Source organism: Papaver somniferum, chromosome 7 (genome assembly GCF_003573695.1).
Source record: "Papaver somniferum cultivar HN1 chromosome 7, ASM357369v1, whole genome shotgun sequence".
NCBI lineage: Eukaryota > Viridiplantae > Streptophyta > Magnoliopsida > Ranunculales > Papaveraceae > Papaver > Papaver somniferum.
In genome coordinates, this window is record NC_039364.1 from 9,385,223 (window position 1) to 9,457,311 (window position 72,089).

The 72,089-nt window shown below is 35.2% G+C and overlaps 4 protein-coding genes and 2 pseudogenes across 4 annotated transcripts; 3 read left to right on the forward strand and 3 right to left on the reverse strand.

The window, feature by feature from the left end:
• Nucleotides 1–463: 463 nt before the first annotated feature.
• On the forward strand, nt 464–1,517 carry LOC113294037 (secoisolariciresinol dehydrogenase-like). The gene is made up of 2 exons (XM_026542466.1): nt 464–510; nt 707–1,517. The coding sequence occupies exons 1-2, from the start codon at nt 464–466 to the stop codon at nt 1,515–1,517; spliced, it is 858 nt and encodes a 285-aa protein (XP_026398251.1).
• Nucleotides 1,518–3,808: 2,291 nt separating this feature from the next.
• Nucleotides 3,809–7,355, reverse strand: LOC113294038 (annotated as a pseudogene).
• Nucleotides 7,356–33,459: 26,104 nt separating this feature from the next.
• On the reverse strand, nt 33,460–33,975 carry LOC113294039 (S-norcoclaurine synthase-like). Its single transcript, XM_026542467.1, has one exon. It carries the CDS (start codon nt 33,973–33,975, stop codon nt 33,460–33,462), a length of 516 nt encoding a protein of 171 aa, XP_026398252.1.
• Nucleotides 33,976–49,391: 15,416 nt separating this feature from the next.
• Nucleotides 49,392–50,575, forward strand: LOC113294041 (annotated as a pseudogene).
• A 1,343-nt stretch (nt 50,576–51,918) lies between these two features.
• On the reverse strand, nt 51,919–52,684 carry LOC113294042. The gene is made up of 2 exons (XM_026542468.1): nt 52,333–52,684; nt 51,919–52,247 (listed from the first exon to the last, which is right to left on the reverse strand). The coding sequence occupies exons 1-2, from the start codon at nt 52,682–52,684 to the stop codon at nt 51,919–51,921; spliced, it is 681 nt and encodes a 226-aa protein (XP_026398253.1).
• A 1,824-nt stretch (nt 52,685–54,508) lies between these two features.
• LOC113294044 (cytochrome P450 704B1-like) lies at nt 54,509–56,493 on the forward strand. The gene is made up of 4 exons (XM_026542470.1): nt 54,509–55,060; nt 55,208–55,882; nt 56,014–56,217; nt 56,311–56,493. Exons 1-4 carry the CDS (start codon nt 54,509–54,511, stop codon nt 56,491–56,493), a joined length of 1,614 nt encoding a protein of 537 aa, XP_026398255.1.
• Nucleotides 56,494–72,089: the final 15,596 nt, after the last annotated feature.

Consider the following 72,089-nt stretch of genomic DNA (forward strand, 5'->3'; position numbering starts at 1 on the left):
AGTTTTTTGCGATGTAGTAATCATATAAGGTCTTCCTTTTAGTTTGATTTGAAAGATAAAAAAGGAAAAATTGGATGTTTCTCATATTTTTCTTTAAAACTTGTGCATATAACAGAAGGCTCCCTTTGAATTAGTATACAAAAACTCTTCACGAAAGGCATGAAAAAACATGCAGAAACCGTCGCCTCACATATTTTCCTTGGTGGGCCCTAAAATGGCTCTCTGCTAACTCCCATGTGAGGGGCCATTTTTCTCATGGTTTTTCTGCACGGTCCCTGTAGAATTATTCGGGAGTATATGCATACTAGTATAAAGAGGTCTCATATCAGACTATAACAATTCTTCTTTGATATATATTCTCATCGTGTATGTCTTAACTAACATATCCTCATAACATTTCCTTCATTTTATCTTTCCTATAAAATAAAATCTATATTTTAACTAACAGATTCAGAGGAAGAAGATGAGTACTTCTGATGGTACCTTCTATGGAGCTCTCGTTGCCAAGAGGTATACTGAATCTTAAATAAAATTGTTAATTAGGAATAATATATTTACACTACCCTTTTAAAATCTTTCGAAATACTACACCGAATTGGCAGATGTTTTCATTCTGTTTAATATATTGAATCGAAGTTTATGAATTGTGTGTGATTAATTTTAAGCAACGATGAAAGTTATTGACTAAATTCAGTCACTTTCGCAGGTTACATGGAAAAGTAGCCATCATAACTGGTGGAGCTAGTGGGATTGGTGAAAGCACAGCCAGATTGTTCGTTCGGCATGGAGCCAAAGTTGTAATTGCAGACATTCAAGACGATCTTGGGCAATCTGTGTGTAAATATGTAGATCCCGCAGGTCAGACCATCTCTTACATCCATTGTGATGTTACTAAAGAGGATGACGTTGAAAACGTCGTCCGTAGCACCATGGAAAAGTACGGTAAGCTTGATATAATGTACAACAACGCTGGGATAACTGGTGACTTGGGTAGCTCAGTAGCAGATACTAATTTCGAAGATTTCAAGAGAGTCCTAGATGTGAATGTACTAGGTTCATTCTTGGGTGCTAAACATGCGGCTAGAGTCATGATTCCAGCCAAGAAGGGTTGCATATTATTCACTTCTAGTGTTGCTTCTATAATAGCTGGCGAGACTCCAAATGCTTATACCACATCGAAACATGCTATTGTAGGCTTAACAAAGAACTTGTGCGCGGAACTAGGGCAATATGGAATTAGGGTTAATTGCATTTCTCCATTTGCGGTTGCAACCCCTTTGATGACTGCTTCCGTCAATATGAAGCCAAGTACGCTGGAAGCAGCAGTTTATGAATCAGCGGTGTTGAAAGGAACATTAATAACAGTAGAGGACATCTCGGAGGCAGCTGTGTATTTAAGTAGTGAGGAGTCTAAATATGTTAGTGGGCTTAATCTTGTTGTTGATGGAGGCTATACTACTAGTAATCCTACTCTCAGCATGTCTCTGAGCAAGTTTGAAGTAGAACTTGCTAATTGATGTTGAATTATATAGCCAGCTTAAATTTCACTTAGAGAAATGGCTATGATCGATATTAGGGGCTTCCATCTGATTGCGAACTACGTTGAATGTGTGTGTAGAAGACTAGAAGATGTTACGTACTTTATTCTTTGTCTTGGGTCCCCAGTGATACATTGTATTTCTACCGGGCTTGTAATCTCTTTTGAGCACTCCTTTGCTTACCCCGTAAGCCGTACGTTTCAATACTATTCTTACCTTTGTCGATCAAAAAAAACAACAGAAGAAGATGTTAAGTACTTTATTCTTTCCTTGATGATCCTTAGTGTTGTTGTTTCTTGGCAAAAATTTGTATTAAGATTATGAAAAACGTATTTCAGAACATATTCATTCAGTTATGATTTCTGTGATGGTACTCTCAATGTATGCAAGCAAATCAGCCACAAAAATTCCAGATTAAGACAACCCATAGAAGAAGATAAATGTGTATCGATTATAAACATTTTTGGTAGGATTTGATTATTTCATCTACGTATGTCATTTATTAAGAACAAGGGAATTAACCCGGGCCAACTATTTGACAGCGCAATCTACTGTGACTGTACTGTATACGTAATTTGTCATTTTGAAAAATTTACTTTATAAATTCGGGGGCATCTCCATGCATTCCGGCACAAACATGTCCCCACAAAGTTAGCAATTGAAAGTATTTGTAGGTTGAGGGACCCGAAGGGATTTAGATCATATATTTTCATATACGGCTTTGATAGATGCACCGAGGAGCTACACCGAGGTGTGCACTGAATGGGTATTGGATGGTCCGGATATACTTCTAAACATTGGGATAGATAGGGGTAGAAATGGATCCCACTCCTCTCACACGGTTCCCAGCTTGGTGAGAGCTTTCGGTGCATCTAACATTTTCGTTTCATATAATCGCGGTCTGAAAGAGCATCTACAATAATAACTGCAAAATTATTTTTTTCGATTGACACATCAGATAATAGACTCCCATTTCTTCATACAATGACTCCAAACTAATTCCATGTCAGCAAGAATATACCCACATGTTTTTAACCACCTTAAAAATAATTTTACACAAAAGTATAATTATTTTGTTTGTTCCTTTAGGCAGGGAATTCAATGTCACACTACCGATGGCCACTTATGTCAGTTCCCATGAAAATTTCCTAGTTTTTTTCTTCTGCACTCGCTATTCGATCATGTGACTTCCCAAACGAAAAACATTTCTCCGATCTCAACTCCAGGCAGTATTCATCCTCACCATGGCTGATTACAAGGTTTATATTTTTATCTCATAAAAATATACTATTTACAAGGTTTATAGATCCACGAAAGGGGCATGGCTATTTTATATTGTAAAACTGTACATGTATGTTTTAATTTTCACTGTTTTTTAATTTAGTCTTTTTGGCGGCAATCCGTACATTCCTTACGTTGAAGATTGAATTTGTGTCACTTCTTGCCAATTTGATTTTCTGGGATCCACAAGTAGTTTACGGGGTTGGACATTTGTATAAGATCGAACAAACTATCAAGTTGCATTAATGCTTAGATAGATATTATTCTTCAAGATTGATTATTTCCATAACCATTATTATGGGTGATTGATAAGGGAGTTTGGATCGACGCACCTAGCACCTTAATCAGAGTCATGGTATTCAAACTCTTTTTAGAATTTGTTGTCGTTCATTTATACTGACATGTAGTCGCACTAAAATGGCGTGTTTGGTTCACTTGAATAGCAGCTCTTGATAAAGAGAAACTTTTTCAACATGGTTGGAATATCTCATCCGTATATAAATTCGATGATCAAATAGGCAATATGCTAATGTATAAGTACGTAGTAAACTAATTCAAAATGATCATATTTTTGAAACAATCAAGCCTTTTGATAGCATTTCTACTGCACTGGTGTTTATACGAATTCAAATATGTATGGTTCTAAATTCAAAATATATTACAATTCAACAAGTATTTCAACATGTTCATAACCCAAAATACAGTTAACGAAAGGTAAAAAAAAGTTGCGGCCTTCCGGCGCCGATCCAAATCTAGATAATGACTTTTAGTCTATTAATTTGTCCCCCGAACTAAAAGATCTGACTCCGTCCCTGCACCTAGCCTTCTCTTCAACTGTCCAGTCTTTACGGTCACCCCGGCTCACCGTAGGATCACCTAATTAAATTTCTTGTCTTGTATATGGACGAGATATTCCAACAAACATGATGAAATATTTCCTCTTGGCTGTGCTCATTGGCTATAGAATTTCAGTTGAGAGATTACAAAATTTATCCGGTAAAAGATGAAACTATAACGGAATGGTCATTACCATAATCTATTTGCTACATTTGCAGTTGCACAAGAACCAGTCAAGAATATCTGTACCGGACTGGAGCCGGAAAAACTGGATCAAAACTGTATCAGAACTGGTGTAGACGGTACAGGGATCGGTACTAGAACTCAGAACCGGTTATAAAACGGTACAAGTACCGGTTCTGCTGAAATTCCTGGTCAGTTCGTACCATATTACTTGTTCATTTTTATCCCTTGATTTAGTTGAATCTTGGTCACTTCTCCCTCACAGACTCTTCTTCTTCTTTACTTCCTCTGTTCTTCAGAGAACTAAATCACCACCACCACTCTATCACAGCAGTCGAGACCACCACCACCACCACCTTCTTCTTATTTTCTTCAATTATTTCAGAAATTGGTTGCATGTTTGATTTGGGGTTTCTTCGGGTTTGGTCAAAGATTGAGTCGATCGAATTCCTTAAAAAAATTACGAATCCTCTTCTATTCTTACAATTTGATTCATTCTCTTCATACAGTTTGATCTGAGATCACTTCTTTAGTCAAAACCCCTGGATTTATACAATCATTGAACTGTAGATTGGGATGGGATCCATGAAAAATTTGATGTATAACCTATTTGTTTCTTAAAGGATCTGCACTAAGTGTTTATTTGATGAGCATATATTTAAAAGTTTATGTCTTCCGTTGAAATTGCTTACACATATCATGTCGTTTTACACTGATTATATATGTTGCAGTACCTTTTTTTTTATGATGTGGATTTAATGCTTAATGAGATGTACAATAAAAACAAAAAATCCCTATGAAGATTTGGGACTGATGGCATGTTAAAACAGCCGAGTTGTATGATTCATGGAAGAAGAAGATAGTTGTTGCTGTCTATGTAATGGGTTTTGAATGAATTTGAGTTTCATATAATTCTGCTATGGATTGTGGTCAAGAACGAAAAGTTGATTATTGTTAATTTTAACTGGTAAAAACTCGGTACCGGATTAGTACCGGAGATACAGGTACAATTACAGGTACCGGTCTTCAAAATGAGGTGTCGGTCAACACCAAATACAGGGACCCGTTTCATAAGAGAACCGGATCATATGGGACTCTTCATGGTTCGGAATGATATGCTTGATATTTGAACATTGGGTACTGGTTATCCCATGGTAAACGGCAATGCCATGTATATTAGACAAATAAATCTGAATTAGTCAACAAATATCATCATTAAAAATAATTAAAATTCACACAATAAATATTCATATAGATAATTTATTTTATCGTCCCTATACCGGGTTTTTTTTTTTTGAACAACTTTTTTGCGTCTTTTAGAAAAGCGAAAATTAGAGTAACTTGCTAATCAGAATGTGCATTAAAAATTGACAAGAGGTTTGATGGTTCTCATGCTCCCTCCCATTGCGAAGGTAGGGATTCGAACTCTGTAATTGCCACAATCCATTCCAATTTAAGGAATTTGGATGTAGTCTAGGGACCACTAATCTAAGGTAATGTAGCCGATGTAATAAAATTGAAAACAGTAATTAATACATGAGCAAAGGTAGGGATTCGAACCCTGTAATTGCCACTATCCACTCCAATTTAAGGAATTTTGATATAGTCTAGTGACCACTAGTCTACGGTAATGTAGCCAATATAATAAAATTTACCTGATTCAAAAAGATTGAGGATCCGTGGACAACCTTATTTGGACACTATCTTTTAAAATTTGAACTGTTTTTTTTCCATAAATCCCAAAAATAACGTTCTTCATATAAAATTCGGATCTTGATTTTGTTAAGATTCGGTTAGATTAGTTTAGTCTTCTTTTACGTTTTGAATAAATAAGATTGCATTATAACAATGATCAATATATTGATATTATATCTTTTAATTCCTATCCGTATGGCAAGTGTATGCCATTACGATTTCTCATACCTCCTGGAGGGTCTTCGATTTTGTTCAATCTTTCATCCAACCAGTTACGAACGTGATGATCAGAGATTACTGAATTCGATGTAGAATTTGGGCACATTACTTCTTTTATGGAAGCATCATATCTTTACAGAGAGTATCCAACAAAACGGTGATAAATCATTAGAAGCTTTCAGTTACCCTATCGTTTACATATATTTGGTGCAGAATTTTCTTTCGACTTTTGTTGGATATAAATTATTGTACTAATCATGTAATTCGATTTATGGATGTAATTGAATATTATGTATTTATATCTAATTATCATTAAAATTGGGGCTTTCATGCTCCTTACTCCTTAAAAAAAAAGAAACGTATCATCATATATTTAGCTTTTGATTCATTTTCGCTCGGGCATTATAAAAAAGTTAGCGTAATATTAAATGTATATATAAGATTTTTGTATAAATCCTTCCTTTTTTTAAAAAGATTCAGAAATAACGATTTCATATTTATTAATATTTTATTGTTGGTACGCACAGTTATATATATTTGTAGTACAGACAGTGAACACTTTGGTAAAATACTATGCATATATATTATATATATGCACTTTTTTCGACGATACAATGACTTACCCTGGGCATATTTTTATTACTTATGCATACTTGTAGATCACAAACTTTCCTTAAGCATTCTGGATCAGCCACTGATTGCAGTCGCCATTACTTTGGTGGCCTTACTTCGAATCCTCCTTCGGATCGCTTCACAATAGTATAGGGCATGTGTGTCCCGTATAGTTTATCCCAAAACGTGAAAAATGGTTGGGAATAATTATATTTTATTCCTCGTATCCGGTAATGATGGATATCATGATAGGCAGTGTTGCATGGGAATATAAGTTGGAAGAGGTTATAGTGAGGCAGCCAGAGCCCAGAATGATCATCAATCCCTTTGATTATAGAAAAACAAAAGAAGAACACAGATGTCCGAGCTGTCATCCCTGAAATTAGCATAGAGGCGACACCGCCAAATGTATCCAGTAAAAGGCCCTCCAATGGGTGGTTGTAAAAGGTCCCAAATGCATAAGGAACGACCACGCTGTGATGTAGAGAATGAATATGTTGATAGAGATACTTGTTTTGGTGCATGTAGCGGTGCCCAAAATACTGCCATGCATCCGTAACTAACATGGCCACAATAAACTGCAATAGCTGTATTGGAAAAGGGGGCTGAACCTCAACTTCAGATGAGCTCAACATAGAGTTATTCACCTATAAGAAGAAGCATTAATGCGTAGATACTACTACAAAAACGACGAGATTAGGATTTATAAAATGAACCAGGAAGTTAGAATTGCAAAACTAAGGTAATTCAAATACTAACCCAGAATAATAAAGATGCCACAGTAGCTTGAATAGACTGTTGTAATAGAACACCTTTGATCACAGTAGGAACCGGAACCACATTTTGTGATGCTGCCTCTTTTCTTGTATGTAAACGATAATGATCCAGTGGAGGTAAAATGTGATAAAATCCTGAATATATCCAATATACAACTACTGGAGATATTATACTCATTGTTTCATCACTCAAATAACCTTCCCAAAACACCATCTTGTAACAAGAAAGAAAAAACAAAATGGATTTAGCTCAAGATTTTGGTGCAAATGCAAAATTGTCCGCTTCATTTATAACGAAATTATAAGAGTTGAAACAGACAAGGTCCACATCGAGGAATTGATTCTAATGAATACACACCATATATTGTTATGTAGCTGTCATTTACAATTTGGAGCCAACCGTAACCAACTAAGTCAGTGAGATGAACCATATGGTATTGAATTCACACTATTAATGAGGCAGAAATTACATATTTTCCTTCCGATCATTCTATTTTTCCCATCGTTATAACTTATACCCGCTGTCACACTCGTTTTTTTCTTTTTAAAATAACTTTCTCTAACCCGTAGGATAAGTCGTCACAGGTCGCACTAGTCTGAAAAAAAGAAATCGGGTTTAACTGTGGACAGAATGGAAGTTTTGTTCTTCTTTTTGTTCACACACATAACCAAATGTGACATACTTCACGGCTAATAGTTGAATGATTCCAAGCGAAACTCATACATATATTTTGTTCTGATGCGCGTGCTTAGACGCTTGGGCATTGGCTAACTTAACTTTTAAGGAAAATTAGTATAATGCCCTCTATTAATCTAGATAATGGCGAATTGAACATGACAATAGTGAGATCCATTGAGAAATCTCATTAGTTTGTACTTTCAAATAACATGAAGTACAAGATTTTTCCATGTGATGAAACTATCTTCTCTTAATTAATTTAAGAGAAACATAATCTGCTTTCTGATTAAAGGAACTCTGGTGATTGGAATTTGATGTGAAGAACAAAAGTGAAACCACTAAAAACCGTGTGCTTTAGTGTATTCATTCGAGATCAAGTACATAACTTGATCATCATAATGATTGATCGATAACATCGACTCACTAGATTTCACCTCCTCAAAATCAGTAATCGTGAACAACTTGCTCAAGTCTCACTTCTCTTCTTTCACGTGTATAACTAAATAAAAATGCTAGATATCCCGTGGTTTATTCCCGAAATATTTCAAAACCTAGACAATATGATGTGACCCGCTTTTAGCCTTTACCATACCAACGACAAAGGGGCTGCAAGATGACCATTGGGGTCCCGGGATAAATTTCCTTCAGATTGGTGGACTAGTAAAAATTATATAATTTACTATAGACATGTCTGGATGATTTTCTCTCATCTCGGGATGATTTTCATCTCGTCTCTTGGGCGATTTTTATTTTTACTAACGTGTTCTGAGTTATTTGTTTTGTGATTTTGCAGCTTAACTTGAGTTTGTCATTGTTTTCTTGATCTCTTTTTCGTTTCACCAGTTGGATTTCAATTTAGGGTTTCATTTTTTTCTTCAGTTGTGACTCACATGGTTGAACCATCTTCTGCAGCAAATGAAGACTATAATAACATCACAACAAAAATGGGTCTCTATTAAAAGAAGATGATTTTCTCTTCGAAGTGCCAGAAGATGTATCTGAACCTTGTGATGAACACGAATACACCCTGATTATTACCACCATCACAAGTCGTGAATATGGGCTTAGCATTCTATATAATATGTTCCAAAGATCGTGGACACCGTCTGGAGGCATAGAGATATCAAGTTTCAGTCAAGCCATCTATAGGGTCAAATTTGAGCTTGGTTGTGATTACAACAACGTCATTTTAGAGTGAAGATTGACATTACATAATCTATTAGATAAGATTATCTTTTCTTCTTCCATCCAGGAAGAAACGCACAGTGAAACTAAGGTATGAACGTCTTCAAAAGTTTTCTTTTTCTGTGGACGGTTTGGTTACATCATGAAATTAAGTCCAGAGTTATCTAAAGAATGTGAGAAGATGGGGTTATTTTCTCCAGAAACTTTCATGGAAAAGATGTAGGGCACCAAACTTGCTCGCCTTACTAAATGAAGTCAATGCAAATTTCAAACCCAAAACCCAACATCAGTTTCAAAACCCTAAAACCAAACCATAAAATTACCCAGAAAAAGAAAATCTGCATGATATCTCGGTTCCCATTTCTCCGGCTAAACCAGGCTACATTTAATATGAGTCAAAATTCAGTTACCAAAGATACCTATACTCCTTCAATTTCCTTGACTCAACAGCCGGAAAAAAAAAAATCAATCCCAACTATTTATTCTTGATAATATCATCTATAAACAAGAAAACTACGTGCATGCACAATAATAACCTTTTAAGAGAAAAGCACCTCTTATGTGTGAGAATATCGCAAAGTCAACATTGAATGAGAATAGAGATACTTCTGAGTCCATTTCAGCATATCCTCCCAGTACCTAAAATACCTAGCATCCACAAACCACCACCCATATCCAGCAACAACCCAATTCCATTGTGAGGGTACCCGATTGCCACGTGTAATCGTCTCAAGGGATGATGTCAAGATGAGACGATAAGAGAGAAGCACCAGATCATAATCCATAAAGTAGTTTCGTCTGAATCGAGACGTCTGCTACGACGTTACGTGCATAACGCGTGTAAGGAGTGGTCTAATCAACTCAGACGGTCAAGTCTAAAAAGGAGGACCGCATTTAATGAAGGATCGGAAGAAACATGAGCGAGTCTAAAATACCTCAGAGAGCTCGTACGACCTATATTATAGCCCAAGGATGATGCAGCACAAAGTTACCTAAGAAGAACAACACGATGATGTATAGGGCGGGATAATTCGGAGAGGAACCCAGCACGCCATCACGAGGGATAGTATAGAAACTCGTTCGAAGCCCAGAGGAAATAGACGACAGACTCCATGTGTTCGGCAAGGCCAGACCTTCACAAGTCTTAGTCCATCTATAAATACCAGTCCTTGTAGAAGGATATGGACAAGTTATGTAATCATAGATGGTCTTTCTACAGAGAATTCCTGAGAGAGGTCTAAGTTGAGAGAAAGTTAGAAATCTAAGTGATATTTGTACTTCTTTCAAGGGTAAGACCTTATAATCAATAAGAAAACATCTTCTTTCCCGCGGACGTGGGTCTTTATGGCCGAACCACGTTATATGCTTGTGTTAATCTTTACTTTTCACGCTCTTTACATCTTGTTCATCTTGAATTTTGTATGTTTTAGTAGTTTTTAGTCTTTAATCTTACTTGGGGTGTAGTCATCAGAAAAGATGCAACTACATCCATCACACCCATATCTGGCAATCGAGCTAAAACCAACTCCACCATATCCATCATGAACCCTGAGATACCTGCACCAAAATCCACAAATCCCAGAACTCACCCCAAAATCACCTCATCAAAAAAGAACCAAAACACCATAAAGCATTCCACCACAGAGACGGACACCATCTCATTCACTTCCACACCCACCATTACCCAACACTTATCTCCACCTCCAACCAAAACATCATACCTATTTCCAACCCAAACACACCTGTCGAAGAACATGGCAAAGTGATGAAACAGTGGAAACTTTTTTCCAGAAGAAACAAAGGTTCTACTTCTTTTACTTATCTAGAGCTAATTGGAAGTAAGAGACATGCTGAACCGATGGATTGTGATCCACCAATGAAACAATATTGTTTTTCAAACACAGAGGCTATAGTGACTTGCCTACAAAAGTCGCATGGAAGATGTTAGTAAAATCTTGGAACTATCGTGAATTAGGGACTGATATGACAGTTTTAACTCTAAAATCATTCTTGCGTAGCTGCAATCCTTCTATTTTGTTTCTCTCTGAGAAAAGATTAAATGAAATCAACAATAGAAGAATATGTAGTTCTATGGATTACAAAAACTACACCTTTGTAGCGGATAATGAAAGAAGTGGAGGCCTGTAACTTCTCTAGAAAGATAATGTAAACTTTGTAATCAACTCTCAATCTCATAATTTAAACCATTGCACAGTGGAAGCTCACCTTGGCACACCAAGTTGGGAGTTGTTGTGTATTTATGGTCCTCCTGCAGATCATCAAAGTAATGACTTCTGGATAGGTATCAGTACTACTATTGCCACCATCAATGCGCCTTGGTACATAATTGGAGATCTGAATGTGTTAATGCACGCTTATGAGAGGCTCTCCCGATACGGAATCAGTTGCAGTGACTTTAGGAATTTGATCAGGGAAAGAGACACTTGGGTTATGCTGGCCCAACATTTACTTTGTCAAATCATGCATCTCAAACACCCCCTATATTTGAGAGGCTTGACAGAGCCCTTTGCAATACATAATGGATACTTATCTTCCCAGATGCAGCGGTACTACATCTTCCCAGAATTGAGAGTGATCATGCTCCAATCATTCTCAATAAAATGAGGTAACCCGCAAACAGGGTGCCAAACTACGAGTTTGAATTTTACTAGAATGACTATCCAGATTTCGAAACAATTTTAAGAACAGTTGGGATAGTTCCACAGGAGATACAACAACTAAACTGCAAAATGTAGGTGAGAAGCTGAAGAAGTGGAGCAAGGAGACTTTTTGTGACATTATGAGAAAGATAGAAAATGAGAAACCAAAAATTGTTGACTTGCAGGTTACAAGACATCTGACTGACATAAGAGAGGAGGAGAAAGCAATCAACAACAAAATTACTTGTGTGGAAAGGAGAGATGAAATGTTCTGGCAGCAAAGGAACAAGTCAAAATGGGTGCCTTGCATATACAAAAACGCACAGGTATTTCATGTATCTGTAATTCATAGAAGAAACGAAAATAAGATTTTTTCCTTGAAGAACCAAGCATGTGAATGGATATCTGATCATGAGCAGGTAAAAAAAACTCTCACTTCCCATTTTCAATCAGTGTTTACAAAGGATGAAAATGTGACACCTAACTCTTTCATAATTTATTCTTCTAATAAGATTACACAAGATGACTGCAGGCATTTAAGTTCAATTCCAAGTGCAGAATTTTTTTTTGGTGTAGTCAAAAAGATGGGCTCTCTAAAGTCACCTGGACCTGATGGATATCCTGCTATTTTATATAAGAAGTTTTTGGAGATTGTTGGGACAGAAGTTGTGCAACTGATACTGTTAGAGCATTGCTCGGTCGAACTCGCATGCGTTTCTATCTCAATCATGTTTGTCAATGTTAGTGATCAAAACTATAATTCTTGATTTCTAGTCTATTATAGCTAAGGTCTCGGACTAGGATAGAAAGTGTAGTTGAGTTCAAGAACTCCATGGCAATCATCATACAAGACGAATGAATACTCAAAGAACTGGTGGATCTTCATCGACTATAAGGTATGTGGAGACTTGAACTTATCTATCACTCAAAAGTCTATTTATCTCCTATCTTGAGACAAAATTCGTTTTTCTATATAGACTTAGATTATACACATTTGGTATTTCGAGCCGAGTTTACCTCACCTATCTATTTCTCGAAATATGTGTTGGTAAAGCTTTCGCTTTAGCCAAGTTCATATTTACCTAGTGACAAAAATCATGATTATGTTTTAATAACTTTGAAAATTGCTCTGACAAAAAATGGTTTGTGAATAACAACTATATAACGTCCTCTGAGAATGTTTCAATGATTGAAATGAGAGTTTAGATTATACAACCATTTGGAGGATATTGTTGTGGAAACACATATATGTATAAGTCCTTATTGCTTGAACCGAAGTTTGCGAACTTTGTTGATCAAGTGAACCGGAGAAGTGCGTGATCTAAGTCCGCGAACTGGCGAAGTTCTCAAACCCGAGAATTTCTTCTGGAGTTTGTAAACTCTATCCGGGAACTTAAGTCCGCGAACCCATGCCACAAACTTGAGTAAGATATGTCTAAACCGATGTTTAGTGAATTTATCTTTATAAACTAAGGAATGCAATTGAAAACCGTGGATATAGAGTTCATGAATTGATTCATGTGAATCAAATCGTTTTTGCTTCAATTGTGTCTTGTGTAGTATATGAGATTTCCTTGCAATTGAATAACTCTCTAACTAGTTCATTTGAGTCATTTGAACTAGTTATAGTGAAGAAGAATATGGTTGATATAAAAGTTATCATATGACTAACCATTTTGTTAACTATTGATGAACCAACTAATGTACAAGTTTGGGTACGGTTACACAATCCCAGGAACGTGCATTTCATTTGTATATAACAAGCTATGTTTTTGATCTAAGGGTTGATAAATATTAACTTGAATCTAAATCAGGTTTTCATCTAACGGTGAATATTGAATGCTTTGTTACCAAGCTAACATTGATTGCAAACCCTGATTTGAAAGACTATATAAAGGAGCACTCTAGCAACTGGGAAAACTAATCCCCACACAATCTGCGTAATACTATTTATGTTAAGCCAGAGTTGATTCTCCTTTAACCTTTGGTTTCTTCTTCTAAACCAGTTTAACGACTTAAAAACTTCATTCGGATTGTGAAGCCAGACCGATACTACTTTTCTTGTATTTGTGTGATTTGATCTTGTTGTTTCTATCATACGAGTACAATTGTAATAATTGTATTAAGGTTTATATCTCCGATAGGCCAGATAAAAATTAATCACAAACATCTTCATCTCATCGTTTGTGATTCCACAATATCTTTTTTCGCTGTGTCGATTAAGACTATTGTGAGGTGATCGATAATACTAGGTTGTTCTTCGGGAATATAAGTCCGGTTTATCAATTGGTTCATGTTCACCTTGATTTATCAAAAGACGGAACAAAAATCGTAGGTATATTCATGGGAGACTGATTTATCTATTATCGTATATTTTTCTGTGTGATACAGATTTGTTTATTAAAGTCTTCGAATTTGGGTCGTAGCAACTCTTAGTTGTGGGTGAGATCAGATAAGGGAATCAAGTACATAGTATCCTGCTGGGATCAGAGACGTAGGAGCATAATTGTACCTTGGATCAGTGTGAGATTGGTTGGGGTTCAACTACAGTCCAGACCGAAGTTAGTTTGGAGTAGGCTAGTGTCTGTAGCGCCTTAATACAGTGTGTGTTCAATCTGGACTAGGTCCCGGGATTTTTCTGCATTTACGGTTTCCTCATTAACAAAATTCTGGTGTTTGTGTTATTTATTTTTCGTATTATATTTGTTTATATAATTAAAATAGTACAGGTTGTGCGTTGTTCAATCAATTAGAATATCCGACCTTTTTGTTGTTGATTTAAATTGATTGACACTTGGATATTGGTCTTTGGTACCATCCAAGTTTATCTCTCTTGTATTTAAATTGAGACTTGCAGTTTGCTTGAGTAAGATTTAAATCGAGAGATTGAGATATAAACTCTTTGATATACTTTTTCTCTAGATTGAGTTTGACTGTCTAGTTGATTCTCTAGAAAGTATATTGGAGTTTGTCCATACAGATTGCTAAGCGAAATATTGGGTGTGGTTGTTAGACCCCCGCTTTTTCAATTGGTATCAGAGCAGGCAAATACGTTTAAGTCACTACAAGTCTATGTTTGTAGCGATATGACTCTATAGAAAAAGGTTCTATCTCTAGTAACGTACCACCAGTCTTCGATGGCTCAAACTACCCATGGTGGATAGTTGCTATGTGTGGGTTTCTTCAAGCACGTGATTTTCGAACCTGGGTACGTGTCGTTAAGGGTTATAATCCTCAGGTAAATACAGAAGGCGATGTATCTCTACCTAAGGATGTTGGTAGTTACAGTCCTGAAGAATCTCTTGCTGCAATGCAAAACTCTGACGGATTGAATGCTATCAGACAGGCCATTACCCCAAATCTCCAGCACTATGTGTCTACTTGCACTAAGTCTAAAGATACCTGGGATATCTTAGAAACTGTATTTGAAGACATTAGATACGTTTCTAGGAAGCATGCCATCGATGGAGGAAATAACCTCAAGACCCTCTCAAAAAATAATTCTTCTGGAAAGGTAAAAATTCTTTATCAAATTTCTTCTCAAACCATTGCCTTCAATGCCGTTTCCGACACAAGTAAAACCTATAACTTGTCTTGGGCTGATGAATGTTTCTCAAATGGTGAATGGTTCGATAAACCATTATTAACAGAAAGGATCAATGAATTTGTAAAAAGAAGCATTAGATGTGATATACATCCACTGTTAGCTTTTGCTACTAATGATTCTAAGAAAGAAAAATCCTTATGTGTCAACGTGTTAAATATGTCTGATGGATGTGATGAACCCTCAGCTCATGCAGCACAAACATCCACATACTCAAAATCTGATTCAGAAGTTGAGTCTGACACAGAGATTTTTGAATTCTTGAACAAAGAGGTTCTTCAAGAAAACCTTCAATTAAAAGCTTCATTGAAGAAAATAGAGTCATTAATCCAGGTGAAAGATCTTGAGATAGACTATCTTAATGATAAACTCACAAGAACCATTGCTATGAAGTAAAAAAAGACTAATACTCTCAAGGATGATCTACAAAGATTATCAGGAAGCTCTGAAAAAATTTCAGCAATGTTATTTGGTCAGAAATCCTTTGGAAATACAAATGGTTTAGGATTTAAAAGTAAGACTGCAGACATTGTCAACCCCATTGTTTCTACTTGTCGTGGAAAAATAAAGGTTGGCATTTGTGATAAACAGAAGGCACTTCAACAAGACAAAGGATCCTTGATTTAATCGTTTTTTTGGAAATGCAAATCATGTTCAAAGCACGTGTTGGAGGTTCAAGAGGAACAACAAAAGAATTTCCAGACTGCAAAGGAACATGCAAAAGATGAATCTGGATAATCAACATGGGTCTCAGAAAACCAAAGCTTCCAGAATCAAAAGAGGTAGGAAGTCTGCTTATACAACAAACCTTGGTAAATCACTTTGCGATAAACAAGGGGACCGTTTGGCTCACAACGTCACTGTCTAGTTTCATGGACGTTCGCATCCTCATTGTTTATCTTGGGGAAAATGAGGTTGGCACTAATAAGGGCCCAAGTTGTTGTTTGGTAAGTCTGTTTCTTAGGTTTGTTGAGAAAATATTCTCCTAAAAATATGGAAGACGGATAATAAATCCTGAAAGACTTATTTTATGTCTCTAGGGTACGGTGATTCATAAATTCGTTTCTATTCTTGTTCTCTTTCTCATTTTTGTTCAAAAGATACACACTCATGGCTCTTATTACTAGAGGGATCATGAAAAGAGATGCAGTTGAAGTAGTTAATGTGTATCTTTATGAAGGAATCTCTTGCTCAAGAATAAAGAAAGTGAAGTCAACAATCAATTGAGAAGGTTCTTCCTCTAACTGTCTCTTGTGTGTTTGTCATTATGATATTGATTTTAGAGGCATGGTGAAAGATTTCATCAACAAGAGAAATGATTTAAAATCTCAATTCATTTCCTCTTTGGAAAAGATAACTCACTATGAAAAATGTTTTCTCTAACCAAGAACACCTTATGTGAGCTAAAAAGAGAACTTAGTGAGTTGGCTGATATTTCTGAAGATTTAGAGGAATTGAACCATCCCATAATCAAAGGGTTTTTCAATAATGAGAAGGAATTCTCAGTAGATGCTCTGAGAAAGATCTACAATGCCTAGTAAATCTTCTATTTTTCTTGTTTTGCTTAGAAGAATAACTAGAGTTTGGAATAGCCATTATTGTGATTACACATAGCTATGTCCAACGTTTTCATCTTCATGTTTTTAGATTTATTGGTTTAATTTCTAAAAGTGTTTGGAAGATGATTTTTGCAGTATTAATCTTTACGGTTTTATATATTGCAATATTGTTTTGGGATATGTGTGTTTACGTCTGTGAACTTGATATGCATGTATTGATGAAATAATGAATTGACTTTTGACAAATACAAAAGTTAAGCCTATTATGTCAATTTTTGATGAAAGATAGGTTAAAATATTTTGTGTTCAAGGATTATGCCTATTGAATGTTGTTATGCAAATAGTGATGGAAAATAGAATGAATCCTTGTGTATTCCGCAGTATTGATCTTCCCTGATCCATATTTTTGTGTACATACTGTGTTGTTCCATAAGGTGTCTTATGTTGAGCTCTATCGAATGAGTCATTGTCTTGGCATAGTTGTTGTTCCATGAAATACTTTGTGTTGAGCATGACCAATTAAGTTGATTACTTTTGTGATTAGTTCAGTTGTGTATTTCGATTAGATTAATTATGGGATTTCTTGTGATTAATCTAATTGAGTGTTTTTAAGTCTCTATAAGTTTACTTATGTTGAGCATGTTTGATTAAATTAATCATGGGTTCTCTTATGGTTAATTTAATTAAATATTTTGGATTCAAATTCATACTTGTATGTGATTTGTTATGTCCAAAGAAATCCTTCTTTTCTTTTTGAAATTAAGGTCGCTCTTGTTGTTCTTTCGGGAATAATAATTTTTGGGGGAGAGTTCTTAATTGAACTTGTTCTTAATTACCAAATCTCTGTGGGGAGTGCGGCTGTGGAATATTATAGGGGTTATCTTGTATCTTTATAGACTCCTTGATGAATGTATTTAGCTTCGGCTTTATGATTGCATCTAAATAAGATGATATATGCTTTCTTTTGGTCATGAAATGTCTCTTTTGGAAATTTCATTAGGATCCCGTTCTTGTACCTTTCCCAATTTTATTGACAAAAAGGAGGAGAATTAATATGTAGCCAATTTCATTAGGATCCCGTTCTTCGTTTGGTCAAAATTCTGATTACAGTCAACGAGGGTCTCTGATGTGGGTTGCTAAACATCCATTTTCCACTAGTGCACTCAAAAGTCTATTTATCTCTTATATTGAGAAAAAAGTTGTTTTGCTATATAGACACTTAGATTATACACATTTGGTATTTCGAGCTGAGTTTACCTCGCCTATCTATTTCTTGAAATATGTGTTGGTAAAGATTTCGCTTTAGCCAAGTTCATCTTTACCTAGTGATGAAAGTCATGATTATGTTTCAAGCACTTTGAAAATTGCTCTGACGAAAAATGGTTTGTGAATAACAACTATATAACGTCCTCTGAGAATGTTTCAATGATTGAAATGAGAGTTTAGACTATATAACCATTTGGAGGATATAAGCACTGTTGTGGAAACACATATATGTATAAGTCCTTATTGTTTGAACCGAAGTTTGCGAACTTTGTTGATCAAGTGAACCAGAGAAGTGCATGAGCTAAGTCCGCGAACTGGCGAATTTCTCAAACCCGAGAATTTTTGCTGGAGTTTGTAAACTCCATCCGCGAACTTAAGTCCGCGAACTTGAGTAGGTTATGTCTAAAAACTATGTTTAGTGAACTTATATTTATAAACTAAGGAATGCAATTGAAAATTGTGGTTATAGAGTTCATGAACCGATTCATGTGAATCAAATCGGTTTTGCTTTAATTGTGTCTTGTATAGTACATAAGATTTCCTTGCAAATGAACAACTCTCTAACTAGTTCATTTGAGTCATTTGAACTAGTTATGGTGAAAAGGAATATGGTTGATATGAAAAGTGATCATATGGATAACCATTTGGTTAACTATTGTTGAACCAACTAATGTACAATTTTCGGTACGGTTATACAAGCCCAGGAATGTGCATTTCATTTGTGTATAACAAGCTATGTTTTTGATCTAAGGGTTGATAAATATTAACTTGAATCTAAATCAGGTTTTCATCTAAAGGGGAATATTGAACGCTTTGTTACCAAGATAACATTGATTGCAAACCCTGATTTGAAAGACTATATAAGGGGGAACTCTAGCAACTGGGAAAACTAATCCCCACACATTCTGTGTGATACTAGTTGTGCTAAGCTAGAGTCGATTCTCCTTTAACCTTTGGTTTCTTCTTCTAAACCAGGTTAACAACTTAAAGACTTCATTGGGACTGTGAAGCCAGACCGATACTACTTTTATTGTAGTTGTGTGATCTGATCTTGTTGTTTCTATCGTACGAGTACAATCGTAATAATTGGATTGAGATTTCTATCTCTGATAGGCAAGATAAAAAGTAATCACAAACATCTTCGTCTCATCGTTTGTGATTCCACAATATCTTTTTTCGCTGCGTCGATTAACACTATTGTGAGGTGATTGATAATACTAGGCTGTTCTTCAGGAATATAAGTATGGTTTATCAATTGGTTCATGTTCACCTTGATTTATCAAAAGATGGAACAAAACTCGTAGGTATATTCGTGGGAGACGGATTTATCTATTATCGTAGACTTTTCTGTGTGATATAGATTTGTTTTATTAAAGTCTTCGACTTTGGATCGTATCAACTCTTAGTTATGGGTGAGATCAGCTAAGGCAATCAAGTACGTAGTATCCTGCTGGGATCATAGACATAGGAGCATAACTGTACCTTGGATCAGTGTGAAATTGGTTGGGGTTCAACTACAGTCCAGACCGAAGTTAGTTTGGACTAGGCTAGTTTCTGTAGCGGCTTAATATAGTGTGTGTTCAATCTGGACTAGGTCCCGGAGTTTTTCTGCATTTGCGGTTTCCTCGTTAACAAAATACTGGTGTCTGTGTTATTTCTTTTCCGCATTATATTTGTTTATATATTTGAAATTATACAGGTTGTGCATTGTTCAATAAATTAGAATATCCGACCCTTTTGGTTGTTGATTTAAATTGATTGACGCTTGGATATTGGTCTATGGTAGCATCCAAGTTTATCTCTCTTGTATTTAAATTGAGACTCGCAGTTTGCTTGAGTAAGATTTAAATCGAGAGATTGAGATACAAACTCTTTGATATACTTTTTATCTAGATTGAGTCTGACTGTCTAGTTGATTCTCTAGAAAGTATATTGGAGTTTGTCCATACAGATTGCTAAGCGAAATATTTGGTGTGGTTGTTAGAGCCCCGCTTTTTCAGATACAAGATATCTTCAGATTTTCTTACCTTCCTTTAGGTTTAAATCACACCTATCAAGCTCTAATACCAAAACAGAAGAATGCCAGTTCAGCAGTTGATTATAGACCAATAGCATTGTGCAATGTACTATATAACATTGTCACCAGGATCTTAACCAATAGATTGAGCCCTTTTTTAGATTGCCTCATTGAAAAAAATCAATCAACCTTTATCCCAGGTAGGCAGATTCTTGAAAACATAGTCATTGTTAAAGAAAATTTTCATCACATGCACAGCTCAAATACTTCTCAAGGTGCTTTTGCTCTTAAGTTAGACATGAAAAACATATGACAGGATAGAATGTGACTTTCTTAGTCAGGAATTGCTTAACATTGCTATAACGAGATACATCTTATTCTCTTATAATGAATTGTGTGAAGACTGCTTCTTTCTCTATTCTGTTAAACAGCCAACCAGAAGGCTTTTTCATGAGTGAAAGAGGAATCAGGCAAGGTTTCCCTCTGTTACCCTATTTATTCATCATTTTTTCTCATACTCTAAGTGGGATTATAAATAGAATAGAGGCTGAAGGCAAATACAGTGGATACAAGGTCAACAGAAGGGCTCCTAGTGTGTCTCATGTCACGTTTTCTGATGACATCATGTTGTTTGGTAACAATGGTACCACCACTATCAACTCCATTTCCATAATTTTACAAGAATACTACAAGTTATCAGTCCAACCGGTTAACTACTCAAAGTCATCCATATACTTCAGTAAAAGTGTGCCTGAATCATATGAAGAAGAAATCATCTCAACTTTGGGAGTTAGCAGGATGGGAAAAGAAGAGAAATATTTGGGATTGAAGATTCTACAAAAAGGTTGAAGAGTATCTAATTTTAGTTTTCTTATTGAGAAGTTTGAAGAAAATCTGAAAGGATGGAAAACAAACTCACTGTCGCATGCTGGAAGGACAACTCTTATTCAATCAGTGTTCGCTCTCATCCCTATATATTTCATGGCTACTTCTCTTATTCCCCAAACTGTCCTAAATAAGCTCACTCGGATTATTAGAGACTTTTGATGGGGTAACAACAGAGACAAAAGGAAAATGCACTTCCTTAAATAGGAGTAATTTAATTTTCCAAAGGAGAAGGGAGGTTTATGGATTAGGTCTCTTAATGATTTGACTCATGCATGGAGATTTCTTAAGGATAAGGAAAAATTATGGGAAAGAATTTTATATGCAAAATACCTAAGAGAAAATAATTTCTGGAATGTTAAGAAAACTTCAACTTGCTCTACTACTTGGTCTGCAATCATGGACACCAGGAATTTGTTAAAACTTCTAGATAGTTGGGAATGGAGAAAATATCACAATTTTTGAAGATCCTTGGATTCTAACCAGCTCAATCTCAGTGCCAACAAGAGAATCTGCAATCCATCCAGAAGTTATCAAAGTAAAGCAACTTATTGATCTTGGTACAAGTCATTGGAGTATAAACCTTATTCAAGAGATAATGGATCCTTTCACTGCAGGTCAGATCCTTTCTCTTCAGATAAATGCTCATTATCATGATAAGTTAGTTTGGAGACTCACTACTCATGGAGAATTTACTTCATAGTCCTTTCAAAAATTGATTCAAGATAATCAAGGAGAAGTTTACAGTCTTGGTGAATCTAGCTTCCCATGGAAGAAGTTACGGAGAAACAACAAATCTGCACCAAAAGTTAAAAACTTCATCTGGAGAGTCTTACATAATGGAATTGTTGTAGCTCAGAAAGTTGGAAAATTTGTAGAAGGTGTCGCAATGGAATGTTGTATGTGTAACAGTGCAGTGTAAACCATTGATCACCTTCTGCTACACTGTGATCTGGCTTAGGCTATATGGTTTGCCTCTCCATTTGGAATGAGCACCCAAGTTAATACCACTCCAACAGTCTCATCTTTTATACAATTTTAGTTGCAGAGAAATGATAAGTATTATTCAGCTTCTCTTGGAATGGCCATTTGCGGGGCATTTGTAGATAAGGAACGAGAAAGTCTTTGAAAATAAACAGCATATTGTTCATGGAGCTCTCCAGATAGCAATGTTCTGGTTCAACCTCTATTATAACCCTGCAACTGCAAATGAAACTGAGGCAGATGATTTAGTAACACAAAGTCCTAATGTTGAAGATCGATGTTGGAAGGCACCTGAATCACCCTACATCAAAATCAATGTAGATGCAACTTGGAAGAATGGTATTTATGCATCTGTAGCTATTGCAAGGGATCATAATCAAATTGTTGTGGAGCTGGTACTCAGATTGGAAGGTCTGACACTTCCTTATTTGCAGAAGCTGATGGTTTCCTTATGGCGACTGAATTTGCAACTCAATCAGGTTTTCAAGATATAATAATTGAAGGAGATTGTCAGATTGTTATTAGATGTTTCACAAGCATCATGAAAAAACCACCTTGGAGACTCTGGAAAATTCAAGAATTTATATCAAGAAGCTCATAACTAGGTTCAACACTAGTGATTTCAGATATATTTTAGAAGAGGCAAACTCTATTGCTCACATTCTTTCCAGTTATGTTCTCTCCCACAACGTCCAATCTATGTGGACTAGTAAGCAGATTCCTGCTGAAGTGGCTTCTCTATGGATAGAATCTTCTAGATAGTTTTCTTCTTTGTTTTTTGCTTCTTTTCGTGTACCAAAAAATAAATAAAAAATAATTATAATAATACTATAGACATGACTCTATGTGGATCCGCCATAAAGTGAAAGGTAAACCAGATCTTTAACATCAAATCACAAAATAATTCTGGTTTCGTTCCATACATGTGATATAATTAAAAATAGGTTCATATTGTGGCGGATCAGGTGTGACACGTGCCGGCCCAGCACAGTCCAGCTCACAAAATCATGTGCGCGCTTAGCATGCTATGTGCCGTGCTGAAGATTATGACATGACGTGTTGTGTCGTGCTATAAAGCGTGCTGAGATGGGTTGTGCCAGAAAAATAAACGTGTTGTGTTGTGCTGTGCCAGATACATTTATTTTATATTTTTAAATATAAATGTTTCCCAAATATTTAGGTATTATATGTGTTATTATGAAAATAAGTCAATAGGACGATAATAAAATGTCAATAACTGGCTAGGATAATGGTTATTTTGTGAAATATACACAAAATAAGATGTATTGTGCCATTTTTTGTAGTATTTATACATATTATGACGTGCTTTCTTAATGTGTTGTGATGTGCCGTGACACGTGCTTTTCCGTGCCGCGAGCTATACTGGGCTACTATGCCGATTAGTCAAACTCATCCCGTCCCATGAAACTAACGTGTTGTGCCGTGTTGGTATAAGTCACGTGTTGAACTGTGTGGTGTTCAGATTTTAGCATGTTGTGTTGGGCTGTGCTCGTGGTGGCACAACCCAATTTACACCTCCAGGCGGATGGGACTAGTTACCGATAAGCATTACAAGCGTTTTAAAAAAAATTAGCTTAACACCCTTTCTGAAAAAATCCTTGCTCCATCCCTGACCACAATACGCAAACTACACTTTCAATCTCAAAGATATCATTATCTTACCACTTATGGAATGGTTTTCTTGAAGATTAGTCGAAAATGATTTATTTATGGCATATAAAAACATGAATTATAATCCACCAAGGGAGCCACTTACCGTGACACTACTATTTGTGACACTCAAAAGTTCTTCAGTCAACCATTATGGAACCATGCATGCACAGTCAAAAAATGTTTTGCTAGCTGCAACGTCTCCTTCACGTATTAATGTATATGTATCCTATTGCACTTCACTTATGCGAAGGATTTGTTGAAGATTTGTCTAAAATGATTTTTGTCACATAAAACGTGATATATAATCCTGTTATTTTATGTACAAATTATGTTATGTTTGACCTGATTCCGTAATCCCTTGCTATCTAGTTGTTCGTTAGGATACATTGGCCCTTCCTTACTTAAAGTCGTCATGTTCGTTAGGATACACCGGCCCTTCCATACTTAAAGTCGTCATGTTCGTTAGGATACATTGGCCCTTCCTTACTTAAAGTCGTCATTATTAGGGATATCGATTATCAATGATATGGCCAATGCTTTGTCTATTTAATAGGTATTTCAAAATTGAGAGATGTATATACTAATTTATAAATATTTTGTTAGCTACAACGTCTCCATCAAATATTGATGCATACATGTTCGCTATAAGAGCAGATTTTAATATTAACGGCCTTTCTCGTGGACTCAAATTATTTTATAAATGTTAGTTTTTGTTGCCAAACAGAAAGGCAACTAAGGGTAGTTGCGAAGCCAAAATTGATGTATTGGGTGTTTCCGAATGCAAAGACAACTACTATAAACACCTAGTTGTTATGGGCAGTTTTGACAATTAAAGTTGTAGTAGCCAAATACGTGAGTAGTTAAATGCAGTAAATTAAACCTACTAATTTTAACAGTTGGTATGGAGTTGACAAACATTCTAACAACTAAACTATTGTCCTCCAATCTGTCCAAGTAAAGGCAGAGAAGCCAAATTTCTCAGATTAAGAAATTGATATAGTATATTTTATTTATCCTCCTCCTTTCTAGTTTTACCATTTGCTTCTGATGAAAACTAGGAATGTTAAATCAAATTTAGCGTAATATTATTATCATAAATAGGAACATATTTGAAAAGAGTCATCAAGGAAATAGAACCATGTCTATATGGATGGATAAGTAGACACTAGTTCACCGCCTATGTTATTTCGACGAAGGGAGTAGTTGTCAGGTACTTGCTACACCATATGGCAACTAAATTATAATCTTGTTGTGAATTCATTAAACAATTAATTTGATAGTAGCCAAATATCTCGATGTCATAACTGCAATAGGTTAAGGCAATTAAGTTGCATTTGACAAATTGTTACCGGATCGTTCAAAAACTAAGTTCGCTAGTTGGCATGCGTTGCCAATTCATTCCACTTGTATGGCGACGACTATCTTCTCGTACATGTCAGGCTCTTGCAACCATGTAACTATTTGGGCTTTCCAATGGATAATATCGTAATTAATATGGTAATTAATTGTAAGGGTGGATCCATGAACATTCTTAGATGGACACTATAATACATGGTTTGATCCATTTCCTCTTATAAGACTCTACATTCCTACCAACAATAAGTACAATTCGAGACGTATAACACTACCATCTACCCCTTTGAATTTCAGCCGTTAAAAATTAAAAGTTAAAATTAAGATCGATAGCTGGTGAGATATGGTATCTCGAATCGTGATCATTTTCATTAATGAAACTAGATTGTGAAATCATATTTTTCATTTAACAGTTGTGCATCCTGGCCAAATTGGGGTATTTCAATTTTAAACCCATCCAAAATGGTGTGTTAAGGGGTGTCTAAAAACCGTTAAAAGGCCAAATTTCCCTTACTATTAATCCATTAATACAACCTTAAAACCAAAACCTATTAAAACAATTTTCAAAATCTCTTTAAAACTCTAACCATACATGATGAAATAAAAAATAAAAAAATAAACAAAGTAGAATCAAAACGAAAAAAAAAAAAACATACGGGTTTTGAGATTGGGTATGATTTTATACCCAATCTCAAATCCCTTATGATTCCAAATTTTTATCAAAAGTCGGCAATGTATTTTTTTGTCGAACTTGCCGACTAGTATTACTCGTTATCTTTCTAGGTTGAATATCATGACGACTTTTCATTTCTGAAATTAGCATTTACAGAGTCGTCATGGTATTCATCTTTATTCCTTGACGACTATAGTTTAGTCGGCAGGTTATGAGATTAATACCTTGCCGACTAATCATGCATTTGTAACATCTTTCTATGTATGTCGAAATCCTATAGTCGGCACGGTATTTTTTTGTCGACCTTGCCGACTTTTCATATTTTTAGAATTGAAAGTACTGATTCCTTCTGTAATTTTGAGTATGAAATCACTCGGTAGCTTTGCAATCCCTTTGTAGAAGTGTTTGGCTAGTGTGGTTTCATTTCTATTACAAAAAAAATCTCAAAAAATTAATTAAAAAAATCCTCAAAAATCACAACACATAATCCATGAGTTCAATCCAAACAATACCTAACTTGAGAATTTGAATTCAACCAATTGACTAACTAAATTAATTTACCTAAATACATTATTAGTGTTAATTAAACAAGAGTAGATTAGACATTTTGAAAATAACTGATTAAGAAGTGTTGTGTTTACTTCGATCCGGGTTTTGTGTTATTAGGTATAATCCAATTTAACCAGGTTGTACATGAGCTCATGTGGATAACATTTTTTCTGTTATATTTTTGTTCCTTGTACATCTACCTGTTATATGAAAATTTCTGTTTGCTGTAGAACTTTGACACTGATTGGTAAGGGAGCTAGCTCGGCCATTCAAACACAAGAGGCGACCGTTGTGGAAGCAATCATTTGCTTTATATGCATAAGTAAAAGAGCACTTAAATGCATCACTACCAGTTATAAGTACCTAAAAACATCCAACTTTTAAGTTGTTATCTTGTTGTCTATGAATGATTGTATCTGTTGGAAAGAGGGGTTGCCATTCTGACAGCAAAACAGTGCAAGGATTATATCAATTTTATCAAAACAATTAATAGGACAACCTATCCAAGCAGTTAATAGGAAAAACAATAAATAGGGATATATTAAACCGTAGGGACAACAGAACGGGCAGCAGGCACGGGTTAAAGAAATGGGCATTAGGGAGGCCCTGGGATGGGCTACAGCGTTGGCAAATCCATAGTGGAGCCAGTGACCCCTTAAGTTTTTTGAAAAAAAGATGTTATATGTGAAATTTACTGAAACCAATATTGTGACCCTACATTATTTACTACAATACGCGTATAATGTGATATTGGCTTGGCTAATTTTAGCTTATTCTGTACATATTCAATTCCACAGATTAAAAAATCTATTTTAAATAAAAACCAAGGATAATCCCGATTCATCCTATGAATTTCAATTTAGGATTAAGCGAGAATCTTTGTGTGTTGTCGATTCTTAAACTTGATTTTGACCATGATTTTAAGTAAACATACATTTGTTTGAGATGTTTGAAGTTAGGTTTTCTTATGTTCGAAGACCACAAGTTTTCTTATTTGAATAACGATAACGATAATGACCATATCGCCAATTTCCAGATGAGAGCATATTTCGCTCATATACTTCAATAATCAACCACAGATGAATAAATTTTAAAGATTTAGATTTATTTATAAATATGTTATAACAACATTGTAGTTAGTTGCAATGTATCCTGAAAATAATATACCCCATCTATTCCACTTAAAATGATTTTGGAGTTTTCATGCAGTTTAAGAAATAGAGAAAGATATAAAGATTTTTTGTCTCTACCCTTATAAAATGTATTCAAACATTAGTTGTGAAAGTGTATTTAAAATATAAACTTATAGTTACAAGATAAAATATAAGGTTATTATTGATAATTTTGTGAAAAAATATGAAAACTTTCGAATATCGTGGTACAAGTAAATAACCCTAAACTATACCAATATATGTATGGCCATACGCTACACATGAGCAAATTTCACACAATTAAATGATAAACCAGGTCTCATAACTCTCGATACTTTCTCGCTCCAATGTCTTCTTCAAAGTGGAAATGTTATAAATACCCTCCATTTTTGTTGACCTTGCACAAATACCCTTGAGGGCTAAAAAATAATTTTTTTCAGAATCAACTTGAGAAAGTTACTTCCACTTTTTGGAAACAACTTGTATAAAATTGTGTCCACTTCTGCAAGTAACTTGTGCTAATTGCGTCCATTTATGAAAACAACTTGGGCTACTTGTTGCCACATTTCAGAAAATAGGGATATTTTTAAAAATTAAATAAAAATAGGATCCAATTTTGAAGAGTATTTAAATAATGTTTCCTTCTTCAAATATTAATGTACTCCCTAAGCTAGTTAAAAGTTGTTTCCCTCCTTATATAACCATCCACACGTCATAACTGCCAATGCCCTCTTTGAGGTCTTAAATTAATAAGTATTTCGTGAGTAGCCATGCTGCTTCAAATATTAACAATAGTATGGGCAGTATGGCATTTAGATGGATAAGGTCTCGGCATTCTCAACGCCCTCTTTATGGACTTAAGTTAATTCTTATAATGTTTTGTTGGTTACAACGTCCCATGCAAATAGTAATGAATGTATGGCCATTATATTTGCTAGATATGAGCAGATTTTGCATGTTTAAACAATCTACCATGTATTTGGACTCTAACGTCCTCTTTATGCATGAGAAAAATATTATTTTTATATATTAAATACTTTGTTAGCTGGAATGCCTTCTACCATTATAGCGGCACATGAGCAGATCTCATGCCATTAATTATTCAACCACGTCTGGCAACTCTCAACGTTTATTTTGCCTGATTGTCTTAAATATTTTGTCAGCTTCGGTGTCCCCCTACAAATATTAATGATGCATGGCTATTATAGGTAGGTATGAGAAATTTTCCGTAGTCAAATAATCATCCACGTCTCTACTCTCTAGATCCTCCTCATGGAGGTAAATTAATTTTTAAATTCTCAACAACCTCTTCATGGACTTAAATTAATTCGCGAATATTTTGCCACGGGAAATGCCGGATATTCTGTCAACGCTACACTTCTTGCCAGCAAGAAAATATGCTTACAATTATGAGATACGGTGCATTATTCGCTTCTATCTTTAGTTAATAGTAGACCATCACCTAGTTAGCAATTCGTATGAATGATTCATCCGACTCTCGCTGTTCCATCCCGTTTCCTTCACTCCTAAAAAAATATGTTGGCGATGGGTATTGAGCCTACGACCTCTGCCTTCCTGAGTTACTCTGCGACCACTGGGCTACGCAATGTTTGGTGATAAAGCTCAATGTGTAACCGATATAATCCTATTCTTTGTTGAAATCATATTCTTAATGCCACATTAACCCTAAAAATGTATATTCTATTAATTTAATACATACCGATCTTGCGGTGCACAATTAATATCTTTAAAACGAATTATACACATATGTATGCCGTTCCGAATTACCGCTGTATCACGAACCGTTGACTGGATTTTTGACCAAATTCAACTTTTACAAAACCGAATAATACCCATACATATTACATTCCGTACGTTTGGAGAACTACTAATTGCTAACTAAGGGCCATCCATGACACATGAATTGAGTGAGATAGTGTGCTCCTGATGAAGGATAATACACGTGCTGATGTAAGGGATTTGATTGATTGAACCAAACACTATGACAACAACGCATGAATTAAGAATAGTTCATTTCTATCAATCGCATGCTATGCCTTTATAAAAACAAAAGAACTGTAAATCCTTTTTTTTTTGTTTTGTTTCTTCTTTTTCTTGGTAAGTAGGCTTTACATTACCATACAAAAGAGTTCAAAAAAGGAGGAGGTTTTTTTTTCCGAAGAAAATGTTATATTAAAAAGAAAAGAAAAACCTTTACAAAGTACAAATAGAATCACTCACTCATAAGGTCTTCTCAATTGCTCCAAATGAGACTAGCGGGAACAAAATTGAAAGTATTGGTATCACATGACCATAAGACTACAAGCTGTTTTATAATATCAATAATCTCCCTTGTGCTCTTCAGACGACCACCAAAAACTCTCACATTTCTCTCCTTCCACAATGACCAACAAATAGCATAATAGATAATCTTCCACACCCCTCTTTTCCTCTTCCACAAAACACATTCGTCGACCATGCTTCAAACAAATGGAGCAGAGTTCTCGGTAAAGGCCAAGATATCTTAAAAGCCTTTATAAAATAATTCCAAATTTCAAAGGAATAGGAGCAATGCACAAACATATGATCAGGTGTCTCCTTTTCGACATTGCAAAAAAAATATAGATCACTTTCAATGTCCATGCCACGATGTGTAAGCATATCTCTAGTCGGACGGGAATCATGGAAACAAGCCCAAAGACTAAAACTAACCTTATTAGGGATATATCCTTTCCATAGGTGTTTGTCGAAACTACAAGTGTCGAAATTACCTAACATAACGTCATAACACTTGTGAGCACTGAAATCCTCCATAATAACCAATTCATCCTCTTATGACACCAATACCGGAATAGGATAGCCGTCTCATCTAAGCAAATCTCATTCCAGTTTCTCATTCGCATTCAAAGTCCTCCTGAATTCACAACTCCAATTGTTATTGACAATCATATCAGTAAAAATCGCGTCCTTCATTTTAGTGGCTTTGTATACCACCGGGAATAAGTCTTGCAATCTCCCTCTATCTAACCATTTATCCTTCCAGAACCTGATCCCTCTTCCATTTCTCACCGTAAACTTGGCCATGTCTTGAACAATGGGAACCATATTCATGATATTCTTCCAAAGACTTCTACACTGAGGCTTGGAATCTACATCCGGCACTAGTATATCTGTGTTCCTCTTGAATTTCTGATTAACTATGTTCCTCCAAAGACTATTTTTGTTCTTCGAATATCTCCAAATCCACTTTATCAGTAGAGAATGATTGGTAGTCCTAAGCACTTTAACTCCTAACCCTCCATTCTCTTTAGGCATGCATATTTTGGTCCAACCAACCCAAACTAATTTTCTTCTCCCCTCCGCAGCACCCCATAAAAAATTACGCATAATCCGGACCATCTTTTTATCCACACTAACTGGAAGATGAAATAAAGACAGGTAATAGATTGGTAAACTCGCAAGACAACTCTCGATAAGAATAAGTCTACCTTCTTTATTAAATTTGCTTTTCTTCCAAGTTACCAACTTCTGCTCCATTATTACCAAGACATACTCCCACACCGTAGTACTACGCTAATGTTCACCAATTGGCATTCCTAGATAAGTAAAAAGTGATTTTTCTGTCTTGCAACCAAGCTCCCTAGATAAAACATCTATCACCGCATCAACCCTAACATTTATCATTGTGCTTTTGTCTAGATTCAATTTCAACCCGGTAATGGTTTCAAACACAACCAAAATGATTAAAAGTCTTCTCACTTCTTCCACGCTTGCATCAATAAAAATAAGTGTATCATCAACAAATTGAAGATGAGAAATAATAGTACCGTTTTCGATGACTTGAAACCCATAAAGCTGACCCCTCCCCACTACATCATTCATCAATTTAGAAAGAACCTCTACCACCAGGAGAGAAAGATATGGAGATAAAGAGTCACCTTGTCATAACCCCTTACTTGGTTTGAATATATGACCAACCAAAGTTGTCGTCATACCACAGTTGTCTCACAAACCAATGAGACATAAACTGAATATTTGTTTCCTGAATCAAACAAATTGCACACCTCTAAGCCATAACTGTATTCTTAATCGAGTCAACCTTTTGGCAAATCCAAACTTGATTTGCACCGCCTGATACAACCTTTTTGGATAGAAGCAGCTACAAAGTCACCCTTTCGGTAGTGATGAGTGAGTGAAAAATACTGAAAGAGAATAAGCAAAAATGTAATATCTCTTAGGATGTTAACAAAGTTACCCTTTCGATAAATAATACGTTGTTTTTTTCTTTTCTTCTCCTTCCTCTATCTAGAGGATTAGATCTGAGCAAGATTTTTAGTTTTTTATGAACAAGAATAATTTAATTTTTGTTTTAGTTTTTATTTTTGTTGTTTTTGGTGTCTATGGACACTTTTCTTCGTCTTTTGGGCGATCTTTTCTTCGTCTTTTGGACGATTTTTTCTTCGCTTTAATAGCGATTCTTTCAAATCTCCATGGTGTTTCTTGGCATGCTATTCTCGATTCATCAAAAACATCAACGATTCTGCTCGGCGTCTCTTTGGATTCGTCTTCAACAAGAGGGTTTTAGGGCACCCAGATTCATTTGGATCTACAAGATTTTGGGCAAAATACTCCATTTCATTTGGAGCATCTTTTATTGAAGAAGATAATCATTTTAAACGGTCGGAGTTGATTCCGGTTCATACCATCATTCATCACTACTACGTCTACAAAAATTGGATGTCTTTGCAGTTCATGGCTCTTTCTCTTCCCGATGTACTTGCAATTGATGTCGTCATTTGTATTTGGATTTTGATTATCTTGTATTTTGGTTTTTTTATAATCTTGTAAGTAGTCATGTAATCATCATTTTGGTTTGTATGAATTGAAAAGTGATTTCCAAAAAACAAAAAAAAATACGTCCATAAGGGAACAAAATAACGGTCGGTAAACATTCCCCCAATTCATTTTGTCATCGACCATTTAAAACCCAACGACCGACCATTGGGAATCGGTGAAATGTTCAGCAATTGTAGAACTAAACAATGAAACACTGCATAAAAACAACACACTATTTCCGAAGCATAAGAATTGTTAGAAATACCTCGCTGCAGATAAATGAAAAATTGCTACAAGCTTAGAGTTTTTAGTTGTACTTAATTACTAGGAAAATGTTTCTCAGTAAACAGTTTGTAGATCGCAAATCATTTTACTGATCGCAGCCTTGTCAAACGATCATAGAACATAACATTTTGACCACCATAAGACTTGGGGTTCCCCTGTCGCTTTACTCCGCGATTAGATTCCACGCCACCTCGGATTTAGAGGAAATTCCCTCTTCGTTAGTTGGAGATGGTCTTAACTTGAAATTACGAAACCAATTGATACGTGCATATTTATTGTTCCGTACATTTTGTCAGAATCCCAAAATTGCTAAGCTAACTAGGGTACTACAGACTTCAAGCCGGGAGCTTTAATTTGAATGTCCCATTTGTATACATTTGAATTTGCAGTCTGGCTAGTGGCTAATATATGAAATACTAAAACCCATCGTATCAAGGTAACCATAGATTAACCTTAGACGCAGTGTACCATATACTAGCCTTTCCATATTTGCATCAATAATCGTTCTTTGGGTTATTCAATGATTATACAGATAAATATGAACAAAAAATTTATTCAAACTTCCGAGAGAATACAGATAAACATGAACAAAAATATCATTAAAACTTCTCATAACTAAACACTCATTTATTACAATTTTAATGGTTACACGAGATACAAATTGGAAATGAAACTGGTAATACATCAATTTTTTTGAAGCATACTAATACATCAAATGATCAAATAGTTATGGACTCGTGCAACAAAGACTGCAAGTCTACAGCCCCCTTATGTATTTTTAAAATAAACGACATTATTTCTTATTTTATTTTTCAAATATCAAAGAAAATGATAACAATAACAATAATAATCTGGCGATTTTTCGCTATTATGGAACCACCGTAGGGACTTAAATTAACGTTTTTATGCATTGACCAGATCTTACTAAATCACCTACGGTAGTAAGATCGGTTATAAATTATAGTTCATATTTATCGGCATTGTCGATAGATGAATAGTTTGGCGATTTTTTGCTACTATCGACCACATATTTTGCTGTAGCTTTAGCCATGGTAAGCATACCTTCAATAGTAATGAGAGAAGACACTTTATGAGCAAGTTCGTCAGGGACCTCGTATCTGATCATGGTTTTGAAAACAGAGTTGCGACCTTTTGGAATGATTTCAAAACTCTCCATAAAAGATGTTACACCCATGTCTAGATATCCTCCTTTGATTTGCAATATCTCCCAAACACGCCTTTGATTATCGATTGTCACTTTTTCTTCGGAGTTTACATAAAAATGCGTACCAGGAGAAAATACAACGGCAAGAACAGTACCGGTGCCGCCGTCGCCTTCAAGAATTTCAAGTTTCTCGAACATACCAGGAACTAACATTTGAATGGTTTTGTAGGAATCCTTGGAGCCGATAACATCCCATAGATGTTCTGCTGGTGCTGCTACATAAAACTCACTGGTAAGGGTAGAGTTCATCGATTCTGCAATGTAGATCGATGAAAACAAAAGAAAGATTGAAAAAATAATTTGGTATCCCATTGGTTTTTTCTAAAAGCTAATTATGTGGAATGAAATCCGAATAATTTTTTGAATGTATGCTGGGAAGTGGGATAGATTTTTTGGTGATGGCTTCGTACTTGCATTTATAGAAAACTTGGAAGGCCATGAACAAAGTTTTCCCTTTAGGAACGTAGCTAGTAGCACTATTACGTATTACCTAAGCAATTTAGTTTTAATACATAATTCCAAGTGTAAAACACGTTGGCCCAGCGCAACAAATGAAAAACGTGTTGCGTGTTGTGTTGTGTTTTGTTGCAGATTAAGGTATGTTATGTCGTTCCGGGCTCTTTTAGTCGAAAGCCAGGTACAACACGGTGTAATATGTACCGACCTAGCACAGCCCAGTCCATGAACTCACGTGTTGTGTTGTGCTGGAGATTAAGGCGTGCCATGTTAGATGACTTGTTATTCTATGTTGTGCCGGAAAAATAAATGTGCTATGTCGTGCTGTGCTGGGTCGGATATATTTATTTTTTCTTTTTCGTAGTACATATTTCCCAAATATTTAGGTATTCTATGAGTTTTTATAAAAATAAGTTAATATAACGATGATCAAATGTCAAAAATTGGCTAGAATAAAGACTCTATTGAGAAACATACACAAAATGTAATGTATTTTGTAGTTTTTTATGCATACTATGACGTGCTTTCTTAACTTGTCATGTTGTGATACGTGCTTATCCCTGTTGCTTGATGTGCCACTGTACCAATTAAACTATCCCAACATACTCCACGAAACTAACGTGTTAGGTAGTGCTCAAATTTTAATGTACCGAGCTTTTTGATGACCATACAATTAAAGGATAGAAGTGAATAACGAACCATACCCAAAAATAACTGTACAACTAATAGAAAGAAGTGAATAATGAACCATACCTCATAATGACCATACATATATTAAATATACTTGAAGTAATTGCAGCAAACAAAATATTTATAAATTAATTTAAGTCCATGAAGAGGACGTTGAGAATCCAGAGATTAAGAAGTATGGGAAATCTGCTCTCATCCACCTAATGGATACATTAATATTTGAAGGGGACGTGCATTTCTATTGGTATCTAGCCAGTTCAGTGTCCCCTTCGAATATTAATATATGTATGGCCATTAGATAGATATTCCCTTTGAAAGGAAATGCTATTCACCTTTCCTATCTCCACCTCGTTACTCTGCTCACTCCAATCTGCACCACACATCTAGAATTTGAATCACATTCAGGTACAGATGGGATTCACCATTTTATAAATATGAGGTTTAGATTCAGAATAGGGAGTGGAAAATGAGGAGGTGTATTGCACCATCGTTAAATAATCAGCCATATCTCATAATTCTCAACATCCTCTTCATGGAGGGAAATGATTTTTAATTATTTTGTTAGTTATAACGTCGCCTTTAAATATTAATTAATATGTATGGCCATTTGCCAGATATGATAAGATTTCCTTTTTTTTCCTTTTTTTTGATTATCTAACCACAAGTATTTCGGTCCACAAGAAATGTTAACATGATGGTTTTAAAGAGAAACAAGTACATCATAACATGAAACAAATACAAAAAAAGATACAAAACGTAAATAAATCGCGAAGAGAAAGAGCGACCTACCACGATAGCACCCAAATCTTGTACTATGAGATTGAAGAAGGAATGGTATACGAAACTATAATTCGACCATTTTGATATATTTTTTTCATCTTGGAAAAGAGATGCTCCTATGACAGAGGAGTGATATGCCCAAAATTCTTCATGTGCAACTAACCCGAACCTAAGATCTATTTTTTTGATGAAAAAGATACTGATCTTTTCCCTTGATGAATCGTCGATGTACTTATCAAGAAAACCAAACACGAACAAATCGTTAGGAAAAAAAACTATAAAAGTGTAGATAGAATCGTCCAAATAGCGAAGATAAAAATCTTTCTAATAACGAAAAAATTATTGGAAACAATAAAAATAATTAAAAAACAAGAAATCTTTGAGAAAAAAAAAAAAAAGAAGTTCATGGATTTTCACTAGTTTTTGAGACGAGAGCGAGAAAAGAGAGAAGAGGACAAGATTTCCAATACTTAATTAAATTCCTTCAAATATTAAAATGTGTATGGTCATTAGCTGCATGTTTTGATATCTACAAAATATTCTTAAAATTATGAGGTATGGTTCATTATCTACTTATATCTTCTTCTTTTTTGGGTCGATAAAAAGATAATATTAATTATAAAGATTCAGTTTACAAGAACAAAGAAACTGTTCAGACCAGAGTTCAATCTTTTAATTGTATGATACCGTGTATGACAATGCATGACTTAAATAACCTCGTTTAATTGGGGTCCCTAAAAACAATTAGGTGCCCTATTACAAGATAAAAAAGGGTCATGAAACAGTAAATATGGGTTATCCCGTATCCCATTTTTTTCGAAATGGATAAATTACCCCTAAATGATCACTATTAATGATTAATTAAGTTAAGTTAATTAGTTTGTTTAAGTTAAAATCATATTTAAGAGTTAAAATTTGGGGGAGGGGGGAGTAGTGTTTTTGTGTGTTCAGAAGAAGAAGAGGAGTTTTTGTGGGAAAAGTTAGGGTTTTTAGAAATGAGTGATTGTAGTGGAGGAAATGATGTTGGTGAAGCTTCAAATAACAAACATGACTGTGTTGAAGGTGAGATTGTCTCAACTAATCCTATGGATTGGATGTTTGATGAAGAGATGTTAATAGAGGAAGCCATGAATATTGGTGCAAATGAATATCTCATTGCTCAAAATGAAGAAACCAACCCTCAAAATGAGGAACCCCAAGCTCAAAATAATCAGGTAAACATCTTATACCCTTCGATTTGTGTGTTTGTTGCTCCAAGTGGTCAAATCATCCCCACTATGGAACAACTCAGTGTAAGGGTCGTCAGAGTCGGGGGGTGTATACCCAAACGACTCTGTGAGGTCGTCAATATATTGACACTATTAATAACGACTCAAACCTGCAACTTTGACAGGTTATGAAAAATCGTTAGGGTAATGTGATACAGATTGACGACCCTTTTTAACTAGGTCACCCAGAGTCGTTATGTTTTTTGGTTAACACAGGAACGACTCTAAACCAAAACTCCCTGTAAAATGTAATACTTAGGGTCGTCATATTTGTAGTCATACGAAATGACGATCCTAGCTAGACATCGCAAATGTTATGAAGGGTCGTTAGGTGCCGTAGAAATATGGTGCAACGACTCTTCCACTGGATTTTCATAATTTTTGATTTCATATACTCATTTTATTGAATCGTAAAAGACATACATCTTGCATAGCGTTGCGTTGAAGGAAATGAAATACAATAGATAATAACGGTGCACTTACACATTTAACCATAAATGGCGTAATTATACATAGTGCCTTCCAAGATAAAGTAGCAATGGTCGAACTCAAAAATTTTCCCACGAAGCACCTCATATCACGCATACGCCTTCCCCAATGACGAATCCGACGAATCATTATCGGGGTCTCTTGGTTCGTCGATGGACAAGGGTAACTCATTCGGTTTTTCTCCTCGGAATGGACCGGCATTCAAGTATCTGGTGGGTCATGGAGGTTTGGAAGAAGGAGTGGGCATGTGTTTCTTGTATTTTTTTTACTACAATGGTAACACACACAAAAAAGGAACAAATCAGTTGACTATTTCATGCTATCAGAACAAGGGTCGTCACCTTATTCTTTAAAACAGAAACGACTCTAATAGAAAACATGACGACACTAACAAATAATGTGACGACCCTATCAATATTTTGTACACTGAGTATTTATGTTTTGCAACTAGGGTCGTCAATTAAGAGTAACGACTCTAATCCAAACCATAAGAGTTCAATGACGACTCGAATATATATATTGACGACACTTCCAGTTTTCAAGACAAAGAGACTGTTATTAGCAGAATTAGGGTCGTCAATAGATTCCATTACAGAGGCAATGACCCAAATCTTGGGGGAAAAATTGTAGTAACAGAATTAAGGTCGTTAACTTAAACATCATATAGCTTAACGATTTTTCATAGAGTTAACATGCATATGAAGAATCGTTAGGGTTTAAGAAAATACATAGTAACGACCCACTCACTGTAACTGAAAAAAATCGGTTTTAGACCTCAATTTCACAATCAAGACTCAAGAAAAAAAATCAAAACAAAGGAGGGTCTTAGTTCACTTACTTTCTAATCGGCGTCATTTCTTCTTCTAATTCTTCCCGGCTTGTTACTGCGGTCTTAAAAATTTTCGTATCGACGATTACGACGAAGAATCGACGAAGATTTTTTTTTTTCTTTTGTGTCGTTAATGGAGGAGAGGGAGAGAACTCAGGTGGGAGAGGAAGAGAGGGGAGGAGAGTAAACTGATTTTGATTTTAGGGTTGATAGGTTTTTAAGTAATAAGGGTAAAATAGTATTTTCACCACCTTTTGAAATCCCTAAAATTTTTTGGTGTGGATATAAATTGGTCAGGGCCCTAATTGTTTTTAGGGGCCCAATTAAACGAGGTTAAATAAGATATTGTGCACTTGTTGATATATATTGAAGTGATGATGCATGAATTTGATCGAGTAAATCAAACACTATGACAACAATGCACGAATTGAGACTAGTTCGTTTTTATTGCTTGCATCTTGCATGCTCTGCTCACTGTAAATCTAATCTGAGTTACTTTATGCAAACCTTGTTTCTGTGGGATACTTTCTTAGTTACTTTATGCGTAGGTTCCTTTAATTATTATGTATGCAACCACTTCAGCAATAAACTTGCACTGAAACTAGAATGTGATAGCATATTGGTCAATTTACGTGAAATCAAAGAGATGCTCATTTTTTCTTGTTTCTTGTATATCTACCTAGATTACAAATATACGTTACACGTTATATGACAACTTCGGTTTGCTATGGAACTTCGACGCTGATTGGTAGGGGATCTAGTTTAGCTACTGTGGTAGCTAGCAATCACATGATATACAGTAAAAAGTAAAATAGTACTGAAACTTACAGTTAACAGACGATACTCCATCAAATGTAAAGACTCTAAAGACATCTAAATTTTAGCTTGTATTTTGTGACAACCTATTTGTCGGAGTGAGTGCGTCTCTTTAATTAATAAACAATTTGGTTACAAGAATATACATGTTTTTGTTTATTTTGTTGTATGAATTTCCCATTTATGAAATGTATCTTACTGAAAAGATGGATGGGCATTTTGCCATATAAAACAGGATAAGCAATATCAATTTTATCCAAATAATTAATAGGGATCCTTTTTAATAGAAAAATATTGTGTCACGAAAACCAATTTTTTTTTGTTGCAAAAAGAATTTAGCGGCATAAACAATTTCGTCACATATACTGAGTCGTAGAAAGCGTTCTGTGACGACATTAAGAAATCGTCACCAATTTTTTTAGTTAGCGACATAAGTCATTTTTCCACCAAAACTATTTCATGAGAAAATAAAATTGACACTATTCACTAATGAAAAATTTTGTCACTCTAGGTATCTTTTGTGAGGAAAATATTTTATCACTTAAAATAGTTTTAGCCGCGAAATTTATTTGTCTCAAAATATTCCTGATATTTCTCCATCCCCTTTTGTCTCGATTTTGTTAGAGGGAGAGCAAAAATGAATCCGAGGAGAGCGGAAATCGTATTTGACTCACTAATAATGACCCAGTCGATAGATCTCTCTGACAAAGACTATCCTTGGTAAATACACACTGATCACATAGAAGTCACGCCCAAATATCCAAGGCATGCCCAAACAATTATGCCACCGCGTCCGCCATTAGCTTCGCCACCAACACCATGAAAACCAACTCTTCACCATCAAATACCTAAATTAAAGTAACAAAATATGCATCGAGATTAATGGATGTTGAAAATATGATATCAAAGACTTAATGAACACAATTCGTAACTCAAACAAATCTCTTGTATTGGTGTTAAATAAACTCATGGCTTAACAGCCTATTTATAGTTTAACAAACTTGACTCTCAAGCAAAGGCTCTTTCCTAACAAATCAAATTCTAAAACAAGACTCTTCTAGAATATTCTAAACTCTATACGTACCCAAACTTTAAAACTGGAAAACTTGTTTCTCAAGTTTACTACACGTTCACAATAACGCGTAATATCTCCTACTGATTGTTTCCATAGGTGACACCAACTTCCACTGGTTGCTTTCACTCAGACAGTAGCAACTCCACCTAGTTGCTTCCACAATATCATGTCAACTTCTCTAAGTTGCTTCCTCTTAACAGCATCAACTTCTACTAGTTGCTTTCACAAACTATATCTTAGTTTAATCTTCAACATCCTCCCTTAAACCAAGATATCCTTTACTAATCATTCCAAGTTTTCCACACAAATAGATGAAGGTATTAGACTTCAAAGACTTGGTAAAAATATCAGCCACTTGATCTTTACTTTCACAAAATTCAACAGCAATCTCCTTATTGCTGACAAGCTCCCTAATGTAATGATATATTATATCAATGTGTTTACACCTTCCATGAAACACATGATTATTTGTTAATGAAATTGAGGACTTGTTATCACATATTATTGTTGTAGGTGTAATCTGCTCATTGAAAAGAGACTTCAGCATCATCCTTAGCCATTCAGCTTGTGTAGCACAATTTCCAAGAGCTATGTATTCAGCTTCTGTTGTTGACAAGGCAACACCTTGTTGTTTCTTTGATGACCAGGAAAAGAATCATGTTCCTAAATGAAATGCATAACCAGATGTACTCTTCCTTCCTTCTGTGTCTCCAGCCCAATCACTATCTGTACAACCAACCAATTTTGGATCTTCAGAAATTGTATAAAGCATTCCCAAACTAATTGTTCCTTTGATATACTTCAAAATCCTCTTTGCAGCTTGTAGATGTGACTGTCTTGGTAACTCCATAAACCTACTAACTAATACAACTGCATACATAATGTCTGGTCTTGTAGCAGTTAAATATCTCAGACATCCAACGAGACTCTTAAAATCTGTTGAGTTCACGAGTTCTCCTGATTCATCTTTTGTTAGCTTCAACCTTTCTTTAGTTGGTGTTAAAATTGGTTTACAATTATCCATCTTGAAACGCTTAAGTATTCCTTCTGCATATCTCTATTGATTAATAAAGATACCTCTTTTTGTTTGTTGTACTTCAATGCCAAGAAAGTATGACATTAATCCAAGATCTGTCATCTCAAATTCTTTCACCATATCCTCCCTGAATTCCTTGATCATCTCTGAGTTATTTCCAGTAAAAATAAGATTATCCATGTACAAACAAACAAAAATATGATTGCCAAATGAATCGGCTTTCAAATACAGTGTATGCTCATGTGGACATCTTGTAAAACCTTTCTCAATGAAGTATGAATCTATTCTTGTATACCAAGCACGTGGTGCTTGTTTTAAACCATACAAAGCCTTTTTTAGCTTGTACACTTGATTCTCCTTCCCCTCCATAACATAACCTACTAGTTTCTCAACATATACTTCTTCTTCTAGTACACCATTCAAGAATGCACTCTTTACATCCATCTGAAATATCTTCCATTGCTTCTGAGCATCTAGAGCAATGATCATTCGAACTGTATCAAGTCTTGCAACTGGTGCAAAGACTTCAGAATAGTCTATTCCTTGTTTTTGTCTATATCCTTTAGCAACTAACCTTGCTTTCAATTTATCAACTTCACCATCTGATTTGTATTTTATCTTGTAAACCCATTTGACTCCCATTGCTTTCTTTCCTTTCTGGAAGTTTTGTAAGTTCCCATGTATTGTTCTTCTTTATTGAGTTTATCTCAACTTCCATTGCTTGTACCCATCCATTATCTTTAGAGGCTTCTTCATAAACAACATGATCACAATCTCCATATAAAGCAAAATTAATCTTCTCTTCATCAGTATCATCATCTCCTGTTATCACATGATTTTTCATTCTTGCTGGTATAACATACTTTCTTCTTGGTCTTGCAGTATCTTGTTGTGGTATCACATCAGTTCTTACCTCTTCAGTTGTTGCTTCTTCAGTTCTTCTTTGTTCTTGTTGTTTAATAACTTCATATTGAGTATTTATTTGTTCTTCTACTGCTATGGGAACTGTTCTGACATTTTCTCTTGTTGAGCTGGTTGCTTTCCAATTCCACTGAGAGTCTTCATCAAAGATTACATCTCTACTAATAACTATTTTCCCTGTTACAGGATTGAAAAGTTCATATCCTTTGGTTACTGAACTATAACCAACAAGAATACACTTTTCACTCTTATCATCTAGCTTCTTTCTAAGTTCTTTAGGTACATTTGCATAAGCAATGCACCCAAAAACTCTCAGATGTCTTACACTTGGTCTTGCACCTCTCCAAGCTTCTTCTGGTGTTTTATTATTCAAACTATTTGTTGGACATATATTAAGTAAATACACTGCTATATCAACTGCACAACTTCAGAAGTTCTTTGGTAAATATTTTGTTCTTCTTATAGTTCTTGCCATCTCCATTATTGTTTTATTCTTTCTTTCTGCAACATCATTTTGTTGAGGTGTATATCTTGTTGTTAATTGATGTAGAATGCCATGTTCTTCCATAAAACTATCGACAACTGTATATTCTGTTCCTCTATCAATTCTTAGTATCTTGATATTCTTTCCAATCTGCTTCTCATCATATGCTTTAAAGCTTCTAAAAGCATCACTTTTCTGTCTAAGTAGATACATCCAAGCTTTTCTACTAAAATCGTCAATGAAAATTATGAAATAATTATTACCTCCATGTAATGTTACTTCAATAGGACCACACTTATCACTGTGTACAATCTCCAACTGTTGTGCTGCTCTTCTAGCTTTGTTCACTGGGAATGGATCTCTGTGTTGTTTGCTAAATATCAATATTCACACCTTGACTCTGGAAGCTCTATAATGGATAGACCTGTCACCATATCCTTCTTAGACAAAGCTTGTACACTGTTAAAGTTTACATGATCCATTCTCTTGTGCCACAACTAACTTTGGTTGCTTCATGTGTACTATAACAACTTGCACTTTGATATTGAATATTCAAAGGAAAAAATCTGTTCTTAGTCATCTGTACTCTTGTAATGAGTCTTCTATATCTATCTCTTATTGAACACACCATTGAATATGTTCATAGAATAACCTCTTTCTGATAATTGTCCCATACATAGAATACATCCATGATATATATTTTTTTACCATTCTTAAGAACTATTCCAATTCTTCCTTTTCCCATAACTGGAATAGTAGAATCACTACACCATTTTCCCCGAATTGCAACTAAATTTTGTAACGGCCCAGCAGTCGTTACAAACTTTTGTGTTACAAATGGCCGTTACAACCTAGACGTAACAGGGAGGAGCCGTTACGAAATTTTTTCCAGATTCGTAACAGGGGGAAACTGTTACGAATAGTAACATGCTAATTTTTTACGTGTGTCAGTCACACGCTTGGTGACACCAGAGCCGGTAACAGATATTATTGCGCGTGTGCCATTCAGCCGTGTGCCCCCTTTTTCCACCCAAGTTCACTAAGCTAGAGTATTATTCTTCCCCTGAAGAGATAAGCTCGTGAAGAGATAAGGGTTTCATCGAGTACACTCATTTCATTTTTTTCACTTTCTCTTTCTCTCTTCGTTTCTCATCAGAAGATACCAGAAATTTATCATCGTGAAGAGATAAGGGTTGCCTCCGCAGAAGATACCAGAAATTTATCAAAGACATTTTTCGATCTGTTATTTCAATCGTAAGTTTCAAATCAGTTAGTATTCAAATTTCTCGATCTGTTATTTCAATCGTAAGTTTTTTTTTTTATTCATTCAATTATCGTCTGTTTTTTTCATTGGGGTTCTTAATTTTAGGGTTTTTCCATCTGATAAATCTATTATGATTTCTATTTCTGATTTCGTTTTAGGTTTATTTTTATCTGATATAAATCTGATACGATTTCTTTCTCTTATTTCAGGGTTTTATCTGTGGAAGTGCTGAAGAACTTTGAAGGTATTTGTTTTATCATCTGTTAAATCAAGTTTTAGGATTTGAAGGATATATACTAACTGATATTCTTATTTTATGTTAGGGTTTGAAAGACTGAAGAACTTTGAAAAACTCCAAAGAGCTGAAGTTGAAGGTATAAGAATTGATTTGTTTAACTTCAATTAGTATGAATTGATTTTTTTTAATTTTATTTTTAGGTTTTCAATTAGTATGAATTGATTTGTTTAATTTCAGTTTTAGGGTTTCAATTAGTATGAATTAATTTTTTCTTTATAGCACGTTAAGATTATGGTGTTTTATGTAAACTAGCATGTGAAGTTATTCGGCCAGGGCTTCGACAACCTTATCACTAGGACTACGTACATTGTTTGAACATAATCGTCTGTTTTTGTTCATCTGTAGAAACATATTCACCTTCAAATATAACATCATTAAAAAAATGTGATGTGAGTCAGTTAATTGAGACAATGTTACAAAACTTGCATACCATATGTATGAACTCTGTTTTCTTTGTAATCTGTTTTCTATGAACTACTTGTAGATCATCCTCTCCTCGTTGAGAGGATGTTTCTGTCGTTTTCATGAAGGCTTCGGCAAACCCACCACTAGGAGTAAGTACTTGGTTTGACCTATAAAGTATATTTTGAAGGGTAATATGTCATCTGATGAGAACAAGAAATGGATGAAGTGTGACCGTAAGTCTGGTGAATACATACAAGGTGTGAGGTCATTTATACAGTTTGCCAAGAATAATGGTGGTGGGAGGGTTTTATTTCATGTCCTTGTTGAAATTGTATGAATGGTAAAGGTTCAGTTTCACTTAGTGATATATCATTGCATTTGCTCAAATATGGTATTTGTTTGACGTATACAACATGGCGTCATCATGGTGAAAGTTCAGTAGAAGCACGGTCAAGACATAGGGATAACACTACAGCAGGTATGGATGGGAATGTTACAATAGGTGTGGATGTGGATGGGAATGTCACAGGAGGAGTTGATGTGGATGTGGATGAGAATGTTACAGCAGTTGTGCATAAGAATAGATTTACTTGAAGCAACTTCTGCAGTGCTGCATAACAAGTATTTAGGCTTATTTTCCCTTTTTTTTTTGCAGTTCACACTTTTGTATGTATGCTGACTCATACGCATACTCTTATGCAGTTGTGCATAAGAATAGCTTTACTTGAAGCAACTTTTTTTTTCCGATGTAACTTTTTCCTGAATTATGTAAACACAAACCGGCTTATGAATGGATATGCACTTTCAGTTCATCATTTGTTTGTATATGTGTGGGTGGCTTTTGTTCTGTTATATGTGAATGCACAGGGGACTTCTCGCAAGGTCAGCTGAAGCAGCAGTAGCCAGCCGGGGAAATATCAATCCCTGGTAATTACTTCACTTGGTTATATTTGTACTATAAAGTTTAAGAGGCGTGGTTTCTGACCTTCAATTTATACTTGCGAGGTATTATGCTGGTGGGAAGTGAACTACAGCTGGATTGGAATCAACTTGTGTACCTGCTAGAATACCGGGTAAGTACTTAACTTGTATATTTCTAGATTCCATGTTTCTTACGGGACTTTTGTTTGTTGCGCGTGCGAGAGAGCTTATGGACTTTGGTTTGTATCAGGACCAATTGCAATGATGGCCTGGATCATTGGTTGCAGTTTCAGTTGAAGCTCTTGATGAATAAATCATGGGCTTGTTCTTATTACAAAACCACAGTAAGTATTTGTCATTGTTCTTCTGCCCAATTTATATTTTTTTGAAGTTTTTTCTGCTTTTAACATAGGTTGGTATATATGCTTAGGAAGTTTAAACTTAGCAGATACTTTTCATCTATAACTTTATGCATGGATTTCGAACTTGAAGTCTTAAAATTCGCAGCTTCAAGTTGGTTTATCAGCTCTAGCTGTGAACATAGAAAATTTGCAGTAAGTTTCTATGTACAGTCTAAGTTATATAAATTTGCGAACATAGGAATTTCTATGAACTGATACTTATGGGAATTTGTATACATTCCCCTACTATTTGATACTTAGAATAATTTAAGTTCTATTTTGTATGAATCCTTTGTATGAATCCATTTGAATGTGATTAGAATTGATTGAATGGACATGAATTTGATTGAAAAAAAATAATGTTGATTGTGAAGGATAAATGAAAGGTGTATGCAGGTGGTTATTTTGAATTCCGGCGTATTCCGGCCGAGAATGAGCTGCCGGTCAACCTTGACCTGGTCAAAATTGGTTATTGCTGACTGATTTTGACCAGGTCAAGGTTGACCGACAGTAATTTTTTTACTATTGCAAAAAATTCGTAACGGCTACAGCTTGTTACAACGTTCTGTTACTAAATAAATTCTTAACGGCTCTCGCATGTTACGACAGTGCCACGTAGTAACGGCTTTTCGCTGTTACAAGCGCCGTTACAAAAAAAAATCGTAACGGCTGCTGGGCCGTTACAAAAAAATTGTAGCACCCCTTTTCGTAACGGTCCGGAACAGTTACAACCCCGATTCGTAACGCTCAATAACCGTTTCGAATCGGAAAAAATGGTGTAGTGAATTATTACCAAACTTAACAGTTGATCGTATGGATTCATCCAGGTTATCAAATAGATCTTTTCTTCCACACATGTGATTACTGCAACTTGTATCTAAATACCACTTCTGATGAAGTTGTTCTTCAGCTATGTGACAAGCTAGTAACATATTCTCATCTTTCACTTCATCTTCTTCTTCTACTATGTTTGCCTTGAAGTTTGATTTATAATTATTAGCAGTTTTCCTTCTAGGTTTTGTACATGTAGTAGCAAACACTACACAAAGTTCAGCATTTAGCAACCCCGATTAGCAATAGAACTAGAGCTGTTGCTAATTAGCAACAAAGAATGGTTGTTGCTAAATATTAGCAACTGCTGTTTTCAGTTGCGGATCTCGCAATGGCCAGGGTACTGTTGCTAGTAGCAACTGCGGAGATTATAAGCATGCGATTCACATGCTTCTAGGTAACACTTTTGAACTCTTTTTTCCGCCCATATTTTTGATATGCTTTCAAGTATGGATATACTTCCGCCCCCTTGACTCCTTGACTCCTTGACCTTAAACAATCGGGATTTCTTCTACTTGTTTCTATCGAAGAGATAAGTTTCTCTTCAACCTCTTTCTTTTTCCTTGCTTTCAAAGCAGCCACAGCCGAAACCCTCTCTTCCCCAACCCTCTTTCTCTTTATTCCTCTATCTGCGGTTTTTCAATCTCTGCTCTTCTTTCAATCTATATATCTCTATTTCTTCTTTTATTTCTCATTTAGAATTTAATTTTTTTCTGATTCATGGTATTTATTGGAAACGATGAAGAACACCTATAACCCAGAATATAGACTCTTCTCTAAACATCTTCATTGGTTGAAGATGATCAAGATCTGTGTGATATGGGGTAACTCTCTCTTATCTATTATTTATATCGATTTTCCCCAAAATCTTCGATTAGGGTTTCCAATTTTCTGTAATTTCGAGCTTTTAAAATGATTTTGTCAACTGTAATTTCAATTAGGGTTTCATTAAAAGTCAACGTTTTTTATATGCTTATTGTGGTTTGGGATCTGTTTTACATTATGAACGAGGTGAAGAAATGGAGACTAATAGTTATTTCTAAGTGATTATTCGTGTTCTTCAGTTTCAATGTTGGTTTTTATTTCTTCTTTTTATTTGAAGAGAAAAAGCTAGGTTGACTATTTCGATTTCTATAGAATGGGTTTATCTATTTTCTTCTTTTCTACTATGTTCAAACAAAATTAGAGTTCTGCAATTTTTTCATGGCTGGTTTGAAGCTATCATTTTGTTGTTGATGAAATTTTGTTAGGTTTGTATTTTGACTAAATGAAACTCTGTTTATTAGTTGATCAAAGATGGAGTGTGCTTGGATATTTCAGTTGGTATTTATACTTAACCTGTTTGAGTGAAGTCCTAGAAGGGTTTATTCCTCTTTGGATCTTTTTGGACTTTTAAAAGTAAAAACATGGAACAGAGAAGCTGAAATTGTTTAGGTTCTTGCTGTTTAGAACATAATTTGATATGAGTTTGTCTTCGAAAAGAAAGTATGAAATGTGTAATGTACATGGGATTTTGTATAAGTGCAACAGTTGTAGTTCATGAATGAACATGTTTTGTAAGTTGATGAAAATGATGTGATGTTCAAGTTACTATCACATCTAATTGAATTAGTATGAAACTGGCCATTCATCTGCTAAGGATGACACATTTTCTTATTGCAGGTTTAACTGACTAGCAGAATGAGGATGAGACACTGGCTGAGGAGCAAAATGAACAGGTTTGATCCAATTACTAGTTCTATTATTTTTTTTCCAAGCATTTTCCATTTTCACAGAGAAATTGTTGCTTGCATGATGTATAGGAAATGGGCCTGAGTGACAGTGATGATGGTAACAAGAAGGTCTGCTGAAGAGTCATGCTGAAGTTGCTAACAAGAAGGCTCCCCCTGGTGACCTCAAAAGTCAGGTAAAAATCTTCTACCATTTTGCTTACAATATTAGATTGTTACGTTGTTGAACATTTTCTATAGTGTTCTAATTTTCTGAAATTTTGACTTGTTTACAGTTGGTGTAGAGATATGGTGAATTTGGGTGAAATATAATTGAGCCTAGCTGCTGTTATGTCTAGTGCTGCATTAAGTGTGAAATTTTTATTTACGCTACTTTTTGGTGTAAAAGTGTAATTATCACTCTGCTTAGTTATTTTCTATTTGGATATTTCTTCTCACTGCCATGGAAGTGTTGCTGGTGCTGTTAGTGGGGGAAATCATCCACAACAAACACAACTTCAGATGGGAATCCCATTCTGGTTAGTATTAGATCTTATTTGTTTGATTTACCTTTGAATTAGTGTTTTGATTACTTTACTTAGATTTTTTTTTTTTTTTGATTTAGTGATATAAGCTATGACACGGATTGATGAACTTTAGTGTTGGTAGCTGGGTTTGATACGGCTCATGCTGCAAGGAAAATTTGATTTACTGCAAACTAGAATTTCAATTGGATTCTCCTTGACTGTTTGCCTCACTTAATGTAACATGCATGCTTGCTGTCCTTAAAGGTAGATAATCTACTAAACGGCAGCTTAATTGGATACGGATTATCAAACGACGGCTTGCTGTGGTGGTGAAACATGAGTATGGGAATTCGTCTAATGTAATCTACTAATGCATGTTTTTCTTTTGTGGCCTTAATAACAGTTGTTTAATATAAAATCTCCAAATGCATTAATGACAGAGTGGTTAAAAAATACAACATGTGAATGCTTCACATTGTTTACCGTGTTGGAGACTTGGACAAGACCATAAAGTACGTTTCTTAGGGGTATACATATCCTACTGCATGTTTATTAGTTGTAGTAGATGTTTCATAGAAAAATAATGTATTTTTCTTTCAGATTGTACACGGAGTGCCTTGGGGTGAAGCTGTTAACATGATATACTTGAATAAAGATACACAAATGCTTTTCTTGGTTACGGTCCTGAAGATTCACATTATGTGGTTGAGCTCACTTATAGCAAGTAGTCTAATCCAGTAGCTTGCTTCAACATTATTTCCCAACTCTGCCAAATGCTAGAAGCAAGTGACTAAAATTTTTCATAATTTTGGAATGTCAACGGTATCTTGTTGCCTGATCGTTTTATACGGTTTTGTAGATTATGGGGTCGAAAAGTATGATATCGGAAATGGTTTCGATCATTTTCGTATAGCAGTTGAGGATGTAAGTTTATCTTGCATAAAGGACATTATTTCTCAGTTACATATTATCTACGACATATGCTGCAAAGGTTTCTTATTTATTTACCTTGACACTTCCGTTATTCTAAAATTCAGTTTGCACTTACGAAAGAAGCACTTAGGTATACTGAAGTAATGAGAAAAGTTGGTCTTGTCAAAGGTGGAAGTACTGTAATTGCATTTATTGAAGATCCAGATGGTTACAAGTTTGAGCTTTAGAGAGGGGACCTACGCCAGAGCCCCTGTGCCAAGTAATGCTTCGTGTAGGTGATCTTGACCGCGCCCTAAGTTACTATGAGAAGGTAAGTTTTGTTCGTTAAGGACATGCAACCATTTTGAAGTTATGCTTTGAACGCACCATAATCTCTTAGTACATATTTATGTATCTTGTAATAGGGGTGCGTATTCCTCCCCTTCACATTTACTTCAATGTCTATAATTTCTCTCTCATATCCTGTATATATAGTAAAAATATACGTATCCTATGTTGTCCTATGCACATATGTACTTTGATGGTATTGTTTGTTGATCGCAAGTTTGCTACCCAAAAGTGTCGTGGATGAGAAACTTGCTACAATGTGTGTGTTTCCGTTTCTCTTAGCGGCATTGTTGGTTGTTTTAACTATCTGCTTGAATCAGAATTCAGTTTTAACTATCTTCTTTAAGTTAGTAGCGGCTGTGAACTTCTTGGCATATGTTCCAGTATAACACTTCGATGGAGGGATGGTCAACAATTTGAGTCATGGGAGGCTCACTAGTCTGCAGTACAAGTAGCTAACAAGCTACCAAAAGACTTATTAATGGTACAATATTGCTTCTGCTAATTGGTGTCCTTAACTGAAAGTTGCTTGCTAAGATGAGAATATTATAATCTGTTATAATTATGGAAAATCCCCCCTTTTTCAGTTTATATTATACTATGATATTAGGTTTTATTAAATACTTGATTAAATGAGATTCATGGATTTTCCTTGATACTCCTTATTATACTTGCGCAGAAATCCAATTCTTTACCTTTAGCCAAATCGATGAAGCTTTCACATGCGTACGCAAAGCACAGGGCATCCGTCTTTCTTCCTTCCATTCCATGAGCACGAGGTGCGATTACTGAAACTCTAGTGTCAATATATTCACTCCATCTCAGTTGTATTAGACCCTCAAATCTTAAATAACTTGAGATTATTTCCTAATGCATCATTTGTTTCATGACTCCAGTTCACGGCCTCATAGCCTTAACCTTAAACTTTACTCTTGCAGTACTAAGGGTCCCTGGGATGTAAGAACTTAAATTTACTTGGAGCAGAGGTATTCATACAGTATTTCATCTTAATTAAACAGTATGGGCAGGTACTTCATGTATTTGTATTTCAGTTATTATTTTTTTTCCTTTGAGACATCCAACAATGTAGAGTCCATTTTCCCTTTGAAACATTTTGTAAGATCCTTTGATGTAATGTTAAGTTAATATGTATATCGAGATGACAGTTCTTGTTGTGTCATGAGTTTTGTGTTATTTTTCATAGTTCAATTATAAGTTTATGTTGAATGTGAGAGTTATTTGATTGAATTGTCAGAACATGAAGTATCACGGCAATTGCATAGAACTGGGGTATCGCAACACAAACTGGGTTGGGGATCGAGTTTGACTAGGTCAACGAAGACATGACCTTTTTTTATTGTTTCAAAAATTTAGCAACGGCAAAATCATGTTGCTAAATCTGAACCAGAACAATTATATCCAGTTCTCGTAAAAACTAACCCAGAATATCTCTAAATTTAGCGACAGAGTAGCGACAGCTTATTCTTGTTGCTAAATTTTAGTTTCACAATAGCTTATTACTGTTGCGACTGCCGTTACTGACCAAAATTAGCAACACAGCTAGAGTTGTTGCGAAAATCTGCGACATGGTGTTTAGCAACGGTAGAATTCTGTTGCAACGCCGGTCAGCAACAGGTTTAAGCTGTTGCCAAACGTTAAATTTGGTGTAGTGAAAGTGTCCAAAAATTCCACAATTATAACACTGCACCTTTGATAAATCTATTGGTTTTCTTCATTGATAACCTCCATTATTAGGTCTTCCTCCAGTATTATTTCTTTCTTGATAACCTCCATTGTTAGGTTTTCCTCCAGAACTTGAGTTTCCTTGTTTGTTACTCCACTTGACTTGACTTTGTGGAGCTTCTGCTACTGGTTTTGCAGCAGCTGTTTTTTCATATAATCTCTGCTCATAAGCCTGTAATGAACCTAATAACTCATTGAGTGACATAGTTGCAACAGTGTTACACTCCCCAATAGCAGTTACTTTTGCTTCAAATTTCTCAGGTAAGCTTCTTAAAATCTTTTCAACAATTGCTGAATCTTCAATAATATCACCATTAACTTTCATATCATTCACAAGATTCAATGTATTTGAGAATAATTCTGATTGTTTCAGATGAATCCATCTGTAACAGTTCATACATACGCTTCAGAGTTTGTAACCTAACTTTCTTGACTTTGTCAGAACCTTTGTAATAGTTTACCAATCCATCCCATGCTGCTTTAGATTGCTTAATATAGATAACTCTATCCATGAGAGATTCATGAACTCCTTGATGAAGAATATAAGTTGCTTTAGAATTGTTCTTCCTGTTTGCTGTTAAAGAAGTTTGTTGTTCTTCTGTTAAAACAACTCCTTCTGTTGGTTCAGCATAACCATCTTTTACAATATCCCATACTTCTTGATATATGAAAATATTTTCCATCTGTAACCTCAAGTGTTCAAAGTTTTTTCCTTCAAACACCGGCACCTTAATTGAACTTAAACTTGATGTCATCTTCTAAATAAACAACTCATACACACATCCCTAGAATCTGATACCAGATGTTGAAAATCTGATATCAAAGACTTAATCAACACAATTCGTAACTCAAACAAATATCTTGTATTGATGTTAAATAAACTCATGGCTTAACAACCTATTTATAGTTTAACAAACTTGACTCTCAAGCAAAGGCTCTTTCCTAAAAAATCAAATTCTAGAACAAGACTCTTCTAGAATATTCTAAACTCTATACGTAAAATACTATACTAACCAAACTTTAAAACTGGCAAACTTGTTTCTCAAGTTTACTACACGTTCACAATAACGCGCAATATCTCCTACTGATTGTTTCCATAGATGACACCAACTTCCACTGGTTGCTTTCACTCAGAAAGTAGCAACTCCACCTAGTGCTTCCACAATATCATGTCAACTTCTCTAAGTTGCTTCCTCTTAACAGTATCAGCTTTTGCTAGTTGCTTTCACAAACTATATCTTGGTTTAATCTTCAACAATGGATAAGCAAATTGGGTTTAACAGTACATACAAAATTTATACACATGAGTGTGAGAGATGTCTTAGATTGATTCATGAATTTTAGATTAAAGAGACGCAAAAAAAAAAAGAAAAAAAACTTCAATGGTGATCGTAATTGGTTAATTTGTTTCTCCATCTATCATCATCGTAGGTTTGATGGCAGGATAAAAATCAGTCGGATCTTATTATGATCTTATATCTATCCAATAATCCAAATCCAAAATACACTGCGACTAATATGGAACCCTGTTTTCTTAAGAAACAAAACAACAACGAAAAGAAGAAAAGTATCAAACAGAGATTTTTCACTCCTTATTGGTTTTGTGGTGGAGAAATAGGTCTGGACGTGTGTGGTTAATTAATAGGGATATTTAGGTACAAGTCGACAAATGTTATCAATTAGGTCCTAGTTAATGAGTCAAATACGATTTTCTCTCTTCTAAAATCCATTTTTGCGCTCCATCTAAAATCCATCTTTGTCTCCTAGGGTGTGTACTTCTAATCTACCATCCAAGTGAGAGAAAATAATAGGTTCGATAATAATAGTTAGACTAGAGTCAGTTAAAAGTGTGGGCAGCCACACTAACTAGTGGCACATGTACAACTCTAATATGTTGCGACGTGCAACATCGAAGTGTTGTGAATTTTGTAACCTAGATGAAGTGATACAACTATTTTGTATGGAAACTTTTAGTTGCAAATTCGCAACGGGCAAAGCAATTGCAGAATTTTGTTGCTATTTTGCATATTTGGGGCAAAGCCATTACGGAATTTTGTTACTATTTTGCATATTTGGTGCAGTGTTAAATTGGATAATAGACGAGTTTTTTTGTTTTTTTTGTTCGTTGTTTTTCTTTTGATGGTAACATATAAGGACTCCCTTGGGTGGTCCAATAACATCCGAAAGATTTAGTAGAGACTTCAATTTGACAAACTTCGGGGTAGTTTTCATATTAGAGTTATGTCAAATGTCCTCACCATAGCTTTTATATTAGAAAAGGCCTATTTTAGGCCGATAGAAAACGAGGTTCTCATTACCATTCAACGTGAGAGCTTATTTTGTCAAAAGCCTTTAAGAGGGAAGATTAAATAAGCTTTGCCCATTCCGATAATCAAAAATGACCTCGTCATAAATGCCTAGTTATGGCGGGTAGACGCCACTTAAATGTATGTATGGTCACTAGTAGCTAGATAAGAAAGATCAGATTTCCCATAGAACATAAACTATTTCAATTTTTTATTGAGCTCCCTATTTGAAGTTTTGAACCAGAGCCATATCTTTAGCTTACTAGTTTTGCCATGGAAAAATTAAATCAACTTTCAATATTCTTCTCATCATCAAATCTTGATAAATACAAAATTGAAATCATTATTTTCCTGATTAGTATCATGTTAGCCTATGTCTTCATGCACAGATGGAATCAAAGGAATGTAAAAGGCCCAAAATCATGGCCAATCATCGGTGCAACTATAGAACTTCTTATGAATTTCAACAGAATGCATGATTGGGCAACTGACTACTTTGTTGAATCAAAAACCTTCCAAGTTCGACTGCCATTTATAACTGTAACTTTCATTGCAGAGTCAGCAAATGTTGAACATGTTCTTAAAACTAACTTCGACAACTACCCAAGGGGTGAAGCATTTCAGGCAAACATGGAAGAGTTGCTTGGAGATGGAATTTTTAATTCAGATGGAGAGATATGGAGGCAACACAGAAAGACTACTGGTTTGGAGTTTGCATCTAGAAACTTGAGAAATTTCGGCACTATTGTTTTCAAAGACTATGCGTTGATTCTCTCTGATATTTTACACCAAGCATCAATCCGTAGCAAAGAAATCGATATACAGGTCAGTCACTAAATCCTCAATTATTTCAAAGCCGAATGCAATTCCAGGCTTATTTGTTTTTATTTTTTGACATGACAAAGAGCGAATTTATGTGAAATGTTCAGGTGGATGCTTTATCTAATGAAAAGTCTTTTTTTTTTTTTTTAGGATCTGTTTTTCAGGATGACTCTGGATTCTACATGTAAAGTTGGATTTGGAGCGGAAATTGGAAGTTTGGCTAATGATTTAACCGATAGTGGTTTTGCTAAAGCTTTTGATCAAGCAACTAGTACTGTTTCATCTAGATTCGAGAACCCTTTATGGAGATTACAGAGATTTTTTAATGTTGGGTGTGAAGCATTATTTGTTCAAAGTATCCGAGTCATAGATGATTTTACGTACAGTTTGATTCATAAAAGAAAAGTGGAATTACAAGGAGCTAAATCACCTGATAACAATGGTGATAAGGAAAAGCATGATATGTTGTCAAGATTAATTGAGTTGGCTGAGATTCCTGACAGTAACTTAACAGACAAAAGCCTTAGAGATGCCGTTATAAACTTTCTTTTAGCAGGACGTGACTCAACAGCGTCAACATTATCCTGGTTTATATATATGATCATGATGAATCCTAATGTAGCCGAGAAGATCTACACAGAACTTATAGCCTTTGAAGAAAATCAGGCCAAGGAAGTGATTGCTTATGATCCTACCGATCCAAAATCTTTTACACAGAAATTAACACAATTTGCAAGTCTATTGAATTATGATTCTCTTGGAAAGTTGCCTTACTTGCAAGCCACAATCACTGAGACACTACGGTTATACCCTGCAGTGCCCCAGGTATCAAACCCTCTACGTCAGCCTGATTTTCAGGATTTTCCTACGCTTATTGTTACGGTAACATGTTATTTTTATTCGAAAATTTTAGTAACACGTGAAAACAGAATAAACTTTTCCATGTATACTTGTAGAACTCGAAAGGAGTATTGGAAGACGATGTTTTACCCGATGGAACAAAAGTGAGAGCAGGTGGACTAGTGAATTATGTTCCATATGCCATGGGGAGAATGGTATACAACTGGGGACCTGATGCAATTTTATTCAACCCTAATAGATGGTTCAACAAAGAAGGGTTGTTTGAAAGTGCATCTCCATTCAAATTCACGGCATTCAATGTAAGAAATCTAGAGTCCGATAAAATGTTGATTATATATATATTGACAGTCGTAATATGAATTTTTAAATATGTGAGACTCATGCTGATGCAGGCTGGACCAAGAACATGCCTTGGGAAGGACTCGTCGTATCTACAAATGAAGATAACACTTGCTATCTTGTGTAGATTCTTCAATTTTCATTTGACTCCAGACCATCCGGTTAAGTACAAAATGACGATAGCTCTAAGTATGGAGCATGGGCTAAAGCTTACTACAACTACCAAGAAATCTTGAAATGTTTAGGAAAGAAAGGTTCATAGCCCTTGATCTTTATTGATTGGGTTTGCACTTGCTGATCTATCATTTTTAAAGGTTAGTTGTGAGTTTAATTGCATGCGCAAATTAGGGTCTTGTTATGCTGTGCACCCAAACATCAGGTACAAGCCCATGTTATTCTTCGGTTAAAAGTTTTTCCGTGTTTTTTTAATTAAACGTTTTTTTAATCAAATGTGATCTATTATTTATCATTTGCTATTGATCTCACACAAAGTGGTAATGTTCTTACCTTTTAATGGATAACTGTAATGTTACCGTCCAGAATGGATCTAAATACAAAAGTATGGATGGTGATTTTGTCGTTTTTGGTTGTAAAAACCATCTAACTTCTGCAACTCTAATTCCTTGAACTGATTTTCTTCTCCCCGACAAAACCCATGTTTAATTGTTTATACATAAAATTGGTTAAAAAGACCAAAATCAACAATTCCTGGGTGAAAAGGACATTTAGATTTAGATACTGTTTAAATGGCCAAAATTTTAAAAATGGTCAGGATGTAACCAGTTTCATTGTTCCCATTTTCAAATATTTTTTCTTATTTTTAATTTACACAGGATGTATCTAGTTTCATCCTTACTATATTTTAAATTTAAGCTAGGATGAATCCAGTTTCATCTTTACTATTTTTTTTGTCCATTTCACCCGAATTATTTTTTACTCGTCCATTTGAACCGTGATTTAAAAATATTTGGACAAATGACCCATTTTTCGTTGTTTATACCCCACAATCCCATTTCTGATTCCAAAACTAAGTTACATTTGAATTTGAAATATCCAGTATTCCAAATTACGAGCGCTTTGGACTTTCATTTTGGGTTATTTAACGGTTGGTACCCAACAAATGTCCAACACCTAGTTTTGGTATCCAATATTTGAAATATCAAGGGTTGGTACCTTGACCCGTCAAAAACTGTTAAGTCAAACCGTGGACCTAACTTTGCTATAGAATCCGTTACAAAACTTGAGTTTTACCTATTTGCCATATCAATCCTAACAATGACATGAATTGTCCTAAACTTTTTCTTAGAGAGACATAACACGTGTACTAATGTCCATACATCAATGATATGATACTTATATTAACGGCCAGGATGATACTTCACTATTGACTATATACCACCACCTTCTGGAACAGCCGTGGATTTCCTCTTACTTCTTCTTCTTCCGCGTGTCCTCGAGCAGAACTCCACCACCACTTTCTTTTCTTCAAATTGTATCGTTCTTCTTTTCTTCGTTCTCTTCTTATTCTTTAACAAGCAACAAGAAATATTACCATCAATACCACTATTTTTAGTTAAGAGAAGAAAAAATTTCGATCAAAATCACGTCCAAATTTTGACTAAAAAGGCATGCTAAATCATTTTATTTTCATGTTCTTCTTTAATTTGAAAGTTATGGTTTTTTTGATAATTTTTTCTGATATATTTTTAATTAGGGTGATCTTAGATGATCTTAGATGGATGGGCTAATCTGGATGATTGAGGTAAATAACAATTTGGGTCTATTGCAATTTGTGCCGGATTCGATTCTAATATATGCAAATAATCGAAAGGGAATTTGTGTTAGTTAGTGGTTATGTCAAAAGGGGATTAATAGGGGTTTTGTAGTTCCGGTACTGCCGTAAGTTTTAATAGAGATTTGATGAAATTGGTATTAATGATTTTAAGATTTTGATTGAATGACTGTGAATAAGAAGATGATGAAAAAATTGAAGAACAGTTGAACTAGCTGCTTCCATCATTGTTTTTGGAGGCTACGATTGTGGAGTGTTTTAGAGTCGTGGTATGAAAACTGAACTTGGGTTTATGAAAACTGAACTTGGGTTCTTGTTAGAACTCGAATTCGCAGGTGGTAGAAGATATGAAATGGATTAACAGTACATCCGCAAACTCACATTTTCATCACCAGCAGAAGCACATTAGGTGTTGGACAAAAGTCTTGAGTGAGCAGAACACCCAGATCCACAAATTTTTCTTAAGCTAACGGTGATAACGGATTGTTAAATAATTAATAATTTTAATTATGTACTTAACAGCAGGTTAAATCAACTGTTTGACCTGACAGTCGATAACTGGTCAACGTATCAAACCTTAATATTTCAAGTGTTGGGTACCAAGACTAGGTGTTAGACATTTATTGAGTACCAAACGTTAAATATCCCTTTCGTTTTCTAAATCATTAAAAGGATTTGGAAAAAAAAAAAAATTGGATATGTTCTTCTTTCGGTAAATTCACATAACAGGCTAGCACTTCGCAGGGTGCCGAGTCAAATTAATTTTGTAGATTTGAGTCTTTTTCAGTCAATTTACAGTACTTAGCTGTTGGTTTCCCAAGTACTTAGAACAGTTGCAAGTCATTTATGGTAACCAGTGCAAGTAACTTCAAAATGTTTTAGAGCCACCATATGTGGGTAAACCAGGTTATTACAATCTCATAATAAAAAGTGGCAGCATCATTCGTTCTCATTGCATGCCTTAAGGAGACCACCAGGAACCTGTTCTGTTGAAGTCAGAAGTCCAGTATTACTTTTCTTCCATTAGACTCGTAAATGAGAATACGAAGATGAATATATATTTGTTAAAAACAAGACATGATGTGCAGTTATATTGCTGATCATCAATTCACAGTCTGATGAATCCATGACATATTGCTAATGATGATGTCAGCTGAATGTCAGAAGAAGAGTCTATCAAATCATGTATTTCGAGGGTTGATGCTCTTAATTGGTTAACTAAGATATCCCTTGCTATCTAGCTACGTAGTTAACTAAAACGTAATGGTTCTATAACTCAATTCAATGCATGGTAGGAAATATGTTCATCTAACTAAGACCTTCACAGATTAAGTAGAAATTCAATTTAAGAAAATGGAATGACGAAAATAAAACTTGCATTATATTTCAACTTAAAAAGAAAAGGACCTAACTGGTAAAATTGAACATATATTAGAATCATTCAACAAATGCATATCTGCAACAGTGAGAGGGATCTCAGCAGAAGTCGCTTGAGAAATAGCTTTTACTTTCATGAAATCCCTTCATCGTACCATAGATTAATTTGACGCCGAATATAACTTCTCCTTGATACTTTTCTTCCGTATATGCTTGGTGTAACTACAGGAAATCCAGTAGTACACCCAAATAAGAAAAGAAACAGATCTAAGACATGATAAAGGTTTCGGATAAGAAATTCTTTATTGTTTAATCACCCCAAGTAGTTAAAATACAAGTTCTTGTCTACAAGGAAACCCTAATCTCTCGCTCCAAGCAAAGCTCTCCCCTCTCCAAAATCCGACCCCCTATACATTGCCCAAGGACCCCTATTTATAGACCAATGGACCCTAATGGTGCACATCTCATTTTACTTCGTCTGCATCTCGTGGAGATGCTTTATACTTCGCCCATATCATTTTCCATAAAGTTTTCTCCTTTCTTTCGCTGACAACTTTGGATGTTTGTCGGGATAGCTGCCTCTTTTCTTGCTCCATAACTTACTGACTTCGCCAATTATCTTTCCAGCCAAGTAACCTTATATCGCCAACCTTTACTTCGTGAATGGTATGTTGTCGGGTACTCCAATTGATCCTTCGCAACTTAGATTCTTCAAGTGAGTTACCTCGCCTTAATATGATATTTCGCGCATGGTTTTTCATTTCGTCAATCATTCAATAATGACGATCCTGACTTGATTTGATAAGTCACTGACGAGGATTTTCGGAGAATAGTGTAAGATCTTTCGGTAGGATTCCCTTGAACGACTCGTGTCTTCTCCTACGTCCACGTGGCGAATCGTATCTTTGGTATCTACACTTGGATTAGCTTCAACTGTTGCTCGGTCGGAGCACATTATACAATCCCTCTACATTACTCAACAGAATACGTATACAATCTATTTGAGGTAACAAGCAAAATAACCAAAACCTCGCACAGAGAACAAAGAGATCAGCCCATTTCCCTTCCTACTCTGCCAATAAGTCAAAAGATTTCACAGACAATTTTATACGATTAGAAACTTTTAAGTAACAAACATCTGAAATTACTGTCATTCCAATTATTTGTTTCAAGATCTACGGCTCCACTTTCAAAAACATGACTACATGATATATACCTAAACCTGCACAAGGGAATTTAACCCTCATAGTAGTAGCTATAAACAAAACATACATACATCTTGCGAAATACTCAGAATTACTAGTCCTGCGATGCTCTATCTGGTAAGAGGAATGGTTAATGGACATCCTGGTTACCAAAAAACAATAACATAATCTGCATTCCGGAGTTCTGAAATCATTTCTTGAGAGGAATAGATGTAGTAACCATAGCAGTTGCTGTAGTAGCTGGACGCTTCGGAGTAGATGTAGCAGCCATAGCAGTAGTGGGACGCTTTCTACGGCGATTAAGCACAGAAGAAGCTCCTTCCATCAGAGTAGCTCCCCTATTCTCCTCAAAATTCCAAAGTTCTTGAACAGGAGTTCTACCATTGGAGTTATACTCATTCAACTCAACGAGTGCATTAACAACGGCATCGTATACTTTCTCACCCCACTCGTTCTTTAAGCTTTTCAAAAATGCATCCTCATGGTCGACAAATTCCTGCATTTGCTTTTATCCACAGAATGCACTATAACGGTGAATACCGACAATGCTTCAACCAATGAAGTTAGTATCAAGAAACTGAGCTATATATTACCTGTGGTTTGCCATCGACCAAGGTTATCTTAAAGGGATACCAGGTTAGGTCTTTGAGCAGGCCCTCCCAGAAAGAGCAAATATTGTCACTGTGCCTTGAAGCTTGTTCTTCCAGGAAATTGCATTTATCTTTAACAACTTGAAGGAACGGTTTTCGGTCCAACTCTCCCATTAACCTAAGCCGAACCGCACCACGCTGAGATGGGAGAGTTGGACCGAAAGTGCTAACAAATTGTGGGCAGGCTCATGATCATTATAAACTAGTTTTTTGTAATATCGTAATAACCAAAGGAACTTACGCGGATCAGTAGTTTCCGAATTTGTTGTAGCTCATCATTGTGCTCATGTTCCTTTAGCATTAAGACATCGTTGGGCTCTTGAGAGTGTTCAAGAGCTTCATCTTTATCTAGCAGTTCCTTTCTCAACCTCGCAGTTTCAACTTGTTGCTCTCTTTTCTCCAATTTTAGTTTCTCAATTTCAACTTCTTGTTCTTTTGTCTTTAATTTCAGTTTCTCTATTTTAGCCTAGTATCAACGATCAACGAAAAAAATAATCTCATCATTGCAAATTCAGAAAATCTAAACAAAATATAACTAATTATTTGGTAATTTCAACTGAGAATCAACTGCACCAAGTTAGAGAACAAGAGAAAAAGAGAAAAATTAGGCATGAAATATGGATTAATCAACTGCACCCAAAACCCAAACCAAGGAAACTGAAAATGAAGTCTAAATTAGGCATGAAATATGGATTAATAAACTGGGTATCTAGAGAACAAGAGAAAAAGAGAACAGAGCACACCTTTCTGATTTCAGATAGAGATAACCCTTTATATTTTGGCACACAAACGGTATCAATGTTTTCAGTAAACAGAGAGAAACAGAGGAAGTTATTCCAATTGCAAAGTTTGAAAAGTAAGTAGAAAAACCAGTTCAAGAAACTTTACCTCATCAAGATCCACATCAACGCTCAAGTTAGTAGATGCCATTCTTATTCACCAGTGGTAGTAGTATTGTTTGAATCTCTTCTTCTTCTAGTTTAATTTTTTAACTCAAATGAGAAAGGTTTTTGTATCAGTTTGAGGCATTGCTGTAATTTGGTAAAAGACTAGGGTCTATGATTTATAAAGTTGCAGTAACACGATCGTCCTGCTTTAGTTTAGTGTACTTCTTTAATGAAGTGACAAATGAGCTACAGTGTGTAATCAAATCAACTTTTGTGTATAGATAGAAACTGTTTCAGAATTCAAACAATAATGCTTAATACACCCGGAGGAAATCCCGGGTATAATCCCGCGTGAGACAATGAAAGGAGTCATTGGCCCCACTTCAGTCTGTTCTGATCTGGATGTTAAGAACGTCCCCCTACTCAGCCACAGGATCTTCTCCTGGGAGATTACACGGGATATTTTAGACCACCCTTGGTCAATGGTCATAATTGAGTACGGGTGCGGTATGCCTGCCAAGAGTTTCTTTGATCATATCCATTGCCCATTAATGACATAACTGCAACAACCAATTTTAATATTTTCTTTAAACAGTTGCAAAGTTCTAATAACCAATCTTAACTGGCTCATATTCATAAAATCAAAAGTCCTAATATTACGATAATTTTACCAAGAGTTATTTTGTAAAAAGGTCTTATGTTTATTGTCTAATTAGGGTCTGGGTCGTAGAAGATGCATTTGATGCATTAGGATTGTAGACTAACTTTGACCGTTTAATATTTTACCAATATATCCTTAGAAAATTGTTAAAAGACACGAGGCTTTACAGGTTTGAATAATCGGTGAGCACTTTTCCCAAACACTTGATGGGGCGACAAACAGGCTATACAGAGGTGAGTTTGTTGTAGATTTCTCCCCCCCTTTTATCGCTCCTTCCCTGCAACACTGTTGAATTCGAAAACAACACTAGTTTCCTTATCCTTCTTACACACTGAAGCTCATCAATTCATAATTCATCACCTAAAATCATTCATAACCATTCATCACCTAAAATCAATTCATAACCATTCATCCTTCTTGCACACAAATTCTAACCATTTTTCTTTACAGTACCCATTTCTGACCCCATAGACAATTATGAGACTGTTAGAAATTGTTATTGTTGTTTCGTTTAACCCAAAGTATAAACGGAAGGGGACGGTGCTTTGTTATGCTTAATCTAACCCAAATCTCCTTTTACTTATACTTGTTTTTCCTCCCGTAAGGGTTATTCACCAAAACCACCGTTCCTTTCACCAAAAACACTACCGTTGTCATTTTCATTATCATCGTTAATAGTTTCTTGATTTATAGTCATTAAATCATCTCTATACATGAGTATATTGATTTTAGACGGAAGAAAGCAAAATAGTTTTAGGTTTTTACCATGTTTATAGTCAATGCCAGTCAACATATGGTAAGGGTGTGATGCAACATAAAAAAAGGTCAGACTAACGAATCTTTCACGGTCAATGGTTAGTTTGCGACTCCAACTCATCAACTGCATCTTTTAGGATCCATACCCTAATTAAAAAAAAAACATACGACCCATTTACAAAATATCTCTTTTACCAATTGCATAATTCAAATTAGAAGGTACATTTTTGTGAGCTTGATCAATTCAAAACTAGAAAACATGGATATTGCAAATGGATTTAAAACTCCTTTCATAATCCTTGCTTCATTCCTCCCCACTGTTTTTTGATGTTGTTGTTCTTTGCATCCTCTTCAAGTTTTGAAATGATCCCCCATAGCCACTACCTCCATCTTGGCTCTGCACGACATCAATTATATCCCCTTCTTCCATATCAAGCTGCATCATTCAACCCCCAAATACAAACATCTCAAAATCAAGAACAATCACCAAAAAAAAAAAGAACTCTTAAAACATTTGCTTATTAAAAACGTAAAGAAACAGAAATCAAAGAGGAAACTGAAGGTAGTGAGTGTAGTTACTTTATCTGGGGTATGATTTGGATTCATCTGCTGCCCATCGAACAAAAACTTTATGTATTTGAAATCAAGTTCTTTTCTCTTACTGTAAGCAGCCATAACCCTACTTAAACTTAACATCACGCTTGATCTCGAAGAAAAGCTCACTACCATCAAACTGCAATCAGTATCACAAGTACAGTTTAGAAATTTAGTAGTAACAAAAACAAACTTAAAATCATCTATCTAAAGAGATAATATTTGGAGGGGATAGAGAAATGTACGTTGTACTTGAGCTTGACATTAACAAAACCAGCTTGTGCAGCTGCTGGTAATCTGTATTCTTCATGCCCAACATTGGTGTCGACTCCACTCATTTTTGGAGCTTAAATCAACTAGTAATGTCTCTTTCAAGCACAAACTCCCCTTGTTAACAAATGTGGCTTTGAAGAACGGAGAAATAGAAAGTGTGTTAAATAGAGAGAAACAGGGATTTCTCAATAAACTTTTTGTGCTACAGATTTCATCATTCTAATTCTGGTTATCCTCAATGTATGCTTTTCACTTTCCAGTTGCCAAGTCGCGGAATGATTCATTTAAAGCTTCGTGACATTCAGAACAGACAAAATTTACACCCAAAAGTGAATCAATGGAGAGGAGTGATGTTCTATACTAAGACCATACTAAAGTTAATTTAAAACCCTGTAAACTCTGCTCATTGAACGCTGTTAGGTTCTCAACATGTCTCAGTTACTTGAGGGAATCCATAAGTTTGGTACTGACTGAGACTACTCAGGGATGAGATCCTGGACAAAGAAATTGAAAAGTAAATGAATTAAGAGTGAAATAAATTGCATAAACTTTTACTCGTCTTTGAGGCAAGGACAGCGCAAAATCCTTCGGCAAACATTGGATTGAGATATTGATTGCCTCAAGTTTAGTTATATAGTTCGCAGTTCTAGAATTAAGCTCACCCAATCTTGCTTCAGTTGTTGCCTTCAAAGATTCCTACTCCCATTAATGCTGGCATATCCATCTTGAAATCTGTGGACAACTAGATCTTTGACCCTTCCAATTTTGTTCAGCTTTGCAAGTGGCATTGTCAGTTTCCAGGCCTTCAAGTGCTTCATTCCCTGTACAGAAAACATTGTAAGATAAAACTAGCTTAAGTAGAGCTTCATACAAAGTCAGAGAAATATGGAGAAACTGAAAACATATACAATTGTGCAAAGCTTCATATACTTTAGGGAGGTTCGTTCAAGAAAAAGAATTAGTACTTACATTTGTTTTGAGAGGAAAAATAATAATGCGGCTGAAATTTAGTGAAGGTTCCTTCCTATCTACCAAGGCCACTGCGAATTCTTACCGCCCAAGGAAATCATGGGTCATACTTAAATGTAATTTTCAAGTAATATCCCTGGTTTTATAGAGAAAGTATGAGAACTCAGGGGGCGCAATTATTAAAAATGGTCCTTTTTTTATTTTGTTTTTCAAAAATATCGGATACATAGATTAATTCACAAATATACGTTTGTGTATCAATTTTACCCCTATTAAATAATATTAATACTTCTAAATCCTCAAAATTAGCAGACCATTATTATTATTTCTTTTAATAAGGAAATATATTTTTCCTAATTTTAATCAGGAAGGTCCAGACTTTTAACTGGACCTTCATAAATTATTCAAATATACTATATTAGGAATTCGTTTTTAAAATTAAGTCAAAATGGTCCGGACTTATTTTTATCAAAGTCAGGACTATAAAAAAACCTCAACTTATGAGTTTCCACATAAATGCCATATAGAGTTGCAAAGGTCCGGATTATCAGAGTTCCATGTAGGTTCATGAAAGTCCGCACCTTTAAATCAGGGTTCCAGACCTCACCGTGTGGTCATCAACCCATTTCTCTTTTCATACCTACACCTCTATTACACCTTTATCTCGTATACCCTAAACGTCCACAAATTCACTTGTTCAAAAAAAAAAAACTTTTGTCACTCTTCCCTTCCTTCGCAGATACTGTAGTCAACCACCACCGCCTTCACCCCGTTCTCCCTCTCTTCATGCATTTCATCACCATCATCCAGTTCTTCCTCTTATAAAATCTAACTAGGGTTTATCAGGATTTGCTTGAGGTAAGGGTTTTTCTCTCTTTCTGTCGCTGTTGTTAATAATTGATATATTTGGGATATTTTATCTACTATGCCTACGATTTTGCCCATATTTTTTAAAACCACCCATGTTTTTCATTCCCTTTGAGCTGTGTTTAATGTTAAACTTTGTTTGAACCCCGTTAGTTTCGTTTTCCAGCGCATGCCAGTCTTGTACAACCATTTGGCAACTAGCCTGTTAACTGTTTGAGAAAATGTCCCACTGAACTTTGTATTAGAAACCCCTATGCTAGCTGAAGATTGTATTTTTCTTTTCATGGATTTTATACTGAAATCTTCCCACCCTTGCAGATCAAAAATATCCAATCCATTGATTTTTATCCAAGCACCAGATTGATTTTTCTTAGCAATTCTTGTTTGTGCAACCTATTGCTTTGCAGAACAACATCAGTTAACCATTTGGTCATATGTTGAGCTTGACGGCATGTTACTAACCTATGAATTGTTTGAGAAAATGTCTCACTGAACTCTGTATTTGAAACTCCACCGTTGCCGAAAATTGAAATTATTTTCATGGATTTTGTATAAAGATATTCTTTCAACCCTTGCATCTCAAAGAATCCAAACCACTGATTTGTACTACCACAACAGATTGACTTTTGGTAACAATCCTAATAACTTCTTAATATATGTGCAACGTTACAAAAATAAAAACCATGGTATACTGTTTTTGTTTATGGCATAAGAAATGCATTTGTTTTAATCTTTTTTTTGTAATTAGGACTTGCTTGAATGCTTCAAGGGTCTCTGTTGTTTCTCTTTTGCTATTAAATGTGTATGCCTTTGTCAAGACTCTTTTTGAAATGTGTATGCTGTTAACTTGCCTTATTCTGTTTATGGCTTTTGTTTGCTGTAATTTTCATGGTGTGTCGCTTCCTTAGAATTTTTTTATTTTGTTATGGTTTAAAAAATTTGAAAATTTAGTGACACTATATATCTTTTTTAGAAGACTGCAGCCATGATAAGTTGGTCTAGTTGATGATGAGACTAGGGAGTTGTCAAGTAGGAAGTGTTCTCCAGTGTTTATCTTTGAAGCACAAGCCTTGAAGCAACACCAGGGAGGCTTCTCAAGTATGTGGCGGCATATACTGTATTTTTCTTCATGTTAACACGGTTTTAAAATACAAAACCTTTGTCACCAGTAAATTTATAATATCTCTCACAATAGATCAGTTTAAGTTCTTTTAAGTTCATTTCATTTTTGCATTAATTCGTGCTCAACTCTCTATTGCTGAGAGCCGCTCCTAGCTGAACTTGGTTAGCATTTGTCCATCTAAGTTTCGCTGCATTGAACAGCTTATCCTGTTAGATGAATTGATGCTAACCCAATTCAAGCTAGGAAAACTGATACTCCTCGGCCAGTCCTACTTGCGGCATTTTGCTTACTTCAAGTAAAGGTAAATATTCATAATGAAGTATTTTAAATTTGTAGACTGCATACAAATACATTGTTTTTTTAATGTTAGCTATACACCATTTTTCATTTGTACTCGTAGCGTTTTCTGCAGCATTCGCTTCTATAATACCTTTTCCAGTCGAATCTAGAATATCTGATCACGATAATGTAATTCCCAGCTTCTCTCGGATTCCATATTTCTTTTTTGACAAATAAAAGATATACCCATTCCCGGTTTTACAGTAGTGTTGTTGTTGGTATCTGCCAAATGCATATTTATATCCCTACTAATCCTTTGTTGCATCATCACTCTTTTTCGAAGTACCATGTATCTTTTTTGCAGGTACCCTGACTCTGTTGCATCAAATTCGTTTTTTTACACCGTATACAAAGAATTTTAAGATTTCTATGTCACATGACCTTTCACTTGGTAAATATGCCTGCTTTCTGGATATGCTTGTGTCATGAATCCTGAATTAAGGATGCAAAAACATTCCTCTATTGCCCTGTTTTGTTTCATCCTTAACTAACCATCTCTTTTCACATTCTTTTTATCGGATTGTCATACTCTGGTTTGAGTTAATGTCCTACGTCATCCCTCAGATAGCAGGTGATGGACTTGAGTCGCCAACTTACAAGCATTTACAAGTTCATTTTTTGTACAAGCATTTTCTATCAGGGAATACTTTTCAGTTTACGATCTAGTATTGCGCAAATCTGAATCAGGGAATTTATAGTAATCTGCTCCATTTTCCCTAGGTGCAGAATGAGCATACTGTATACCGAGCTAGTAAGAAGGAACAAATGCCTAAGATTCTGTTCTTGTCCAAACCCACATGGTTAACGCTTTTTTTCCCCTCTCTGATTGTACCTACAAATCGAAAACTCAACATACTCCTAGAGTTCACTCGTCCTGTATTTGGAGTATATACTATCACCTAACTTTGTAATAACACCTTGAACACACTTAGCCAAAACGATGATTGTCTCGTTCTGGAAAACATAATTAACTAAAATTTCACAGGATTAGAGAATGGAAATTGAAACTTGAAAGGAAAAATTGTCTGCACTTAAAAACCTAACCTAATATACACCCAAATAGCAAATAAAAGATTAGACTAGCAAGTCAAACAAACTGAACAACTACAAGAGAAAAAGCATATGAAACGCCAGTAGTTCCAACTTCCAGAGCAGGTGCAGCCCAAATCTCCAGAGGTCATCCATTGTACTAGAAAGAATCCAGATACATGAAATGAAAGATAGGAGATGAATACAAGTGACAAAGAACTAGAGAAAATAGAAATAGAAAATAAACATTAAAGATGGAGGCTGTCTTACATATGCTCTTCCTCGAATAGTCGAATTGTACTTCATACTCACAGCATATCCATGTCAATTTTTAAGAAAGGATAATCATTCTTTTTTTTTCTTTTTTTTATACTATGCCCTTGCCCGGACAAAAAAAAAGTCATTTTCTATAAACTAGAAGAAGACTGAATCAATCAACCAGATATGAGACCGAAAATTGGAAAGAAAAACATCTCCCTAAATCTTCTAAGTAATCCCTAAAAAACTAAACAAAAAGAAGTAAATAAGTTCATTGCAGGAACAAAAAGAAGTAAATAAGTTCATTGCAGGGTTAAGAAAATGGAAGACAAACAACAGGGTTAAGATACTAATGATTTATTTACTTGTAAAAGAGAACGGATTAGAAATTGAAAAAACCGATGGTGATGTAGGTGTATTTATAGGTGAAATTGACACAGAGCCGCAATTAAAGGGGATCTCATTTCCCGAAAATTAACCTAGTCATACGGATAATTGGCGTGATATCATTTTAATAGAGAGAAATGGGCCGTGTGATTAAAATTTAATAACGACCAGGATATTATTTATCTGGTCGTGCGGATTGAAATCCTTGTGCCTATTTAGTTTTCTTTATAATAACGATGGATCTTTACTAGATTTATGGTCCAACAATCAGCTCCAAATCCAACGGTACGAATTTTATTTTTCACATGTCATACAGATTAAGGACAATAAATATAGTCCGACTTTGGGCATCATGGTTTAATCGGGGTGCACATTCCTCCCTTGTTCATTGGTTTTCTAAGCTGATGGAACATTTAATATTTAATTTTTAATTTTTAATTTTTCTTACCAAAATTACAAAATCTTTTCTTTCACGACTTATCTTCGTCTACGGATTACTAAATTTTACCTAAGAACATTCTTGTATTCAATCTCATCAAAGGAGATTACTCCATCATCCATCAAATCAAAAAATAACATCCCAATCAATCAGAAATCCACCGATGACATTCTGATTCAACCCATCATTAACAATAAATTTGTCTAAAACCATTAATATCTTCTCACTTTACATGTGCTTTAGCAACACCATGGAAATTGTCAAGTGAAATTATCTTGCACAATTTATTCTTACCACATCTAATAAAACAACTCCAAACTAAGAATCATATCATGTCTAGTTGTCAAATTTATTATCGGCTTTTCATCAAACAGTTTTGGGTGCAGTACACCGGTATGATATTTCACATGATTATCCAGTACAAAGCATAATATTTTTTTTTTAGAGAGTTCTACAGAGTTCGAAAAAGAGGCGAACCTCAGAAGATATATCGCGAATGCCGATTTTGGAAATCGGAAACCTTACAGCAGTTTATCAAGATCATATTACATTCATCAAGTCTATAGTATCTCCACCAATTCTTGAACATTTCAATCCTTTCCAACATAAAAGCCACCTGAAAGTTCCCAAAGGGCCAAGTAACATCAACAAGCTTAATTGACTTTGTAAAAAAATCAATATGGATAACTGCACAAAGCAGTGACTGGATTAGGTCCAACCAGATGTTTACAAGAACATGTACAGTCAAGCAGGATGAACTAATATTTTTAAAATACTAATGTGTACAGAAATTAAAGTAGCAGGAATCGTAGTAACATAAATTAAAGTAACATGGGTCTTCTGAATTGGTCTTTATAGGTCTGAATCGGGACGAGTCGGAACGAATCGGCTTGGGAGTATTAGTAGCAGATGTGATGGTTGATGAACTTGTTGATGATCTTGATGTTGTTGTCTTTGTTTCCTTGGTTTGATCTGATGATGTTCTTGATGCTGTTGGATTTGATTTTTCACCGTAGAGACACATTTTTATCCACTTAAAAAGATGAACATATAAAAATCTAAACCACAAAAACCCAAAATAAAGAAGAGTTAATATTTCTTATATAGCTTCCTGAAATCAAAGAAATCAGAAGAAGAAAAGAAGAAATAGAAACAAGGAAAGGAACTAATAGATCTAAAACTAAAGACATAAGTGTTTGAATCTAAAAACAATTAGATTCAAGCCCAAAAACTGAAATAACTCGCCGGAAAAAAACAAATAAATAAGATTAAAAGAAGATTGAAGATGAGTTGAGCTTCCTCTCATCTCTTGAAGTTGTGGATCACTGAATAATGGTCTCTTTAAAAATAACTAAACTCTATGAGAATTTATTGATTAAAAAAAAAAGACATACGTAGCCAAAAAAATAAAAAAGGAGATGTTGATGCCATTGTATTAGGATGGTCAAATGTTCCATGATGATATCAACAACCCTAGTTCAATATTCATCAACACCTAATTATTTGTCAATCAAAAGAAGAAAAAACAAAGAAGAAGAAAAACTAACTCCGGAAAAAGAAGTTGTTTTGGAATCAACTTACTTATATAGATTTCTAAGCATATCCAACAATCATTGTTTACCGAAAATGTTAAGCAAAATATGGCATACTCAAATAAAGCCTGATATAATGGAACCCCAATAATGGATCGATGTGTTGAATTTGATAGCTTTGCCCCTAAAAAAATGAAGTGATATCAAAAGAATCGGAGGAATATAAACGTAGTTCAAACATAGAGCATATCAGTGATATCAAAAGACTCCGAGGAATATAGACTTATGCCATATATATCGTCATCGTCTTCAAAACAATAGCAGACTACGAAACCTTCAAAATCTTCATCGTCTTCAAAACAGAGTTCATCTTCATCGTCATCGTCTTCAAAACAGTGCTCATATACATCGTCATATTCTTCAAAACCTAATCAAAGAAGAGTTCACATTATGTTATTTATGAAGCGTTTTTAGTCTTCATTAGTAGATTTAGACATTCAATCTGAATAATCGAATCATATTTTATTAACAGTGTTTCCCTGTCAACCTTGTTATAATAATCTTAATTCAAGAATTTTCTTCAACAAATTTCATACTTCAATTTTTAATGGTTCATTAGTATCCAAGATGAAGTAGAATGATGAGAATTATTTCCTAATTTAAACCTTTCGAGTGTTACTTTCCTAATTTTATA

What these genes read in the sequence shown, in the direction of transcription:
- LOC113294037 (XM_026542466.1), top strand. Translation starts at nt 464, where the DNA reads ATGAGTACTTCTGATGGTACCTTCTATGGAGCTCTCGTTGCCAAGAG. An exon ending in GGAGCTCTCGTTGCCAAGAG is followed by an intron (nt 511 to 706) that starts GTATACTGAATC and finishes TCACTTTCGCAG; the next exon opens with GTTACATGGAAAAGTAGCCA.
- LOC113294039 (XM_026542467.1), bottom strand. Translation starts at nt 33,975, where the DNA reads ATGAACTCTACCCTTACCAGTGAGTTTTATGTAGCAGCACCAGCAGAA.
- LOC113294042 (XM_026542468.1), bottom strand. Translation starts at nt 52,684, where the DNA reads ATGACATCAAGTTTAAGTTCAATTAAGGTGCCGGTGTTTGAAGGAAAA. An exon ending in TAGGTTACAAACTCTGAAGC is followed by an intron (nt 52,248 to 52,332) that starts GTATGTATGAAC and finishes ATGATATGAAAG; the next exon opens with TTAATGGTGATATTATTGAA.
- LOC113294044 (XM_026542470.1), top strand. Translation starts at nt 54,509, where the DNA reads ATGGAAAAATTAAATCAACTTTCAATATTCTTCTCATCATCAAATCTT. An exon ending in TATACCCTGCAGTGCCCCAG is followed by an intron (nt 55,883 to 56,013) that starts GTATCAAACCCT and finishes GTATACTTGTAG; the next exon opens with AACTCGAAAGGAGTATTGGA. An exon ending in TCAAATTCACGGCATTCAAT is followed by an intron (nt 56,218 to 56,310) that starts GTAAGAAATCTA and finishes ATGCTGATGCAG; the next exon opens with GCTGGACCAAGAACATGCCT.